The sequence below is a fragment of the Pristiophorus japonicus genome, chromosome 21, assembly GCF_044704955.1.
Source record: "Pristiophorus japonicus isolate sPriJap1 chromosome 21, sPriJap1.hap1, whole genome shotgun sequence".
In the NCBI taxonomy this organism is placed as follows: domain Eukaryota; kingdom Metazoa; phylum Chordata; class Chondrichthyes; family Pristiophoridae; genus Pristiophorus; species Pristiophorus japonicus.
In genome coordinates, this window is record NC_091997.1 from 30,089,505 (window position 1) to 30,161,593 (window position 72,089).

Sequence of the window (72,089 nt, forward strand, 5' to 3'; positions counted from 1 at the left end):
CTACATTGGCTCTGCCTCGATTTAAAACTTCTCATCCTTGTTTTCAAATCCCTCCAGGGCCTCGTCCCTCCCTATCTCTGTAACCGCCTCCAGCTGTACAACCCCCTGAGATCTCTGCGCTCCTCCAATTCTGGCATCTCGCGCATCACCGAATTTCATTGCTCCACCAGCAGTGGCCATGCCTTCAGTTGCCACGGCTCCTTAGCTCTGGAATTCCCACCCTAAGCCATTCCAACTCTCTACCACTCCCTCTCCTTAAGGTGCTGCTTAAAACATATTTTTTTTAGCAAGATTTTGGTCACCTGTCCTAATATTTCCTTATCTGGCTTGGTGTCAAATTTTGCTTAATAATACACCTTTGAAGCACCTTGGAGTATTTCACTATATTAAAGACGTTATATAGTTGCAAGGGAGTCAAGCGTTATGGGGAGCGGGCAGGGAAGTGGAGTTGAGGCCAAGATCAGATCAGCCATGATCTTATTGAATGGAGCAGGCTCGAGGGGCCAAATGGCCGACTCCTGCTCCTATTTCTTCTGTTCTTATGTTCTAAGTTGTTGTTGTTACTGGACAGTGACCAAGATTGACAGCTCCAGCTTATTTTTTCCTCTCCTGAGTTCAGGCATTCAAAGGCCAACTGCACATTTCAGCTGAGATCACCTGACACGGCACCAACCAAGAATCCAACAGGAGACCCTTTCTTGTCCACGTGTCTCGGTAGCACACCAAGGTGGGAAGCTATGGCTGGGACATCCCGTGCAGTTGCTCACACTCTTCACCTGCATTTCTTCACCGGAACTGTGGCCCAGGTAAAGGGGGTTTACACTGCACTTACAGCAAAGTAATGCTCTTACGGAGAGTCTCCGAGGAATATCCCGACCTATTACAGCGTCAGCTGTGTGTCACTGGGCAGCACTCTCGCCTCTGAGTCAGAAAGTTGTTGTTATATATGCAGAATATAGATATACTCTCTTTATAGTCACTGTATAGTTGCATAAGATGGAGACTTGTTACCTGATGTACTTTCAATAAGGTTTACACTGTGTATATACTATGCTGGCACCACTAGAAGGTGCAACTGGTGGAGATCGGGGTTTCCTGTGGCAGAGGCTGTCCACCAGAGGGCACTGTGGTGGGAGACCTGAGTGTCACCTGGATAGGTGTGCAGGGCCCAGTATAAAAAGCTGCCCACCATGCTTGTGCCTCACTCTGGAGTCATGAATAAAGGACCAAGGTCACTACAGTTTGAGTAAAACACATTGCCTCGTGGAGTCATTCATAAGTGCATTACACACATAACAGTTGTGGATTCAAGTCCCACTTCAGGGACTTGAGCACAAAAATCTAGGCTGACACTTCCAGTGCTGTGCTGAGGGAGCGCTGCACTGTCGGACGTGCCGTCTTTCGGATGAGATGTTAAACCGAGGCCCCTTCTGCTCTCTCAGGTGGACGTAAAAGATCCCATGGCACTATTTCGAAGGAGAGCAGGGTGTCTTGGCCATTATTTATCCCTCAATCAACATAATTAAAAACAGATTATCTGGTTATTATCACATTGCTGTTTGTGGGAGCTTGCTGTGTGCAAATTGGCTGCCATGTTTCCCACATTACAACAGTGACTACACTCCAAATGTTCTTGAGACATCCGATGGTTGTGAAAGGCGCTATATGAATGTAAGTCTTTCTCTATTTTAGCACAAATTTAATGACAACAACTTTTTAACTACTTAGAATAGTCTTCTGAATGGCTGCTATATGAGAGCAATTCAGGAGTTGATAGGGTAGTTATCAAGAAACTATTTCCTCTGGTGGGGAAATAAAAAAATCAGGGAACGTAATGATAAAATTAGAATTAAGCTATACAGGAACAAAATCAGGAAGCACTTTTTCATATAAAGGTTAGTAAACGGGGTCTGGTTGCATGGTGGTTATGTTAGCGGACTTCTTCTTCTGTATGGTGGTAGCAAAGCAAATCAAATGTCAATTATCTAAGTCAGATATCCAGGCCAAAGATTCTGGTGTAACAGCGTGGATATCTTGAAGGCTGCCTGTGAATTCCCTCTGAGGGCAGTACTCAATGATGTGCTCCAGGGTCTGATTAGGAGCTCCACAGTCGCATGGTGGGGAGGCTTTAATCGTCCACCTATGGAGAAGGTGGCAGCATCGACCATGACCGGTTCTGAGGCGGTTGATGGTTGTCGGACTACTAATCCAGAGACCTGGTGTCTTGATCCAGAGACATGACTTCAAATCCCACCACAGCAGCTGGGGAATTTTAATTGAGTTAATTAAATAAACCTGGGATTAAAAAGCTACTATCAGTAATGGTGTCCATGAAACTACCAGATTGTTGTAAAAACCCATCTGGTTCACTCATGTCCTTTTAGGGAAGGAAATCTGCCGTCCCTTACCCGGTCTGGGCCTATGTGTGACTCCAGACCCACAGTAATATGGCTGACTCTTAACTACCCTCTACAGTTCAAGTTTGCAGCTCATCGCCACCTTCTCAAGGGCAATTAGGGATTGGCAATAAATGCCGGCCTTGCCAGTGACGCCCACGTCACATGAACAAATTTTTTCAAATCTGGAACTCTCTCCCTATAAAAAGGCCATGGGTGCTGGGGGACAGTTGGAGCTGTCGAGACTGTAGGTACAGGGCCCAGAAGAGCCAAGGGCCCAAAGGGCAGCACGGGCCAGCCCACACTGCGATATGTGTGCGCACTAGGTCCGTGCAGCAGAGCTGGCCTCCAGTCGTCCTGATTACAGGGTATTGGTGAAGCCACACCTGGAATACTGCGTGCAGTTTTGGTTTTCATATTTACGAAAGGATATACTTGCTTTGGAGGCAGTTCAGAGAAGGTTCACTAGGTTGATTCCGGGGATGAGGGGATTGACTTATGAGGAAAAGTTGAGGAGTTTGGGCCTCTACTCATTGGAATTCAGAAGAATGAGAGATGATCTTATCGAAACGTATAAGATTATGAGGGGGCTTGACAAGGTGGATGCAGAGAGGATGTTTCCACTGATGGGGGAGACTAGAACTAGAGGGCATGATCTTAGAATAAGGGGCCTGCCCATTTAAAACTGAGATGAGGAGGAATTTCTTCTCTCAGAGGGTTGTGGATCTGTGGAATTCGTTGCCTCAGAGAGCTGTGGAAGCTGGGACATTGAATAAATTTAAGAGAGAGATAGACAGTTTCTTAACCGATAAGGAATTAAGGGGTTATGGGGAGCGGGCAGGGAAGTGGACCTAAGACCATGATCGGATCAGCCGTGATCGTACTAAATGGCGGAGCAGGCTCGAGGGGCCGAATGGCCTATTTCTGCTCCTATTTCTTATGTTCTTATGTTCTTAACCCTTGCCACTGGACCAAGACCTAACTCTGTCAAGCCCGTGTGGTGGCTGATGTGCAACGGTCACCACACATTAAAAAAATCCACACACAGGCATCTTCCACTCCCTCAATTGGAGTTCAGGACTGAAACATCGGGTCCTTCATTGAAACATCTGTGAACTCTTGTGGAAGCAAGTTATCCTTGTTCGAGGGACCGCTTATGATGATGGATAAAGTTCTGTTGGGTAAGTGTAACGAGGGATATGGAGCAAAGGCGGGTAAATGGAGCAGAGGTACAGGGCAGCTATGATCTAATTGAATAGCGGAGCAGGCTCGAGGGGCTGAATTTCCTACTCCTGTTCCTAATGTTACTGGGCCATGTTCTCCTACCCAGCTAACTCACCAAGGTCCCAACAACAGCAATGTAATAATGGGCAGTTAATCTGCTTTTAGGTGTTGGTTGAGCGATAAATATTGGACAGGTCACTGGGGAGAACTACCCTGCTCTTCTCTATAGAAAGACTTGCATTTATAGAGCAACTTTCACGATCACTGGATGTCTCAAACGCTTTACAGCCAGTGAAGTAGTTTTCTAGTCCAGTCACTGTTGCAATGTAGGAAACGCGGCAGCCAATTTGCACACAGCGAGCTCCCACAAACAGCGATGTGATAATGACCGAATAATCTGTTTTTTTTAGTGATGTTGATTGAGGGATAAATATTGACCAGGACACCGGGGAGAATGCCCCTACTCTTCATTGAAAGCCAAGGTGGTCTCCTGGACTAGTTTCGATCGCCTGGATGGGTCAGAGAAGAATTTTCCCAGATTTTTTTTTCCCCAATTGACCTGGGTTTTTATCTGTTTTTTTGCCTCTCCCAGGAGATCGCATGGCTCCGGTTGGGGTGGAGTGTAGAATGTTTCTGTGCAAGGGGTGTTGCAGTTGTGTGGGGCAGACTGGTTGGTCTGGGTGCTCTTTACCTTTCCGCCATTGTTCATTGTTCATAGGTTTACATGTAACCTTCAGGGCTGCTGACTGAGGGCCGTGTGGCTCTTTGTCGGCTAGCGCGGACACGATGGGCTGAAATGGCCTCCTTCTGCACTGTAGATTTCTATGTTTCTATGTTTCTAAATAGTGCCATGGGATATTTTACGTCCACCTGAGAGAGCAGACGGGGCCTTGGTTTAACGTCTCATCCGAAAGACGGCACCTCCGACAGTGCAGCACTCCCTCAGCACTGCACTGGGAGTGTCAGCCTAGATTTATGTGCTCAAGAACCTGAAGTGGGACTCGAAACCACAACCCACTGGTGAGAATGCTACTAACTGAGCCACAGTTTCCCAATTACCATTTTTATCCCCAGTCTTACTCACAGCTGAAATAAAAACAGAAAATGCTGGAAACACTCAGCAGGTCAGGCAGCATCTGTGGAGGGAGAGAAACAGAGTTAACGTTTCAAGTCGATGACCCTTCATCAGAACGATCTGTGATAGGGTGGAAGGCAGGAGAGATTAACTGTCGAAAGGGATGATGGTGCGAGGTGAAGGAGATGGTAATGGGACAAGTAAAGAAAGAAAAGATGGGTCTGGAAGAGGTTTAAATGGGAATCAAAAAGCTGTTTAGATTAAGGTTCACCAGACTGATTCCCGGGATGACAGGACTGAGATATGAAGAAAGACTGGATCAACTAGGCTTATATTCACTGGAATTTAGAAGAATGAGAAGGGATCTTATAGAAACATATAAAATTCTGACGGGATTGCACAGATTAGATGCAGGAAGAATGTTCCTGATGTTGGGGAAGCCCAGAACCAGGGGTCACAGTCTAAGGATAAGGGGTAAGCCATTTAGGACCAAGATGAGGAGAAACTTCTTCACTCAGACAGTTGTGAACCTGTGGAATTCACAGAAAGTTGTTGAGGCCAGTTCGTTAGATATATTCAAGAGGGAGTTCGATATGGCCCTTACGGCTAAAGGGATCAAGGGGTATGGAGAGAAAGCAGGAATGGGATACTGAAGTGCATGATCAGCCATGATCATATTGAATGGTGGTGCAGGCTTGAAGGGCCGAATGGCCTACTCCTGCACCTATTTTCTATGTTTCTATGTCTATGTTTCTATGCAAGAAGAGTTAGTTGGTAAATGCACTGAACCAGTGTGGTACTGGGCTATGCAGGCTGGCAGGCTCCCACGTTGAATCACCAGTCTCTTCTGCGTTAGCAGATCTCAGCCATCCTAGTGGTAGGGTTGGGGCAATTAGCCTCAACACTTGTCTGCTCGAGAATCAGCCAGTGATCCCACTTCTGACCGCTGCTAGAACATGCAGATGTGCAGAGGTTGATGGCGAGTGGGATCGGGGCTTGTCTGTGATGTCAGTCACGGCCAAATAGTGTCTGATATTTAATGAGCCCTTGGGCAAGGGACTGGGGAGCAGAAGGGGCACTCCTGCAGCTATAACTCACCATGAGTCAGTGCCTTTGGCGAAAAGAAAAAAAGGACTTGCATTTACATAGCGCCTTTCACAACTTCAGGACGTCCCAAAGCGCTTTACAGCCAATGAAGTGTACTTTTGAAGTGCAGTCGCTGTTGTAAGGTAGGAAACGCAGCTGCCAATATTCGCACAGTAAGCTCCCACCCACAGCAAGCTGATAATGACCAGATAGTCTGTTTTAGTGATGTTTTAGTGTCCGAGGGATTAATATTGACCTGGACACCCGGGGAGGGTGGTGGGAAGAGACTGGGGAAGGATTTAGAAATGGTGTCCCAATTAATTTCAAAACATCCTCACTGTCAATGACAGGGGTGGGAAACAATGTCACAGACAAATGCACTTAAAATAGATTGCAACCCCTCCTCCTTTTATTCTGACATGCCTGGCTGCAAAAGACTGATTAGTAATACACACACACACATTTAAAAAAACTGTATAGCAACATAGGCAAAGGACCACACTGAGTGATCTGACTAAAATGCTAGGGAAGATCTTTGAAACTAAAAATTTTTTTTATAAATAAATTCTTTTGAAGAGGATTGTGGGTACACAAGTGGGTGAGCCGGAAGCTGTCAATCCGGGGCTTGAAATGTTGCCATTTTCTTGTCACTTTTGACTTGCAAAGAAACGAAGGCTTTAAACCCACGCTAATCTGCGGGACTAGATTTGCTCCGCCGCGTGTGCGTCAATGAGAACGGGGGAAATCCCCCTCCCCCTCCAATACCTTGAAATGAACCGTTTGACAAGAATTATTTGTCCATTTTATGATGTGCAGTCCCGTCTATTTAATTTTGATCACGTCCTCCTTCATTTTAGCAGCCAGAAGGCAAAAGCCCCGAAGTTTTAGCCCTAAAGTTTTACCCCCTCTTTTTTAAATAAAAAAAACCCAGGGGTTAAATTCCTCCCCCCCCCTCCCTCTCTGTTTCATTTTAAATGCACCATTTGATAAGAAATAGATGCCGATTTTATTTTACTCTTTTCTCTTGCTCGAAAGAAAAAAGCCCCAAACTTTTAAACCCTGCCATTTAAAAAAAATTGTCTTTTTAAAGTTCCGCCGTATCTTTTTCCTGTTCTGCGTCCATTTGTTAATTTCAACCTCGGGGTGGGGAAGGCTTTGTGTATTTTTTTTTAAAACGACTTAGTTCATGCAGCAGCGATTCACAGCCACGGCTGTCACATTACATAAACGGAATGAAATTCGGGGTAAAATGAAGCATTGAGACAGAACGAAGGATAAAGCTCCCTCCCCAGCAACTAGTTTTGAAACCAGATACTATTCAACAGCCTCTTGTCATTTATATTTGGGAAAAAAAGGTTTTGTTCCAGCATGTATTTTTCTATTGAAAGCTTTTTTTTATTTAAATGGACTCTGGGCATTTGTGATGCTGCAAAGAGTGCTGGGTTTTGGTCGGCTAACTATTGCCTTGTTTACACAGTCTTGGCGGTGCCCCCTGGGCTAGGATTGGCGCTGGCAGAGGGACAGGCAGGGAGGGGGTGTGACTGACCCTTCAGAATTATTTACATGTCATGATCGTGCACCAACGTATTTCAAAAATAGCCTTTGTTTCAAATCATACACCAGGTTGGATTTTTTTCCTTCGATGTTGTCTGCAAATTCCCAGTGCTCCCTGTCCACATTGGGCTCAGTTCTATAAAAACCTGCGTTTTTATAGCGCCGTCAATGTTGTAAAACATCCCAAGGCACTTCACAAGAGCGATATCAAATGAAACTTTTCTCGAACGAAGAAAAACTTGCATTTATATAGTGCCTTTCGCGACCACTGGACATCTCAAAGCGCTTTACAGCCAATTAAGTATTTTAGAATCATAAGAAATAGCAGCAGGAGTGAGCCATTTAATAAGATCATGGCTGATGTGATCATGGATTCAGCTCCACTTCCCTGCCTGCTCCCCATCTCCCTTATCGCTCAAAAATCTGACTATCTTCGCCTTAAATATATTCAATGACCCAGCCTCCACAGCTCTCTGGGGCAGAGAATTCCATAGATTTAAAACTGAAAGAAGAAATTTCTCCTCATCTCAGTTTTAAATGGACAGCCCCTTATGCCCCCTAGTTTTAGTTTCCCCTAGGAGTGGAAATATCCTCTCTGCATCCACCTTGTCGAGCCCCCTCATTATCTTTTGTTTGAAGTGTAATCACTGTTGTAATGTGGGAAACACGGCAGCCAATTTGCGCACAGCAAGCTCCCACAGACAGCAATGTGATAATGACCAGATAATCTGTTTTTTGTTATGTTGATTGAGGGATAACTATTGGCCCCAGGACACCGGGGATAACTCCCCCTGCTCTTCTTCAAAATAGTGCTATGGGATCTTTTACATTCACTTGAGAGGGCCTTGGTTTATCATCTCATCTGAAAGACAGCACCTCCAACAGTGCAGCACTCCCTCAGCACTGCACTGGGAGTCAGCCTGGATTGTTTGTGCTCAAGTTTCTGGGGTGGGATTTGAACCCACAACTTTTCTAGACTCAGAGGTGAGAGTGCTGCCACAGCTCTAGAAAAGGGATGTTTGATAGAAATCTTTAAGATTATGAAAGGGTTCGATAGGGTAGACGTAGAGACAATGTTTCCACTTGTGGGGGAAGTCCACATCCAGGGGCCATAAATATAAGATAGTCACTAATAAATCTAACAGGGAATTCAAGAAAAACCTCTTTACCCAGAGAGTGGTGAGAATGTGGAACTTGCTCTTACAAGAGGAAGTTGAGGCAAATAGTATAGATGTATTTAAGGAAGAGCTAGATAAGTACATGAGGGGGAAAGGAATAGAAGGATATGCTGATAGGGTGGGATGATGATGAGTGGGAAGAGGCTCATGTGGAGCATAAACACTGACATCGACCTGTTGGGCTCAACGACCAATTGCTGTGCTGGAAATTCTAAGTAGAATTTGACACCCAGCCACATAAGGTGATATTAGGACAGCTGACTAAAAGCATGGTCAAAGAGGTAAGTTTTAAGGAGTGTCTTAAAGGGATATTGGAAAAAATGAGAGTCAGTCCTTTCAGGAGTGCAATTAGGAAACACCTCGACACACGAAGGGTGGTGGAAGGTTGGAACTGTCCTCCACAAATGGCAATTGATGCTGGGTCGATTATTAATTTTAAATCAAAGATTGAATCCCGTTCACCCATCATCATCATCGGCAGTCCCTCGAAATTGAGGAAGACTTGCTTCCACTCTAAAAGTGAGTTCTTAGGTGACTGTACAGTCCAATACGGGAATTACAGTCTCTGTCACAGGTGGAACAGACAGTGGTTGGAGGAAAGTGTGGGTGGGTAGTCTAGTTTTCCGCACGCTCCTTCCGCTGTCTGTGGTTGGTTTCTGCATGCTCTCGGTGATCCTGTGCTCGCTGACCTACATTGGCTCCCGGTTAAGCAAAACCTCGATTTCAAAATTCTCGTCCTTATTTTCAAGTCCCTCCATGGCCTCGCCCCTCCTTATCTCTGTAATCTCCTCCAGCCCCACAACACCAATGCCCCCCCCGCCCCGAGATGTCTGCATTCCTCTAATTCTGCCCTCTTGAGCATCCCTGATTATAATCACTCAACCATTGGTGACCGTGCCTTCTGTTGCCAAAGCCCTAAACTCTGAAATCCCCTCCCTAAACCTGTCCGCCTCTCCACCTCTCTTTCCTCATTTAAGATGTTCCTTAAAATCTACCTCTTTGATCAAGCTTTTGGTCACCTGCCCTAATTTCTCCTTACGTGGCTCGGTGTCACATTTTTTGTCTTATAATACTCCTGTGAAGCACCTTGGGATGTTTTGCTGTGTTAAAGGCGCTATATAAATACAAGTTGTTGTTGTTGGTTGTCTTCTGTTAACCAAAGGTATTAAGGGATATGGGCCAAAGGCGGGTTTATGGAGTTAGGTCACAGATCAGCCATGGTCTCATGAATGGCGGAACAGGCTCAAGGGGCTGAAATGGCCTCCTGATGTTCCTATGTTTCTAGGAGAGGGGCCATTCTGGTGCAGCCAATGGTAACACCAAAGTAAATTTGCCAGAGTTGCTGTGCCACGTGGTCAGCAGGACCTTGCACGTAGAGTTGCCAACCTACCTTTCTGGAGTATCCAGGATTAAAAGATTAATCTGCTGGACACTGCCCTGAACAACCCGGGAGCATTAAAAAATATTGTGCGTCTTACTTTTTTCATTTTCTCTGAACTCTTTCATTCATTTGTTATCAAAATATTGAAGATGAGGGCGAAAAAAATAGCTCTTTGACTGAGAGTCAAGAATCATCCAATCGGGTAATGTGAAGTCTGTTCGCTTTCCGATTGGCTGTGGGAAGGCGTGCACCGCAAAGATGGACGTGTCAAGTGACCAATGGCGGAAGTGTGGGGGCGAGGCAGATGGAGATGGGACATCTTGTGATAAAAAACCTCCAGGAATATGTCCAGCCAGAGTTGGCAACCCAAGCAGCACAAGACCCACATGTTGGGAGCTGCCAGCATTAACATGGCACTTGACCTATTACAAAAGCAGTTGTAGGTTAATGCCATGGGTAAGATACTTTATGAGAAGTCAGGGCAACTCCAGAATTATTTTTTACTAAGCTGCTGTGCATTTCCAGTAATGTCTGTTTAGGTTTCATAGAAACATAGAAACATAGAAAATAGGTGCAGGAGCAGGCCATTCAGCCCTTCTAGCCTGCACCGCCATTCAATGAGATCATGGCTGAACATGAAACTTCAGTACCCCCTTCCTGCTTTCTCGCCATAACCCTTGATCCCCCGAGTAGTAAGGACTTCATCTAACTCCCTTTTGAATATATTTAGTGAATTGGCCTCAACTACTTTCTGTGGTAGAGAATTCCACAGGTTCACCACTCTCTGGGTGAAGAAGTTTCTCCTCATCTCGGTCCTAAATGGCTTACCCCTTATCCTTAGACTGTGACCCCTGGTTCTGGACTTCCCCAACATTGGGAACATTCTTCCTGCATCCAACCTGTCCAAACCTGTCAGAATTTTAAACGTTTCTATGAGGTCCCCTCTCACTCTTCTGAACTCCAGTGAATACAAGCCCAGTTGATCCAGTCTTTCTTGATAGGTCAGTCCCACCATCCCGGGAATCAGTCTGGTGAATCTTCGCTGCACTCCCTCAATAGCAAGAATGTCCTTCCTCAAGTTAGGAGATCAAAACTGTACACAATACTCCAGGTGTGGCCTCACCAAGGCCCTGTACAACTGTAGCAACACCTCCCTGCCCCTGTACTCAAATCCCCTCGCTATGAAGGCCAACATGCCATTTGCTTTCTTAACCGTCTGCTGTACCTGCATGCCAACCTTCAGTGACTGATGTACCATGACACCCAGGTCTCTTTGCACCTCCCCTTTTCCTAATCTGTCACCATTCAGATAATAGTCTGTCTCTCTGTTTTTACCACCAAAGTGGATAACCTCACATTTATCCACATTATACTTCATCTGCCACGCATTTGCCCACTCACCTAACCTATCCAAGTCACTCTGCAATCTCATAGCATCCTCCTCGCAGCTCACACTGCCATCCAACTTAGTGTCATCCACAAATTTGGAGATACTACATTTGATCCCCTCGTCTAAATCATTAATGTACAATGTAAACAGCTGGGGCCCCAGCACAGAACCCTGCAGTACCCCACTAGTCACTGCCTGCCATTCTGAAAAGTACCCATTTACTCCTACTCTTTGCTTCCTGTCTGACAACCAGTTCTCAATCCACGTCAGCACACTACTCCCAATCCCATGTGCTCTAACTTTGCACATTAATCTCCTGTGTGGGACCTTGTCGAAAGCCTTCTGAAAGTCCAAATATACCACATCAACTGGTTCTCCTTTGTCCACTTTACTGGAAACATCCTCAAAAAATTCCAGAAGATTTGTCAAGCATGATTTCCCTTTCACAAATCCATGCTGACTTGGACCTATCATGTCACCATTTTCCAAATGCGCTGCTATGACATCCTTAATAATTGATTCCATCATTTTACCCACTACTGAGGTCAGGCTGACCGGTCTATAATTCCCTGCTTTCTCTCTCCCTCCTTTTTTAAAAAGTGGGGTTACATTGGCTACCCTCCACTCGATAGGAACTGATCCAGAGTCAATGGAATGTTGGAAAATGACTGTCAATGCATCCGCTATTTCCAAGGCCACCTCCTTAAGTACTCTGGGATGCAGTCCATCAGGCCCTGGGGATTTATCGGCCTTCAATCCCATCAATTTCCCCAACACAATTTCCCGACTAATAAAGATTTCCCTCAGTTCCTCCTCCTTACTAGACCCTCTGACCCCTTTTATATCCGGAAGGTTGTTTGTGTCCTCCTTAGTGAATACTAAACCAAAGTACTTGTTCAATTGGTCTGCCATTTCTTTGTTCCCCGTTATGACTTCCCCTGATTCTGACTGCAGGGGACCTACGTTTGTCTTTACTAACCTTTTTCTCTTTACATACCTATAGAAACTTTTGCAATCCGCCTTAATGTTCCCTGCAAGCTTCTTCTCGTACTCTATTTTTCCTGCCCTAATCAAACCCTTTGTCCTCCTCTGCTGAGTTTTAAATTTCTCCCAGTCCCCAGGTTCGCTGCTATTTCTGGCCAATTTGTATGCCACTTCCTTGGCTTTAATACTATCCCTGATTTCCCTAGATAACCACGGTTGAGCCACCTTCCCTTTTTTATTTTTATTTTCAGATTCCCTGTCATCTCAAGTTTTTCTATGTAACTAATTCATGCTGTAGATTGAATGCAATATTTTACTATTGTAAACATTATGTCTGTAGTACCGATGATGTGGTGTTACAGACAGTGTTTGTTGTATGAGGGATCGTGGCTGAGATTTGATGGGTGATCGTGACGGAGGTTCGGCGAATGTTTGGTGTGGCGGGAGATCGTGGTGGAGGTGTGGCGAGTGTTTTTGTGGCGGAGGAACGACGAGAGATTGTGGCGGAGGTGCGGCGAATGAGGATATGGGGCCCAGAAGAGCCAAGGGCCCAGGGGCAGCACGGGCCGGCCCACACTGCGTTATGTGTGCGCTCTAGGTTTCGTGCAGCAGAGCAGGTCTCCAGTTGTCCTGATTAACCCTTGCTACTGGATAAAGGCCTAGCTCTGTCAAGCCCGTGTGGTGGCTGGTGTGCAACGGTCACCACACATTAAAAAAATCCACACACAGGCATCTTCCACCCCCTCAATTGGAGTTCAGGACTGGAACACCAGGCCCTTCATTGAAACATCTGTGAATGCATGTGGAAGCAAGTCATCCTCGTTTAAGGGACTGCCTATGATGTATGATGACATTACAGACATTCAGGTACGAGGTCACTCATACTTGTATTGTCATCACTTGGTTGCGAGGAGTCCTAAAGCATTCATGTCCCTGAATTTACTGTCACTGTTATCTCGCAGAAAAGAGTGTGCAAGAATGAACAACATTGCCCCCTCTCATGGCACAGTTTGTCAATGCACCCCTTAACGTGCCATCACAACCATACAGATCAAGAAGTTCTCAGCTTCAATCCATGAACTGAGGAGAGATAACCTGATCTCTCTGGCTGGGCAGTGGTATTACAATTGGCTCCAGCGCCTCTGAGATGCAGAAGAGAAAACCAGCCCAGGTTTCCATTCAATGCATTAGAAAATTGTCAATGTTGCACCATTGTTTAAGGGTCGGAGTAAGAAACCAGGAGCCTGGCCCACACCGTGGCTGCAGTGTGTACCATCCACAAGATGCACTGCTGCAACTCGCCAAGGCTTCTTCGGCAGCACCTCCCAAACCCGCCACCTCCAGCACCTAGAAGGACAAGGGCAGCAGGCGCATGAGAACACCACCACCTCCACGTTCCCCTCCAAGTCACACACCATCCTGACTTGGAAATATATCGGCCGTTCCTTCATCGTCGCTGGGTCAAAATCCTGGAACTTCCTCCCTTACAGCACTGTGGGAGCACCTTTACCACACGGACTGCAGCGGTTCAAGAAGGCGGCTCACCACCACCTTCTCAATGGCGATTAGAGATGGGCAATAAATGCTGGCCTTGCCAGTGATGCCCACAACCCAGGAACGAATAAAAAAAAATTAAATTAGATTATTAGATTGGACCTCAAGCCCATTTACCCATCTTTGATCCATATCCTTTGATACTCTTACCTAATAAAAACTCACCTGAGGTCAGTCCTGAAAACTACAATTGACCCAATAATCACAGTCATTGGCGGAGAGAGTTTCAAATTTCCACTAGCCTTTATGCGAAAAAGTACTTCCTGATTTTGCTCTTAAATGTCCTAGCTCTAGTTTTAAGATTGTGTCCCCTTGTTCTGGATTCCCTCACCAGAGGAAACAGGTTCTCTGTATTGAATCCTTTTATCATTTTAACCACCTCGATCAGATCACCCCTCAATCTTCTAAACTCGCGGAAATACAAGCCAAGTTTATGAAACCTGTCCTCATAATTTAACGCGTTAATGCCTGGAATCACTCTGGTGAATCTGCACTGCCCCCTCTCTGAGGCCAACATAATCTTTCTGAGTTGCGTTGCCCAAAACAGTATGCAAAGCTCCAGCTGGGATCTGACCAAGGCTCTCTAAAACTGGAGCACAACTCACTCACTTTTAAATTCCAACCCCCTCAAGGTAAAGGCTGTAATGTATTTGCTTCAAGGGCTCTTTGCTTAAGAATTCATAGCAACACATTGCTGTTAAGAACTAGTTGGTTTATTAGCAAAAGGTTTAACAATCACACTACACATTACCAGTTCAGCCACCAGGCTCACAACCACCTGCCTCATCATGGATCCCCGAACCCAACTGGCCGGGGTTTTATTGAGTCTTGTGAACATCACATGACTGGCTAACCTGTGAGCATACTCACAGGTGCATACATTACAAAGGCCAACAGGCTAGTAGCCTTTTTGATTACATTTTGTACCTGTGTACTAACTCTCAGTAATTTGTGTACATGGGCACCCAAATCCCTTTGCCCCTCCACAGTTTATCGTCTCTCACCATGAAGAAAATATTCCGCTAAGAAGTCTAGTTGCTCCTTGCTAAGCCACAGCTACTGTCCATCCCTAGTTGTGCTGCTCTCCCACCACCAGACACACTACACTACCTTACCCTTGATGGCCTCGCCCCTCCCAAACTCTGTAACTATCTCCAGCCCTGAGCCTTCGAGAACTCTGTATTCCTCCAGCTCTGGCCTTTTGTACATCCTCCATTGGCTTCACCATTGGTGACCGTGCCTTCAACTGTCTGGGCATTAAACTTGGGAATTCCCTCCAGAAAACTCTCCGCTTCACCATCTCGCTTTCCTCCTTTAAGGTGCTGCTTAAAACCTACCTCTTTGACCAAGCTTTTGGTCACCTTTGGTTCCGTGTCAATTTTTATCGGATTACGCTCCTGCGAAGTCCCTCGGGGACTTTGACTACATTAAAGACGCTATATAAATACAAGTTGTTGTTGACGTAGATAATTCAGTCCCTCCATTTACACGTATTTTAAAAATGTCTACAAATGAAGGCCGATGAGAAAGTTAATGAATATTTTTTTTAACTCTAGTAACTCTTTTTTAGTGTAGTTGCTGGTTTTGTGTGGGGTGTGCAAGACGGAATTAACCAGTGAACCCTGTGCACTTAGGCTGGATGGATTATAAAGGGATTATGGCAATGGAATGTATATTATACCTGCCAGCCCTTCAGAACTGAAGATGGGGCCTCCAACAATCTCCACTCGGGTTCCACCACGCTGAAGACAAAACTTCTGGGATTTATTTGCTTATTATTGTTATCGAATGTCAAAAGATCAAAATCAAGAACTACTTAGAGCTGACTGAATTCCTCTCTACTGTGCTATAAATTGTGAATTGATGAGTACAGCACAGCTCTCACTAATGTAACGCAGTGCTCACTAAGTGCAGTCAGTTTTAACCTTTTGCAGATTCTGTATCATTAAGCCCTCTGTGGAGCTTGGCATTCGCCTTGATTGGACGACCCCGTTCCAGATAATGCTGCAAACGCCAGTCCTCCTGCAGGGCTCTGCAATCAGTTTGTGACTGCAATCATTTTTCACAGGAATGCGAGATGGAACCCCTATTGGCATATAAAAAAATTATTTTTCTATTAAAGTAAATCTTCGCGCTGAAGAATGAAAGAAAGAGGACCAAATTATTGTCACAATCTCAGGACGTCCCAAAGCACTTTACAGCCAATGAAGCACTTTGAAGTGTAGCCACCCCGTTGTAATGTGGGAAACGCAGCAGGCAATTTGCGCAATGTGATAATGACCAGATAATCTGTTTTTTTAGTGATCTTGGTTTAGGGTTAAGCAACGCCTCAATTTCAATCGCTTCTCGGCCTTTTGGCTAAGATCATGCGTAACTGACCTGACAGGGGAGTAACCATGACCCCAACGTGGTTCTCCCTGGATCAGGAAGGTGGTTCTCCTATGCTTTTTGGAAATAGGAGGTGGGTGGGGTGGCTTGACCCATCCACCTCCACGGAGGTGTGTGGGGGGCCTGACCCATCCACCTCCATGGCACGAACCTGGTATTGCAGTACTTCCAGGAACAGTGCTTGGGCTCTAGGCCTTTTGGCTAAGAGCATTAGCGCAGGGTGATCCTTGATGTGTGCAAGGTGACCTCTGGCGTTTGTGATCTGACAAAGAATTAGAAAGATTTGCTACGAATAAAAAAAAACGCCTCAATTTCAATAGGAGGTGGGTAGGGTGGCTTGACCCATCCACCTCCACGGAGGTGAGTGGGGGGCACACACCCACCTCTATGGCACGAACCTGGTATTGCAGTACTTCCAGGAACGGTGCAGTGGCTCTAGGTCTTTTGGCTAAGAGCATTGGCGCAGAGTGATCCTTGACAGGTGCAGGGTGATCTCTGGCGTTTGTGATTTGACAAAGAATTGGAAAGATTGGCAACGAATTAAAAAAAAACAAACGCCTCAATTTCAAAATTCTCATCCTTGTTTACAAATCCTGCCATGGCCTTGCCCTCCCTATCTCTGTAATCTCCGAGATATCTGCGCTCCTCTAATTTTGCCCTCTTGAGCATCCCTGATCATAACTGCTCAACTATTGGTGGCCGTGCCTTCCGTTGCCTGGACCCCAATTTCTGAAACTCCCTGCCTAAAGCTCTTTGCCTCTCTACCTCTCTTTTCTCCTTTAAGACGCTCCTTAAAACCTATCTCTTTAACCAAGCTTTTGGTCATACGCTGTAATTTCTTCTTATGTGGCTCGGTGTCAAATTTATTTTTTTTGTCTTATATCACTACTGTGAAGCGTCATGGAATGTTTTACTACTTTAAAGGCACTATTTAACTACACGTTGTTGTTGTTGTTGTTGTTGTAGGGATGACTATTGGTCCAGGACACAGGGGAGAATTCCCCTGTTCTTTTTCAAATAGTGTAAACCTTTTACACCCTGAGAGGGCAGACGGGGCCTCGGTTTAACATCTCATCTGAAAGACGGCACCTCCGACAGTGCAGTGCTGCCTCGGCACTGCACTGTGAGTGTCAGCTGAGATTTTGTGCTCAGGATGTAACCAACAACCTTCTGACTCAGAGGGTAGAATGCTACCGCTGAACCAAAGCTAATACTTGGATGCGTGCTCGCATGTGACGCTCCCATAATTTTGCCCATCATTTTTCATTATAAACTAAATGGCGCAATTGTAAAGGGGGTGCAGGAACGGAGGGACCTGGGGGCGGGAAGGGGGGGGGTGGGTACGGGTGCATACACAAGTTTTTGAAGGTGGTAGGACAAGTTGAGAAGGCTGTTATAAAGGAATACGGGATCCTTGGCTTTATAAATAGAGTCAAAGGCCCCAATCTTGACTGGGGCGGATTTTGTGAGTGGGTGGAGGGGTGGGGGGGGTGCGATCCGGTGGTGGTGGGGGGGGATTCTGATTGTGGGGGGGGGAGGGGGGTTGCTGATTCTGGGTGGGGGGTGATTCTGATTGTGAGGAGGGGGTTGCTGATTCTGGGTGGGTGGGGGTGTAATTCTGATTGCAAGGGGTGAGGCGCCGATCCGGGGGGAGGTAGATTTTGATTGCAGGGTTGGTCGCCAACCCCGGCCGGGGTGTGGGGATCTGATCGTGGTGGGGTGGGGTTGCCCATCCTGAGGGATACTATACTTGAAGTGGAAAGATTTGTAAGGCTATGGGGAAAATGCAGGGGAACAGAACTAATTGAATAGCTCTTTCAAAGAGCTGACACAGGTATGAGGGTCAATATGGCCATCATCTGTGCTGCATCATTCTATGATTCTTTGATTTATGATCATTGATTTTGGTGTCCTGATTATGATTAAATTCCATAGTATGCACCTACATGGGCAACAAAGACAAAAGATTTAATGCTTCATCTTCAACTATATTTGATGCAATAAAGAAAAAAAGAAAGACTTGCATTTATATAACGCCTTTCACGACCTCTCAAAGCGCTTTACAGCCAATGAAGTACTTTTGAAGTGTAGTCACTGTTGTAATGTGGGAAACGCAGCAGCCAACTTGCGCACAGCAAGCTGCCACAAGCAGCAATGTGATAATGACCAGATAATCTGTTTTTGTTATGTTGATTGAGGGATAAGTATTAGCCAGGCTAGGGCACTGGGGATAACTCCATTGCTCTTCTTCAAAATAATGCCTGAGAGGGCAGATGGGCATTTGGTTTGACGTCTCATCCGAAAGACAGCACCTCCGACAGTGCAGCGTTCCTTCAGCACTGCACTGGAGTGTCAGCCTTGATTTTTGTGTCTGGCGTGGGATAAATGACTCAAAATTTGATATTATTTGTTCCAGAGTCTATGTGAGAATGGGTGGTGTAGTCAGTTAGAACACTGGGGTAAATTCAACTCTATCTACTACTGTTAGCAAAAACGTTGGAATCCCACTTTGTACTCAAGACTCATCTTTCATTAACATTAGCAACAACAACAACAACAACAACTTGTATTTATATAGTGCCTTTAACGTAGTAAAACGTCCCAAGGCGCTTCACATGAATGTTATAAGACAAAAATTTGACACCGAGTCACATAAGAATAAATTAGGGCAGATGACCAAAAGCTTGGTCAGAGAGGTAGGTTTTAAGGAGTTTCTTAAAGGAGGAAAGAGAGGTAGAGAGGTGGAGAGTTTTAGGGAGGGAGTTCCAGAGCTTAAGGCCTTGGCAACAGAAGACATGGCCACCAATGGTTGAGTAATTATAATCAGGATTGCTCAAGAGGGCAGAATTCGAGGAGCGCAGACATCTCTGGAGGGGTTGTGGAGCTGGAGGAGATTACAGAGACAGGGAAGGGCGAGGGCCATGGAGGGATTTGTAAACAAGGATGAGAATTTTGAAATTGAGGCGTTGCTTAACTGGGAGCCAATGTAGGTTAGTGAGCACAGGGGTGATGGGTGAGCGGGACTTGGTGCGAGTTAGCACATGGGCTAGTTGAAGAAAATATACCAGGCAATCCTTTCACTTTCAGAATCTGGAGTTGATCAGCATAACTGCACTCTTGGGCTTATACTCTTTGGAGTTTAGAAGACTGAGTGGTGATCTTATTGAAACGTGTAAGATTCTGAGGGGGCTTGACAGTGTAGATGCAGAGAGGATGTTTCCCCTTGTAGGGGGAATCTAAAACTAGGGGGCATAGTTTCAGAATAAGGGTTGCCCATTTAAAAAGGAAATGAGGAGGAATTTCTTCTCTCAGAGGATTGTGAATCTTTGCAATTCTGTACCCCAGAGAGCTGTGGAGGCTGGGTCATTGAATGTATTTAAGGTGGAAATAGACAGATTTTTGAATGATAAGGGAGTCAAGGGTTATGGGGAGTGGACGGGGAAGTGGAGTTGAGGCCAGGATCAGATCAGCCATGATCCTATTTCTTATGTTCTTATTATGTTCTCTGTCAGTTGTACAAGTCCAACATGAAATGAACTTGGGTAGGCTGAGCCTCAACCATGTTCCTCGTGGGCACAAGTCAACAGCGCTAAACTGCCCACTGCTTGGCTAAAGTTCTCTTCAGGGCTGGACGGGTAAAGAGAGAGTTAACGCCTTGGGATATTTTTCAGTGTTAACGGTGCAATTATAAATACAGAATTAAAAAACAGAGTTAATGTTTAAGGTCGATGACCTTTAATCAGAACTGAAAAAAGTTCAGAGATATAACAGGTTTTAAGCAAGTGCAGAGGCAGGGAAAGGAGGAGGGGAGGGAAAACAAAAGGGAAGGTCTGTGATAGTGTAGAAGGCAGGAGAGATTAGAGAGACAAATGGAATGATGGTGCGAGCCGAAAGGAGATGATAATGGGACAAGTAAAGGAACAAAAGATGGATCTAGAAGAGGTGTAAATGGGAATGGCAGAATCATCAGCAGCGGCCATCTGACAAAATGGGGGTTAAAGGCTATGATCTGAAATTGTTGAACTTAGTGTTTAGTCTGGATGGTTGTTCTTATTGTGGAATTGGAAATTAGTTATTGTAGAGGGAATATTACTCTATAGGTAGCTAGCTACACCTGACTCAAGATGGTTCAGTATGAAAATTGAACGATTGAAGTGCAAACATTCATATCACTGAATACCGACTTTTGGTAAACACAAAAGAACCAAAGGTGACATGAGGAAAAACACTTTCTTACGCTGCGAGTGATTAGGATCTGGAATGCACAGCCTGAAAGGGGTGGTGAAGGCTGACTCAATTGTGGCTTTCAAAAGGGAGTTGGATAAGTACCTGAAGGAAAAAAAAATGTGCAGGGCCACGGGGGAAGGGCGGGGGAGTGGGACTAGCTCAAGTCGGCACGGGCTCAATGGGCCGAATGGCCTTCTTCAGTGCTGTAACCATTCCATGATTCTATGATGCACATAAAGCCCTCTGACCAGGACCAGTGGGAGCTCAACTGTTGACAAATCTGTCTTTCCAGCATCATTATTAAACATCTGTTGTTGACCAAAATCAGCTGTTAGTCAAGACACCATGAGGACTATTTCCGCTCATTCTCTGTTTATCTTTTTCCAAGAGAGTAAAAGGCCTGATTTTGCCTTGGCCACCCATAGAGATTAGAAAAAAGTCAGTTAGAATGTAGAACCTATTCTCAGTTTAAAAAAACAGGTTTTAATTACAACCACAAACAATCCAGTGGTGCCTTGATTAATGAGCTTGGGTGTGAGCAAAACCGAAGGAGCAACCTTACTCAGGAATTTTTACCGTGGGTGCCAGGAGCACTGACAAAGGCATCTCGTGACTCTGTGAATATGGTCGCCATCCCTCCAGGATTGTCCTGAAGTCTCCAGGAGTTGAGGATCAGTGTCAGTTGTGGCTCAGTGGGTAGCACACTTGTCTCTGAATCAGAAGGTAGTGGGTTTAAGTCCCACTCCCGGAACTTAAGCACATAAAAAATCCAGGCTGACACTCCCGTGCAGTGCTGAGGGAGTGTTGCACTGTTGGAGGTGCCGTTTTTTGGATGAGACGTTACACCGAGGCCCCGTCTACTCTCTCAGGTGGACATAAAAGATCCCATGGCACTATTTCGAAAAAGAACAGGGGAGTTATTCCTGGTGTCCTGGCCAATATTTATCCCTCAATCAACATAACAAAAACAGATTATCTGGTCAATATCACATTGCTGTTTGTGGGAGTTTGCTGTGCACAAGTTGGCTGCTACGTTTCCCACATTACAATATACTTTGAGATGGTCATGAAAGATGCTATATAAATCCAAGTCTTTCTTTCTTTCTAATCTCCAGGACACTACTGTAAGCAACACCCGGGAAAAAAATTATAGGGGCATTAAATGAAATTGTGGTTTTTATTACATTTTCTTTGAACATTTTCATTTATTAGTTGTAATAATATTGGAGATCAGGGAAACAAGGCAATTTCACTAACAACCAAAAAAGAGTTGGTTCCCTTTCCAATTGGCTGTGGAAAGGCGGTGCACCTGGAGGATGAACCAATGGCGGGAGTGTGGGGGCGGGGTGGTTCGAGGCGGGAGGTCATGTGATGAAACCTCCAGGAATACATCCAACTAGAGTTAGCAACCCTACTCCTGTAGTTACCTCTAGATTTGACTACTCCAACGCACTCCTGGATGGCCTCCCACATTCTACCCTACGTAAACTTGAGTTCATCCAAAACTCGGCTGCCCATGACCTAACTCGCACCAAGACCCACTCACCCATCACCCTTGTGCTCGCTGACTTACATTGACTATTGGTTACAGAATGCCTCGATTTCAAAATTCTCATCCTTGTTTACAAATCCCTCCATGGCTTCGCACTTCCCTATCTCTGTAATCTCCTCCAGCCCCATAACCCCCTGAGATATCTGCGCTCCTCAAATTCTGCCCTCGTGAGCATCCCTGATTATAATCGCTCAACCATTGCTGGCCGTGCCTTCTGTTGCCTGAGCCCTAAACTCTGGAATGCGCTCGCTAAAACTCTCTGCCTCTCTACCTCTCTTTCCTCCTTTAAGAAGCTCCTTAAAACTTACCTCTCTGACCAAGCTTTTGGTCACCTACGCTAATATTTCCTTATGTAGCTCGGTGTCAACATTTTTATCTCATAATACTCCTGTGAAGCACCTTGGGACGTTTCACTACGTTAAAGGCGCTATATAAATACAAGTTGTTGTTGTTGTAGTTGTTGTTGTTGTTGTTGTTGTTGCTTGCTCGCCTCAAGCTCAAAAGATAATTATGAATGTGGAAGACCATTCAGCCACCTTAGTTCATCCATCTCGAGAGATCCTAACACCTCCATTAAATGGTTTATTTGCGTCATTGGGCCGGATTTTTGAGAAGTTTGCGACCAGGTTTTCGCCGTACTTTGTACTCAATGCTCGTCTTTCATTAACATTAACAACAACAACAACTTGTATTTATATAGTGCCTGTAACATAGTAAAACATCCCAAGGCGCTTCACATGAGTGTTATAAGGCAAAGATTTGATACTGAGCCACATAACAAGAAATTAAGGCAGATGACCAAAAGCTTAATCATAGAGGTAGGTTTTAAGGAGCATCTTAAAGAAGGAAAGAGAGGTAGAGAGGAGGAGAGGTTTAGGGAGGGAGTTCCAGAGCTTAAGGCCTTGGCAACAGAAGGCATGGCCACCAATGGTTGAGCGATTATAATCAGGAATGCTCAAGAGGGCAGAACCTTGAGGAGTGCAGACATCTCGGGAGGTTGTGGGGCTGGAGGAGATTACAGAGATAGGGAGGGGCGAGGCCATGGAGGGATTTGTAAACAAGGATGAGAATGTTGAAATTGAGGCGTTGCTTAACCGGGAGCCAATGTAGGCCACTGAGCACAGGAGTGATGGGTGAGCGGGACTTAGTGTGAGCTAGGACACGGGCAGCTGAGTTTTAGATCACCTCAATTTTATGTAGGGTAGAATGTGGGAGGCCAGCCAGAAGTGCGTTGGAGTAGTCAAGTCTAGAGGTAACAAAGGCATGGATGAGGGCTTCAGCAGCGGATGAGCTGAGGCAAGGGCGGAGACAGGCGATGTTATGGAGGTGGAAATAGGCGGTTTCAGTTATGCTGTGGATATGTGGCCGGAAGCTCATTTCAGGTTCAAATATGACACCTAGGTTGCGAATAGTCTGGTTCAGCCTCAGATGGATGCTAGGTAGAGAGATGGTGTTGGTGGCTAGGGAACGCAGTTTGTGATGGGGACCAAAGATAATTGCTTCGGTTTTCCTAATATTTAATTGTAGAAAATTTCTGCTCATCCAGTACTGGATGTCGGGCAAGCAGCCTAACAATTTAGAGACCATTTAGAGGGGCCGTGAGAAGTGGTGGTGAGATAGAGCTGGGTGTCGTCAGCGTATATGTGGAAACTGATGCCGTGTTTCTGGTTGATGTAGATGAGAAATAGGAGGGGACGAAGGATCGATCCTTGAGGGACACCAGAGATAATGATGCGGGAGTGGGAAGAGAATCCTTTGCAGGTGATTTTCTGGCTCATTGTTGGGTAATACATTTAATCATTGAGCTTTGGGATGAAATATAATCTTGATGAGTTATCACATTTCAATTTGTTTTTCATTCTCGTGTGTGGGTGCTCTGGGTGCTTTCCCCTCCGAGCGTCAGCCATGGCTCAGTGAATGGCTGAATGGCATCCTCCTGTTACTCTACGGGAGTGGGGGGAGTGGGGGGGGTTACTTGTCAGAAAATAATGACTACTTTTTGGCAAATGATACTTATCGATTCAAACAAAATTGAGCAAACTGCGTTGTATTTTGAAATGTTACTGCTCTAGTTCCGAACCCCACTGGGTAGCACTCTCATGCCTCTGAATCAGAAGGTTGTGGGTTCGAGTCCCACTCCAGCGACTTGAGCATATAAATCTAGGCTGACACTTCCAGTGCAGTGACGAGGGAATGCCGCACTGTCGGAGGTGCCGTCTTTCAGATGAGACGTTAAACCGAAGCCCCATCTTCCATCTCTCAGCTGGACGTGTACGACCTCACGGCACTATTTCAAAGAAGAGCACGGGAGTTTTCCCTGGTGTCCTGGCCAATAATTATCCCTTAATCAACATCACTAAAACAGATTATCTGGTCATTATCACATTGCTGTTTGTGGGAGCTTGCTGTGTGCAAATTGGCTGCCGCGTTTCCTGCATTACAACAGCGACTACACTTCAAAAAGTACTTCATTGGCTGTAAAGTGCTTTGAGACGCTATATAAATGTAAATCTTTCTTTCTTTCTTGTTCTTTCTCAGAGTGATCAAAGCACTTGGTGACGAGGTTGCCCAGAAGGCCGGGTGTGCTGCGGAGGCAGGCAGGAAGAGGGGGAATGCCTTTAATTTTGCTCAAGCTGTTTAATCACATTTCATAACTGTGTAATTGCTGTGTTCGCCTGAATGGAATTAAAAATAAACGTTATGCTTTTAGTATAAATTTCAGATGTGACCGGACGGAGTAAGGATGTCAGTTTAGCCTTGATGAGCTGCTACAAATGGGATAGGAAAAATCTTTGCACTTCCTGACCCTTTTACATAAAGGTACCTCCATAAAAAGATGCAATTTATGACCAGCAACTGCACAGTGCTCTCTGGTTGCATATTTTAAAACTGTTGAACAATAAACATTGTCAATGTGGTGGAGAGGGGAGCAGACCTTGAAACCTAGGAACGCTTTATGAGACTGAAGGCTCAGTATTGAAGGCATGAGGAGGACACCAAGCTGTTGGGGATTGGGCCCCCGGAGGTCTCGGGATGTCACCAACACTTCTTTTATGGTATCCCAGTAATCGAGGTCTTTAAAATGATAAAGGGATTTGATAGAGTGGATACAGAGAAGCTATATGCCCTGACGGGGGAATAGAGCAGAAAGGAAGGAACTTAGAGCTGGGCCATGTAGGAATGAAATCTGGAGGCTTATTTTCACTCAGAGGGGAGTAGCAATCCAGGATAAAAGCAGAAAGTACTGGAAATACTCAGCAGGCTGGACAACAACAACAACAACGTCAACTTGCATTTATATAGCACCTTCAACATAGCAAACCATCCCAAAGTGCTTCACAGGAGTGTTATCAAACAAAATTTGACACCGAGTCACTTAAGGAGATATTAGGGCCAGTGAAAAAGCTTGTTCAAAGAGGTAGGTTTTAAGGAGCATCTTAAAGGAGGAGAGAGAGGTAGAGAGGCGGAGAGGTTTAGGGAGGGAGTTCCAGAGCTTAGGGCCCAGGCAGCTGGAGGCACGGCCACCAATGATGGAGCAATTAAATAGGGGATGCACCAGAGGCCAGAATTGGAGGAGCGCAGAGATCACGGGAGGGTTGTGGGGCTGGAGAAGGCTACAGAGATAGGATGGGGCGAGGCCATGGGGGCAGGGGGAAAGAATGAGAATTTTAAAATGGAGACGTTGCTTCACCAAGAGTCTAGGTCAGTGAGCAATGTTTGCTCTAATGGGCCAAAAATTGCAGTCGGAGGCTTCCCACTGGAATTTTTTTACACGGAGAAGGGGTGCGAGCTTTACTGCACTGCTATGGAGGGTCCTTGTCGGAATGAATCAACTTTGAGACTCAAAAATTGAATAGCCAGCAATTGATGGTTTGAGACACGAACTATAGGTCAGAGGGTCTGTGGTGGATCCGTTGGTCAGGATCATGGCTTGCATGTCATCGTGGAGCAGGCAGAGGATGGTGACAAACTTTTGGGGGCAGCCGAAACAGAGGAGGATGCTCCATAGTCCCTCGTGGTTGACAGTGTCAAAGGCCTTTGTGAGGTCAAAGAAGGCCATGTACAAGGGTTAGTGCTGTTCCCTACGATCTCGGTGAAGATCATGTCTGTTGTGCACCTTAGTGGACGGAATCCGCATTGCGACTCTGGGAGGAGCTCTTCAGCCACGGGGAGAAGATGATTGAGGAGGATTCGTCCGCATGCCCGACACGAGACTCGCAAAGCAAGCGCTCTACTCGGAACTCCTACACGGTAAGCGAGCCCCAGGTGGGCAGAGGAAACGTTTCAAGGACACCCTCAAAGCCTCCTTGATAAAGTGCAACATCCCCACTGACACCTGGGAGTCCCTGGCCAAAGACCGCTCTAAGTGGAGGAAGAGCATACGGGAGGGCCGCCGCCGAGAGCATGCAGAAAACAAGTGCAGGCAGCGGAAGGAGCATGCGGCAAACCAGACTCCCCACCCATCCTTTCCTTCAACCACTATCTGTTCCACCTGTGACAGAGACTGTAATTTCCGTATTGGACTGTACAGCTGCCTGTAGAGTGGAAACAAGTCTTCCTATATTTCGAGGGACTGCCTATGAAGATGATGATGATGATGATGAGGTCAAAGGGTGAACACGGTCTTTCCTGGTTCGGGTCCCAGAGGGCAAAGTTGAACAGGGCTGGGGAGGGAAAATTTTTAACCAGACCTACAATAGTTTCTCAGTTAAGTTGTCCCTCCTGGGGATGATATTTACAATGTTTTATTTGCCTCTAAAATTAACCTAACTATTTAGTTAGATTTATAAAGTCTCACCCGTGTTTTCAAATCACTCCATAGCATCGCCTTGTTCCTATCTCTACAATTTCCACCAGCCCGACAACCCTGCGAGATATCTGTGCTCCTCCAATTCTGGCCTCTTACGTATCCCCGATTTTCATCACTCCACCATTGGCGGCCAGGCCCTAAGCTGCCTAGGCCCTAAGCTCTGGAATTCCCTCCTTAAATCACTCTGCCTCTCTCCCCTCCTTTAATACGCTCTTTAAACTCTACCTCTTTGACCAAGCTTGTGGTCACCTGTCCCAATATCTCGTTATGTGGTCCTGTATCAAATGTTGTCTGATAACGCTCCTATGAAATGCCTTGGGACATTTTACTATGTTATAGTGTCTGCCATGGCTCAGTTGGTAGCACTTTTGCCTCTGAGTCAGAGGTTTCTGGGTTCAAGTCCCATTCTGGTGACTTAAGTACAAAAATCTAGGCTGACACTCCAGTACTGAGGGAGTGTTGCGTTGTCAGAGGTGCCGTCTTTCGGATGAGATATTAAACCGAGGCCCCGTCTGCCCTCTCAGGCGGATGTAAAAACCCATGGCACTATTTCAAAGAAGAGCAGGGGAGTTGTTCCTGGTGTCCTGGCCAATATTTATCCCTCAATCAACATCACAAAAAAACAGATTGGCCCAGAAATTGCAGTTGGAGGCTTCCCGAACGCAAATGCCTCTGATCTCAGAAATTTCTGCGAAAGTACCCGGTGGCCCAGGAGGTTCAGAGAATTCTGGCCCTGGGCCTCTATGCGTAGAGGCCCACTGGAGGCCCACGTATCCCAGGGGCGTATGGGTTTCGTACGCATCACTGGGATCATGTGGGCTGGCCCAACCTATCAGCATAGTGGTATTCCCATTCATACTTAATGGTGTGTTCCGATATATGGAATCACCATAAGTATGAATGAGAATTCCCCCCAAAACACACAAACACTGAAAATAACTTTTAAAAACCCAACACATATTTCAAATTCATAAAAATTGAATTTACTTAATTATTTAAAACAAAAATTTAATTTTTTGAAAAATAAATGTACATATTTTAAAGGGGTCTAAAAATAAACGTACCTTATAGGATTTTAAATGTTTAAATTATTTTAAAAATAAATTTTTCTGTCATTTAAAAGCCTTATGCTGGTCAAGCAGGTCAAATGCCGGCATTTATCAGTCGTACGAATTTCGAGGGCATTCGCTGGGCAGGAAATAACCCAATTCTCCGTCCACAGGGGCCCTTACTTTTGGATGCAGTGCATCTGTCACCAGGATTCTTGACAGATCGCAAGTTCTGGCTTTAGGCGCATGCGCTTGCCTAAACCCGAAACTTGTGGGGCCCCTTCGGTCATGTGCGCACCTCGTACGCACCCGTGGGCAGCTCGAATTCAGGCCCGTGTTCCGGTCATTATCATGTTGCTGTTTGTGGGAGCTTGCTGTGTGCAAATTGGCTGCCACATTTCCCTACATTAATAGTATCAGGCAGTCCCTCGCATCGAGGATGACCCACTTCCACATATTGAAGGGTGGAAGATGCCTGGGCGTGGATTCTTTTAACGTGGGGTGGCCGTTGCATACCAGCGACCACACGGGCTTGACAGAGATAGGTCGTGGTCCAGTGGCAATGATTAACCAAGACGACTGGAGACCAAGCGCTGCTGCATGGACCTAGTGTGCACATATATATTCCTACTCTCCATATGCCGCTGGCCTTTCTCTCCCCGTTCCCCTCTAGTTACATATTAGATGCAATAAATTAGCAGTTTTACATTACAACAGTGACTACACTCCAAAAGTAATTCTTTGGCTGTAAAGCAGTTTGGGGATGTCCTGAGGCGGTGAAAGGCGCTATATAAATGCAAGTCTTTCTTCTATAAATGCAAGTTGTTGTTGTAGTTTGCATGTGTTGTGATGTCATGAAGTCACCATGGAAACAAATCTCAATTTAGCTGGGATTATGGATTTGTCGGCAGGAATTAGCCCTCCAACCCTGAGGATGGACCTGGGGGCGATTCGGTTTGATTTTGATTGCTTGTGTACGAGTCGACTAGCGGGCGAAGCGTTGTTATGTTAAGACCCTAGGGCCTGGTTTTAGTAGCCAACAAGGCGAAAGAGTTGCAAAATTGTTGTTTTGGGGAGGGGGACAAGGCAGAGCGAGAGGAGAGAAAAAAGAACTGCAAAATGCTATAAATCTGAAATGGAAACAGGAATTGTTTGGAATTATACAGCAGGTCTGTTAGTCTCTGAAAAAGGACAAGTAGGATTGGTGGAAACTCTTAACTTTTTTGAACTAAGTTTTTCTGGTTACACGGTGTCTTTTTACGGTGCAGAAAACACACACACACCTTTCTGTTAATGCATTTTTATCAAGTCTTTATTTAAGTACGGACCCGCTCTATTTTTTTTCTCTCTAATAGAGTTCCCACACTATTGTGATTTACTGTTTGGCGAATACTTGTCAACGGGATTAACTGTGAAACAAATGGCAGGGAGACCCTCTTATCTACTGAAAGTGGGTCTTAATGAGAAAAATGCATGTTCCAGGATGGGAGTGAGAGGTGCCGTTTGTAATGCAAATCAGTAAATGGAGGGCCAGAAACGTCCCATAATGCTCAATGTTAAACAGCCCCTTCAAAGGGATACCTGACTTGGATCAGAGCTGCAGGATATCCTTAATGTGCAATGTTTAGCTCCCGTTGCGTTTTTAGAGATACACAGAGCTGCAGTACAGATCCCAAACTCAGTGCCAGTTAATCGAGACTTGATTAATGGCTATATTCCTGGATAACAAAAACAACTTATATTTATATAGAGCCTTTAACGTAGTGAAACGTCCCAAGGCATTCCACAGGAGTATTATAAGACAAAAAGAATTGACACCGAGCCACATAAGGAGAAATGATGGCAGGTGACCATAAGCTTGGTCAAAGAGGTAGTTTTTAAACCACGTCTTGAAGGAGGAAAGAGAGGTAGAGAGGCGGAGAGGTTTAGGCAGGGAGTTCCAGAGGTTAGGGCCTAGGCAACAGAAGGCAGGCCACCGATGGTGGAGCGATTATAATCAGGGATGCTCAAGAGGGCAGAATTAGAGGAGTGCAGACATAGAAATATAGAAACATAGAAAGTAGGTGCAGGAGTAGGCCATTCGGCCCTTCGAACCTGCACCACCATTCAATATGATCATGGCTGATCATGCAACTTCAGTACCCTATTTCTGCTTTCTCTCCCTGCCCCTTGATTCCTTTAGCCGTAAGGGCCATATCTAACTCCCTTTTGAATATATCTAAGGAACTGGCCTCATCTCGGGGGTTGTGGGGCTGGAGGAGATTACAGAGATAGGGATAACAGCCCTCAAATCAATTTATTCCCCCATTGTGTTTGTAAAATCGATCTTGGCAGGGTGGGGGGGGGGGGGGGGCGCTGAATAGGGGATGAAAGGATACACGGGATGATTCCAGTTTCAGTGAAAAATAAATCCTTGCATTTATATAGCGACTTTCACAACCACTGGACATTCCAAAATGATTTCATTTACAGCCAATGAAATCATTTTGCAGTGTAGTCATTGTTGTAATGTAGGAAGCACGGCAGCCAGTTTGCGCACAACAAGCTCCCACAAACAGCTACGTGTCCCAATAACCCGATCTCAGGGTTTCAATCCATGGGGACTATCTGCCACGTTTCCAACATAAGTCACAGCAGAGAACAACCCGTCACTTCCCTCATCTTATCACAGAAGAAAGGTTTAAAAAATATAAGATAAAGTGCCACAATCCTCGGGGGAATAGTTCCCTTGGGTAGAGATACCAGATCAGTAGAGCAAAAACAAAACATTGCTGATACTGGAAATCTGAATTAAAAACAGAAAATGCTGCAAAATACTCAGCTGGTCAGGCAGCATCTGTGAAGAGAGAAACAGAGTTAAGGCTAGAAGTTTGTGGTTCAAGACCCACTCCAAAAATCCAGGCTGACACTCCCAGTGCAGTGATAGTACATTGCATCAACCAAAGAATAGCTGAGGGAGACATCCCCATGAACCGAAGCATGGCGCAGTATTTAACATTTATCACAGCCAGACTGTGGAATTGGCAGGACTTGCGCTCCTCCTCGAGTGTGGACCCAGCTAATGCAGTGGTGGTTGCTTTTCTCCAGGCAGGACCCATCAAAGCAGCAACCCTCTCTTCCAAGGGTGTCAGTGGGTGCAGATTTGCTGGGCCTCCTCCTGTTTGAATTCTTTCTCGTTGTGTTCCACTTTCCTCTGCAAAGATGAAAATATAACTTTTTAAGAGAGGGTGTCTTTCTGCTGAGTGGGGACATATGTAGATGGCCACATTTACAATTGCAATTCCATTAAAAAATAAAAATATTACTTACACACACTACTTGACCAAGGTCCTGCCACTTTTTGCACTGGCCTCCAGACCGCAGGGTGGTCACCATTGCAAGTTGGTTCCAGCATTTCTTCATTTCTTTGGGTGCAACTTAAAAAAAAATCCACGCAAAGGCATCTTCCACCCTTCAGGATGTAGTTCAGGACCTGGAATATTAGGTCCTTCATTGGAACACCTGTGAACTCATCCCTTTTTGGCGTGGAAGCAAGTCATCCTCGTTTTGAGGGTCTGCCTATGATGATGAGAGCTGAGGGAGTGCTGCACTGTCGGAGGTGCCATCTTTTGGATGAAACGTTAAGAGGCCCATCCACTCTTTCAGGTGGACATAAAAGATCCCATGGCAATATTTCGAAGAAGAGCAGGGGAGTTATCCCCGGTGTCCTGGGGCCAATATTTATCCCTCAATCAACATCATTAAGAACAAATTATCTGGTCATTATCACATTGCTGTTTGTGGGAGCTTGCTGTGCGCAAATTGGCTGCCGCGTTTCCCACATTACAACAGTGACTACATTTCAAAAAAGTACTTCATTGACTGTAAAATGCTTTGGGACGTCCGGTGGTCGTGAAAGGCACTAGAGAAATGCAAGTCTATCTTTCCATATACCAGCACCGAGGATATCTGCACCTCAGGTGAGTTACACTCCAATGGGTGGCGGCCCCCAATAATGCTACAGTGCAGCCAAACCCGCTAGATAAAACATATCCAATGGGCTGAAAGATTTCCAGCACTCCCTCCCCACCCCCACCGCCTCCCCTCCTCGGGTGTGCTGAAACAGTTAATCCCAGGAGCCAAATATTGATTTCAGATCCAAGGGAGCAGTACACCTTTAAATACCGTGATCGTACCGAAGCAGTTAATTTAAAGAGACACGCCATTTCCTTCTCCATGCATTCTGAGAACACAATCCCCCATCTCCAGTCCCAGTTGAACTGAATTGCATGTAGCGTGTAATGAAGCAATCCAGCTACATGCCACTCGATATATTTAAATCTTTTTCCTTTTTTAACATAGTCTGTTGAGTTTGGATCCCTTTATAATGCAGTGCCAAATAAATATATCTCTTAGTTAGCATATCAGCCCGACGCTTAGAAGTCACTCATTCAATGATAACTTCACGAGTAACAATTTTATTTTGCTGTTTTTTTTCCACTGAAAATAAATTAAACATGGTTTGTTGATGAAAGAATCGGGATTTGCCCAGGGGAATGTAGTCAGTAATGCATTTAAGATGACACGGAAGTGCCCGTCTGTCCTACCACTCTCGGTTTCCACATCTCGAATCATTTCCGCGGCTCATTGCAGAGATCTGATTCTAGAGTCCTTTCGCCCCGAAAGGGCAGCGATTGGAATGATTGATCCGTATTCTGGAATGTTCTAATTCATTAAAGACGTTCAGGAATGCTTCAGTTATTCCAATAGTCCAAAGCTTCAAAACCACTATTTTGGAAAAGGTTTGCAGTGGGAATAAAGAGAGATAACCGGTTTAGTTAGATGGGAATCCAGCCGTTCAAATTGAGTTTTTTTTCACTCGAAAAAAATGCTCGGTGCAACTTGTGGAAAATTCATTAATGGCTGGAAAGCTGCGAATGTCTGGTTTAACATTCATTAGAATGACATGGGGAATTCACAGCACAGAAACAGGCCATTCGGCCCAACTACTCTATGCTGGTGTTTCTGCTCCCCAGGAACCAGTGAATTTTGTGACCATGAGCTCCATGCATTCTCTCCAAGGGCTAGGATACCTTTTTTTGTAAATGCAATATCTCCGTTTACGGACCATTTCCTCATATTATTTTTTTGTGGGGTTGTATGCACACATGCGATAAGCAAAAGAAATGTAAATACAGCATCGACTGCCACTCGGACGAGGGGATTATTCTAAACAATGCTCCTTTACTTCACGCCAAAGGCAGCCAGGCCAATTAGATGCAGAAAGGACACATACTTATTCCTGTAAGCATGTCCGTCCATCTCTGAAATGAAATGAAGTTGGATACAGAGCTTCCATCTGTACAGAGCTGTGACAACGGGGATTCCACAGAAAACCTTTCTTCGGTGTTGGAGATATTAAAATGTAACATTAGAAAGTAATTTATATTTAAGACTGTATTTCACCAGTCGCTTGGGGAGTTGGGTGTAATCTATTTCAGCCTCACAATCCCCATGAGATTTCTGCGTTCCTCTAATTCTGCCCTTTTGGGCATCCCTGATTATAATCGCTCAACTATTAGTGGCTGTGCCTTCAGCTGCCTGGACCCTAAGCTCTGGAACTCCATCGCTAAACCTCTCTGTCTCTCTACCGCTGTCTCCTCCTTTAAGACGCTCCTTAAAACCTATCTCTTTGACCAAGCTTTTGGTCTCCTGCCCTAATTTCTTCTTATGTGGCTCGGTGTCAAATGTATCTGTTTTGTCTTTTAACACTCCTGTGAAGCACCTTGGGACGTTTTACTACGTTAAAGGCGCTGTATAAATACAAGTTATTGTTGTAGCACCAGTGGGAAATGGATTGTGTCAATAAATCTATTTAAAAAAAATCTTGTTTGTTTTTACAGGAACATTTACAGGAACTTAGTCACAAAGATTGGGCTATACCTGGATAAGACATTGGCTGACTTGCACTCTTGTCAATCTCAGTATCGAGAAGGGTGCGAATTAAAGAGGCCACCGACACCTTTCAGAAGCAAGCGTCCCATGTGTTTGCACATTTCATGTGATCTACTTAATTTAAAGTGGTGGTTTTATCTGAATGTTACGACTGTCCACTAATGGGAAACCGCGATTACAATCGAATGCGGTGAGATTGTTGGCTCTGTCGCCGCGACTGCTTTTAAAACAGATTGTGTATTGGACTTTAACCGAATCGCTAAGGCAGAGCTGTAGAAGAACTAACATTGAGATTTCTGGATAGACTCAATTAGGAATTTAAGAGTGACTGGAAACCTCGTTACTTAACGTAGTAGGTTTTGCCACTGTAAAGCTCGTATTGTTTATTTCACTGCAATAAACAAGCTTAAGTTGAGAAAAAACATAAATTCTGCTATGTTTATTTTGCTCCAGTGCTTTCTAAATAGTTAGAACCAATTGGGAGTCACTACTTGAAGCAGGAATCAAAAGGCTATAATGTGTCACTATTCTGATTTCAGTAAGGCACTATGTCAATTCGTCTAGGTTCTAAAGTGCAGCCGGCTAACAATCTTTGTTTACCGATCATAAGGCAGTTAACTATCCGACCAATGGATTAAATGTTCATTTAAACTCTGCCCGGAAACAAGTATCTTTTGTTGAAGTGATGGGTAAAGTTTTGTCACAGAATATCACTGATCAGACAACGCTAAGAATGCGTGTTTGGATCAAATGTTTCTTTAAGCCAAGACGAAACAGTGGTGTACAGCAAAAACGGCTTCAAATTCGTAATCGATTCATGTGAGGGAGGTAAACCTTTAAGCGCTTTGCATCAGTCACACCGTTATCACAAAAACTCTTAACATTAAGCAGCACCGAGAAGGTAGAGTCGCTGGTGAAAGCAATTAAGTACTGGCGAGTTCAGGATCTGTCACACACAACAGGCTCCAGATAAATGAACAATATGTAGCAAATGGTACCATTTGAATAGGAATTTCAGATAAATGGGAGCGAGCAAGGAATAATACTCACTCCCATTTATATGAAACTCCTGGTCAAGGGATAATATTTAGGAATAATCCTGATGCCAGCACGTGTTCTCCCATTATTTTACTTCCATTGCCACAATGATTATTGTCAATCATCTTACCCACCATGACATTTTCTCGTTAAAGAATCATGTTATATACCGAATATTTTACTCGATTCGGTTACAGAGGGTGTACGCTTAAAACTCGAATTTTAGTTTTCAACAAAAAAAAGTATGAATTCTGATCCAACATAACGTGTATTTGACCAAAGTCTGCGTGTCCACATTCGGCTTCCCACATCTACAGACTTGGAAATAGGCACAATGAAATACTTACCCTACAAGGGTGTAATATGGAGCACCCGTTACAGATGAAAAACTCCAATGTTGCCCCGGTCACATCTGGTCTTTAAAAAAAATTTGGATCCTCGTGTCACGAATAGACAAGAGTTTTTTGGGGTTCGAGAATAATTTTCTAAAACTGGACTTCCAGAAAACTGAAGGTTTTTTTTTTAGTGATCGTCGGGTTAAACTGCTCCACCAACCTTGTCATACAGACAGATACATGTGAAAATGCTGCACTGTCTTTGGCTTGCAGTAACTGCGAGTGTTTTTCAGTGTTTCTGCACAAGGCATTGTGGTTTCGACGCAAATGTTTTCCTTTACACTTGGGCAGCATCGGTTTTATTTTATTCAGCTGCAGTGTGCGGCGTTTCTATCATATTGACATGAATTTGCAGCCACCTTGTGTGATCATCACATCGGGATAAAACAACCCACAGTAAATCATTTAAACATTTCCTCCTGACATTTGCAGATGTAAGAGTGGCGATGATTTACGAATACTTTGTGAAAACTATGCGGCTCTGGGCTAAATTCACAGAGCTGCTTATTGCTTCGCCTCGATGGAGTTTGAAATGATTCGACCAAAGCAAAACAAATTCACTCTGAACTTTGGATTCTTTCCCAAACGCTGCCGATGTGATATTTAATCAAACCGCAATTGGTTTGGCGGCAGAGATGCTCAGTGCGGATACCGGGAATGACGAAAGGCAGAAGGTTCTGTGTACAAAGCGCACAGGCAGGAGCGTGGGTTTCAGATATTTACAGCCACTCCACGGCCCAGCCACCAACTTTCTGGGCAGCCGCCTCCTGTTAAAAAAAAGTCTTAATTTTATTTCAATGCGGAAAGCCAACTTCGAAAACGCAGCGCCTGCAATTTTGCTGTGCGTTTCTGTTTGTGTTAAGAAATGCGCTGAGAGTTGATTGTAGAGAGAAGGGGGAAACCTTTTAACAAAAGACCATTCGACAGCGCGGCGATCGGCCGCTGGAAACATGGCGACCGCGGTGAGACACACAAAGACAGTGGGGCAGGGAGCGGGGAGCCGGCAGTCTGAAGCTGCAGCCTTAGAGAGTCTTTGTTCAGTTACACACCGATTGCAATGAATCCCCTCCCAACTCTCCCCAAATAAATCCAGTATCACCAAAATTGTCTCCCTCTCCCGTTGCAAAATTAAGGACACCCTGTGAATTTAGACAATAAAAATCAGCTAACGGGAGGGTGTGAGAAACCTTTTAGGCAGTTCGCCCGGAGTCGAGGATGACTTGCTACTGGTGAGAAACCAGTAATACTTTTGGGGGAATTGTCAGCCTCCACCGCTCGCTCACAAGCGCCGCTGAATCCCCAACTTCTCGACTAAAAGTTTTAGATTCCTGTTTCAATTTTGCATATTGGTTTATTTCACACCCGCCTCATCAGAGCTCCAAAGATCAACCTCTACAAGAGGCAGGAATATAAATATATCGCACACACAAACTGTGGGCAGTCACCGTGGGCAGGGAGTCGCAATCATTATTCCGCAAGGTTCGGATTTGAACACCCCGGTGAGCCAGATGGGTTTACACTTTACATTTAAAACGGGGGGGGGGGGGGGCGGTCAGATATCAGACCGCCTCCACTTAACTTCGGCCTGCTTATAATTTGCACCTTCGGTTCCTAATCGATAAGGAGCCACCGAACGCCCGAGTATCAGGTCCCAAGGAACCAGGTTGCAGCGGTGCAATTTACGCAGGCCAGCCACCACACAAAACAATCCGGATTAAATCATTGCGCAAAGCAAAGCCTCTCAACCTGTAAATCATCCGCACTGTACAAATACTCGGGCTATGAAAGCGCCAAGAGTTTGACGATCGTCTCTAGTTGTTGGTCATGTTGTTGGAGAATTTCCTGGAATAATTTGCAAGTTGTACAAAAACTCACAGGGATAATAGGGGGTGTTGAGGAAAACTATAAACCATGGCATTGTGTGCCTCTCTGAATTGGTCTCGACTGGGCAAGTAACTTCACAAATAATAGCAGCAGCACTTCAATCTCAGCCTCCTTAAATCGGGAGGTATGTTTTATATCTGCACACCTACTGCGCACATTCAAATAAAACTGTATTAGGAGAATGTAAGAAATATCCGCCAATGTGCTGATTACTGCAGGCCTTAATGCCTGTTAAAGGATCACACTGTCTGTACATCTCACTCTCTCTACAGAGACTCGCTCGTGTATAGAGTTACAAGTACAGAGAGGGTCTCGGCACCAGCGCCCTGGGTGCAGGGAATAGCCCAGGCTGTTCCGGGACAGGTTGACCAGGAGAATTTGTAATAAATGATGCTGTCACGGCGACGGGTCTGATCAAAAAAAAGAAAGGAACCGTTTCGAGCCCAGCTTTTTTCTTTTTCCTCCCAATGTGTTATCTATTTATTTTACTCCAAACACACAATAAACACAGCCACACGCACACAGTATACACACACGAATCCTCACTGCACACAAATCATCACAAAACACACCACACAATAACAGTATAGGCACAACCCATAGAGATAAGCATCGACACCCAAACATTTCAGACGTGTACATACACACACAGCGGCCTACAAACTCAGTGGATGCTTTGCTACTATATATATATAACCATAGAAATGTATGATTATATATACTAACAGAGCATATATGTAAAATATATATGTATTGCAATAAAGTGCAATCAAATTAACATTCATTTAAATTTAGAATCATAGAATGGTTACAGAACGGAAGCAGGCCATTTGGCCCGTCGAGCCCATGCCGACTCTCAGTTAGCCCCACTTCCCCACCTTTTCCTCGTAGACCTGTAATTCATTTCCTTTAATTACTTATCCAACTCCCTTTTGAAAGCCACGATTGAGTCTGCCTCCACCACCCTTTCAGGCAGCGCATTCCAGGTCCTAACCTCTTGCTGCGTAAAAAATATTTTCCTTACTTCACCTTTGGTTCTTTTGCCAATCACCTTAAATCTGTGTCCTCTGGTTCTCGACCCTCCCGCCAATGGGAACAGTTTCGCTCTATCTACTCTGTCCAGACCACTCATGATTTTGAACCTCGATCAAATCTCCTCTCACCCTTCTCTGCTCCAAGGAGAACAACCCCAGCTTCTCCAGTCGATCAACATAACTGAAGTCCCTCATCCCTGGAATCATGCTTGCAAATCTTTTCTGCACTTTCTCTAAGGCCTTCACATCCTTCCTAAATTGCGGTGCCTAGAATTGGACACAATACTCCAGTTGAGGCCGAACCAATGCTTTATACAAGTTCATCATAGTTTCCACATTTTTGTACTCTATACTTCTATTTATGAAGCCCAAGATCATGTGTGCCTTGTTAATCTGCCCTGTCACCTTCAACGATTCGTGCACATATACCCTCAGGTCTCTCCGTGGGTGCACCCCCTTTAGGATTGTACCATTTAGTTTATATGTCCTCTCCTCATACTTTCTACCAAAATGTATCACTTCACATTTTTGTGCATTAAATTTCATCTGCCCATTCCACCAGTCTGTCTACATCTTTCTGAAGTCTATCACTCTCCTCACTGTTCACTATACTTCCAAGTTTTGTGTCATCTGCCAATTTTGAAATTGTGCTCTGTACACCCACATCCAAGTCATTAATATATATCAAGAAAAGCAGTGGTTCTAGTACTGATCTCTGGGGAACACAACTGTATCAGTTCTAGGATGGAAGTTTATTTTGATAAGGTTGGACACATAAAGAAAAATAGCAAGACTTGCATTTATATAGCGCCTTTCATGACCACCGAATGTCCAAATGCAATTTGCAGCCAATGAATTACTTTTTGAAGTGTAGTACTTTTTGAAGTGTAGTCCACAGGATCAAGCTTGTTTCTCATGATTGAATAGCCTGTGCCAGTCAGTATCTGAACTCAGGTGATGAGTAAAAACTTACCAAGGTACGAGAGGGCTACAACAACTTGCATTTATATAGAAAGAAACGCTCGCGTTTTAGAGCGCCTTTCACGACCACCCCACGTCCCAAAGCACTTTACAGCTGATGAAGTACATTTGCAGTGACATCACTATTGTAATGTAAGAATCGCTGCAGCCAATTTGCGCGCAGCAAGCTCCCCCAAAAATCAATGTGACTAGATAATCTGTTTTTTTAATGTTGTGTGAGGGATAAATATTGGCCAGGAGACCAGGGATAACTCACCTGCTCTTCTTCAAAATAGTGCCGTGGGATCGTTTACGTCCACTTGAGAGAGCGGACCGAAAGACGGCACCTCCGACAGTGCGGCACTCCTCAGCATTGAAATGGAGTGCCAGCCTAGATTTTTGTGCTCAGGTTTCTGGAGTGGGGACTTGAACCCACAATCTTCTGACTCAGAGATGAGTGAGTGCTATCCACCTGGTCACTGACTGACACATCCATTGCTTGCAGGAAGCACCGTTAACGCTGCAACAACAAGTTTAAACAGAAATTGAGTTTTAAAAAACCCTCAGTATTTTGGCCCACGAGCCAAATTAGATGACAACTTTAAAAAAATAATGGTTGAGGTATGAATGAGCAGCAAGGTTGCGAACAAAGACTGACGAATTTCAACAAGTTGTGGAAGGAATACTCACTTAATGTGGGATGTGTGAGTCAGCCCTTTCCTTTCAGCTTTCCAGTGCAGCTGAAATTACAATTTGATTGGTGTCTAACATGAAAAGTTCTTGAAAGATAGCTGCGACATAGCCGGAGTGAAATTATGTCTGTGCTCAGGGGCAGGGGTTACAAGTCTAAATGGTGATTATATTGCAATTTACAAACTGCCCTAATTATTACGTAGATTGTCAGTTAAACAATCTGGAGGTGTGAAATCGCAATTAATTTCTCACCTGTAATGCGAAATCCGCGCTTTATAAACCAACATTTGTGCTATTACTGCATGAATTGAATTATCAGTGAGATCTGCGCCTTAGTTTCAGTCAGCCCCTCTTCGCCTCCGAACTCTCAAATATCTTTCCAACACTACCGCTGGAATTGTAGTGGCATTGCAATTCAAGAACTGCCTAGATTATAAACCCAGCTCTTCGGCAGCGGCGCTACATCGCACAGTGCTCTCTTGTGATATTCCCAACGGGACATAAAATAACGGGAGGGAATTACCGGGACCGTACAAATGTCAGGCCGACTTCTCAATTCCTATGCACCCGAAAGCAAATTAGTCAGGTGCTTGGGTGGCGTTGCAATCGCCTTGGCCTCCATTGCCTCACACAAAATGTTAAAAAAAATCACGCACTTGCACCTTTTCATAAAATGTTTTATGCAGTGCAGATTAATTTTAAATAATGCCCCTGTTTGTACTTTCGCTGATTCTAACTATTTATTTAATTTTGTTACGATATTTAATTATAATACTCACAAAGTTAATATATTGACGAACAGTTATTGGATTGCACAACATTTGAAAGTATGAGACATTCAGTTCTCGCGTTGCATTTTATTCAGATGCTGTTTTCGTTAGAAAGAAAGACTTGCATTTATATGGCGCCTTTCACGACCACCGGACGTCCCAAAGCGCTGTACAGTCAATGAAGTAATATTTTGAGTGTAGTCACTGTTGTAATGTGGGAAACGCTGCATGCAGCCAATATGCGCCCAGCAAGCTCCCACAAACAGCGATGTGATCATGACCAGATAATCTGTTTTTGTGATGTTGATTGAGGAATAACTATTGGCCAGGACACCGGGGATAACTCCCCTGCTCTTCTTCAAAACAGTGCAATGGGATCTTTTACGTCCACCTGAGAGGGCAGAGTGGGCCTTGGTTTAACGTCTCATCCGAAAGACGGCACCTCCGACATGTACAGCACTCCCTCAGCACTGCACTGGGAGTGTCAGCCTAGATTTATGTGCTGAAGTATCTAGAGTGGGATTTGAACCCACAACCTTCTGAATCAGAGGCGAGGGTGCTACCACTGGATATAGACTTGAAGGGGAGAAATATGCAGGGTTGTGGGGAAAGAGCAGGGGGAGTGGGACTAATTGGAGAGCTCTTTCACAGGCAGGCTGGGCCGAAAGGCCTCTGTAAAATTCTATGATTCTCTATTATCGATATCCATGACGTTTAAGAGCAGCTCCGTGTCTGAATTTCTCGCTGCTGTCGGCTGGAAATCGACAATTTATTTCTTAAGGGAAAGAAAAGGCAAACGCAGTTCCTTGAAAGTTACTATGTCTGGAATTAGAAATGGCGACACGGGTCAGACTCGATAAACAAACCAGTTTCTTTCAAAGTGCAGGTGGAACAAGTCACTCGATTTGGGCAAATGAAAATAGATAAAGACAAGATTTGTAATTTCTGACACCCCGTTGGGTAACACCTTTCCTTTATTGGACTAGAATGTTGATAATTACCCAATAAAGATTTTATATTTTTAGAAATGCAACATATTTGCTGAATTCTATAAAGTGTATGTCGTGAGTTACATACTCGGAATTAGACAGTGTCACCGATACAGATAAGTGCAAGCGCTTATTAAGTAGTCATTGGGTCTGATTTGCCATCGAAGTGCCACACAGAACTCTCATTATGTTATGTCTTATTCGTCTTTGCCTTGTGCTTCAGATATCTCGGTTTCAAGTGCCGTGTCCTTAATAATATTCCATCCTTAATTAGAGCAGTGCGTTTCTCAAGCCATATGACTCGCTCTCTCTCCCTCTTTCTCCTTTGTAACGAACAGCTTAAAGGTATTTAAACGAGGCAGTTGCAACTGGAGGAGGCTCTTTGGAGCCCAGCTGGGGGCTCCGAGTCGGGAGCTGCATTGGCAAATACAGCTGTGAACGCTGAGAGAAAGAGAGAGGCGCGGATAGACGCAGGCACAGAGGAGAGCGCGTGAAATAGAGCGGGGCACAGAGAGGCTGGGTGGCAAAAGAGGGCAGAGAGGGGAGGAGGGAAGTGTGGCGGCCAGAGAAAGAGGGGTGGGGGTGGGAACAGAGACAGGCAAAGAGAGAGAGAGGGAGGAGGGGTGAGATTCAGAATCAACACCCCCTGGGGGATAGTGGCTCCAAAATAAACAAGTAACCCAAAGATACGATCAGCTCATAAAAATGGAAATGAGACAGCGCGGCTCGCAAGCTGTGCTAGTCCTTCCAGTTAAAACACAGCCAGTCTGAAACAGTCTTTCCACCGAGGGGGGAAATTATCCGCCTTTACGGGCTATGATTTAGCTGTGATGAAGGGTAACCAAGGCACATGGGTGTTAACGCCAGATGATTATTCCCGCTTGCATGTTATCCAATTTCAATATATGCATGCATGTTTCACGTACAGTTATATAAAACACCCCAGATTGTTTGCTGTATTTCTCATTTCACGTCAGATTTGACTCAGTTCATATATATATAATTCATATTATATATATATATATAGTGATCCTGATCTAGCTCTCCCAAAGTTAGACAGCTGTTAGTGATAACCTGTAGTAAGTCACATGGGAGAGAAAGAGTAAGGTCGCAGCAATTAACAGTAATGGCTGATAACTTTTTTTTGCGCTGTCTAGCAGATTTGCTGCTATCCATCTGATGTGGTTTATAATTAAAGGTCCCGTCCGCCAATAGGATACTGAATAACGATTGAGAAATGTGAACTGCCATTTAAAAAAAACCATAATAATAATATCAAATATATCAACTAACATTAAAACATATATGTGTAGATCGAGCTGCAAAATTAGAGAGAAAAGCTTATACTTATGCGGCGCCTTAAGCGTTACATCTGTCAGAAGTGTCTCAAAATAATGAATTATTCTGCAGTTCAATGATGGTTGTCTATGGCAAGTGAGACATGGAGCAGTCCAGGTGTGAGGCTGCTGGGTTTCTACAATTGAACCATCAAGGAGTTGTATGGTCTGACGGTATTGATTTCACTCTGCTCCGCCTGAGGTAACCCAGCCAGTTCCAGTTATCAGCAGTTTTTTTGTGGTAACATTCAATAAAAGTTGTCAAAAAGAAATAACCATAAGACTCAGGAAGCTGCGCTTTCAGCCAGGGAGCAGTAACACAGAGGCCTGAAATGGAAAATAAACAGAGAAATGATCGAGAATGAAACTTAAGCAATAATAATAATACATGTATACATTTAGGTGTCAGCTGTGGCTCAGGGGGCAGCACACTCGTCGCTGTGTCAGAAGGCTGTGGTTTCAAATCCCACTCCAGGAACTTGAGCACAGAAATCCAGGCTGACACTCCCAGTGCAGTGCTGAGGGAGCGCCGCACTGTCGGCGTGCCGTCTTTCGGATGAGGCGTTAAACTGAGGCCCCGTCTGCTCTCTCAGGTGGCCGTAAAAGATCCCATGGCACTATTTCGAAGAAGAGCAGGGGAGTTATCCCTAGTGTCCTGGTCAATATTTATCCCTCAATCAACATAACAAAAAAAAACATGATCTGGTCATTATCACATTGCTGTTTGTGGGAGCTTGCTGTGCGCGAATTGGCTGCTGTGTTTCCCACATTACAGCAGTGACTACACTTCAAAAAGTGCTTCATCGGCTATAAAGCGCTTTCCGATAGTCATGAAAGGCGCTATATAAATGCAAGTCTTTCTTTCTATACACTTCTTTATCACTTCTAGGAAACATCCGAAAGCCTAGTGCAAGGTGACTTTTTTAATTGAGTAGTGGATACACAAAGTGTGCATATTAAATAACACTAGTGTTTCTCCCACAGTAACCGCCCAATAATCATAGTTTCATTAATATATTTGTGTTTCTTTAAAGTGCAATACAGATTTTTCCTTGTTGGAAAGCTCTGGAAATACAAACCATACCTTCCGCGTCCTGCAGTGGAGACGCCTTCGTGTGTTTAGCATGGTACTTCCGAAACATTTACTGTAACTGGCTTATTACTCCTATTCTCCACTCGTAAACCACTGCTAGCGGCTCAGAGGCACGAGCTAGACTTGTGGAAATTATCGTGCATTCAATGTTAATACACAGGTCGAAGAGGTGTAATTTGCTCCGCTTTTAAATTACTTCTAAGCGAACTACTGACTATAACTTGCCATTATTCGAATAAGAGAAACTATTGCCGTTTAAATGCAAGGCTATTTAATTCTAATGTAGAAGGAAAGAGAACGAAACCTAGGGAGATAGGAACAGAGACAATGAGAGCTCCACAGACACGAACTGTAAGAGACAGATGCAGAAAGGCGGTAACGTGGATAGGTAGCAGTCAGAGATAGAGAGACAAGAAAACAGAGAGATAGCAACAGAGAGACAGATCTACAGCAACATTCCTAGGAAATAACTTGTATTTATGGAGCGCTTTTAACGTCCTAAAGCGCTTCCCGAGATCGATTAGCAAACAAAATTTGGCACTGAACCACATAAGGAGACATTAGGACGGGGTAGACTTAGGTTTTGAGGAGCATTTAAAAGAAGCGAAGTAGAGAGGCGGTGAGAGTTAGGGGGAAATTCCAGAACTTAATGGTGGAATGGTAAGAACCAGGATGCACCGGAGGTAATAGTTGGATGAGTGCAGAGATCTCGGAGGGTTGGCGGGCTGGAGAAGGTTACAGGCAGCAGGAGATGGCAAAGGGTGACATACAAAGATAAACAGAAATAAAGACAGACATAAGATAGAAAGAGACAGGAACAGAGATAAGGGAACAAAAAGAGGCAGATACAGAGACAATGATAGACAAGGCAGAACACACACACGGTCAGAAACCTAGAGGTGAAGGTACAGAGTGGAGATGGACAGAGAGAGGCTTCCGATGAGCGAGAGTTCCTTTACAATATCTATATGAAGGGAAAAGTCCTTCTAGATATAATTGTTATTACATTTCTTGAACGTTTTATTCCAGTTCAGAGAGACTTTTACACGTGTTCACTGTGATTGTTTGACGCCTGTCCGATCAGCATGTGTTGCCTGGTTAGCGGGGGGTGGGGGGAGTTACTAAAACAGGGTCCCAACATTGCTTCAAGTTGCAAAACACGATTATCGATTTTCTTTATAAACACCTGACGCCACCGGCCTGTCTCTGCCTCTTTCGTTGAATGGAGCATCATGAAGGTGTCGGCAGTTGGACACAAACCTTTTGCCTCTGTGCGGCCTAAGTTGTCACCCGCCCACCACCTCATCTTAAACACAATTGAATTCCTAAGTCACATCTGGTTTTCTTCGACCCCCCCCCCCAAAAAAAAATATATAACGCAGCGTCACTGGCAGAGAGACAGCTGTAAAACACCCAAACAATCTCCTAAGCTAAGGGCTTCAACTATGGTTCCTTCTGGGAAACAATCACTCTGTTCGACTCCCATTGACTCCATTTGTTCCCTGCTATCTATCCCGTTTTTCCGCATACCGAACACTCCATATTACACATCTTACTGACGAGCACATCTCCATCTGTCATGTCTAATGTTTTCTAAATTAGATAAAGATATTTCCCCAATAAAACACACGAAACAAAATTGCTGCCAGAGATGGTTTTTATTTCACCCATGGGTTCTGCCTGCTGACTGCTAACACGGACTGCTACTCAATAATCCTTCACTGATTCTACCCAAAACATTACAAGAAATCGACCATTCACCTTGTAAAAAATCGGCATAATGTTTAGCTAAATCTGTTAATTGTTTAACTACATAACCATTCTTACATAACAGTATAACCCATGTAGAAAGGACAGATCGGTAAGTGAGAGATTATAGCTAAATAGAGATATATAGATAAATAAAGATAGATAAGTGGTAGATAGATTGAGATAGATAATAGATAGATATGTAGAGATAGATGGATAGATAAGCAGATAAACAGATATGCAGATAGATATATAGTCAGATAGCTAGCTAGGTCGATAGATAGATAGATAGATAGATAGATAGATAGATAGATAGATAGATAGATAGATAGATAGATAGATAGATAGATAGATAGATAGACAGAGAGAGAGGTAGAGAGATAGATAGATAAACAGGTAGATAAACAGATAGCTAGATTAACATGGATAGACGGATAGAGACAGATAGGTATGTAGATAGATAGATAGATAAATAGATAGATAGATAGATAGATAGATAGATAGATAGATAGATAGATAGATAGATAGATAGATAGATAGATAGATAGATAGATAGATAGATAGATAGATAGATAGATAGATAGATAGTGATGGATAGATAGATAGAGATAGATGATAGATAGATAAATAGATAAATACAGTGATAGTTAGATACATAGTGATGGATAGATATAGTGATGGATAGATAGATATAAATAGAAAGATAGTGATAGATAGACTTATAGATAGATCAATCGATAGATAGATAAATTGAAAGGTAGGTAGATGGGTAAATAAGTAAATAGATAGATAGGTAGATGGCTAGATAGATGATAGATGGATAGATAGATATATAGACAGCGATGGATAGATAGATAGGTAAATAGATAAATAGAGAGATAGATAGATATAGTGATAGATAGATAGATAGAGATAGATGATAGATAGATACAATGATAGATAGATAGATAGATAGATAGATAGATAGATAGATAGATAGATAGATAGATAGATAAATAGAAAGATAGTGATAGATAGACCTATAGATAGATCAATCGATAGATAGGTAGATAAATTGAAAGGTAGATAGATGGATAGATAGATATAGATAAAATGATAGGTAAATAGATGATAGATAGAGAGATGCAGACGAACGTTGATAGTAAAATAAAGAAACATATAATTCTGATTTTCTTTATGTGTTTAGAATATTATTAAATCCTAGCTTTGATACGCTGATCGGTTGAGAGAATATTAGCTAGTTAATGATTCACGTGTAGGAGCTAAATTTTCGCAATGTGGATGAAACTGTCAACCAGAATTTCAGCAAAAACTGGTGAATTTTCATTAAAATCCTAGTCAGCCTTCAGTCCCCAGTCTAACACTGGCTTTCACAGTCGACGAATGCATTGAGAGAGAAAAAAACTTTGCGGCAGAAAATAAAAGCAGTAATTTCAGTTGCTTTCAACTATGTTTAAAAACAAAAATCCTTGTGAACAAGGAGAGCTTATAGGACTTGTTGGTGATGTAATGGTTGATGTCCCAGATCCAGCGGCAGAAATTCCACCCACCCTTCTGTCTAGAACTGTAAAAATTGGTCAACCGCGTTTGCTCAGGAGGCACAGACTTTTTCTTCTTGCTAGATAACTGCACAAATGGAAAGATGTGATGGGGGAGCCCTTTGCATAAGCATTGTTTTTATGTGACATTTTTTGTTAAAGCAAGGAACAATTTTGAAACCTTTATATCAGCAACCTTCAGAAGGGCAAGTAACAGAAGACAATGGGAAATGTTGGTCCGATCATTCAGGTCATCCGAAATGCGGGTATTATTAGTTCAATTCAGCACTGCCTTTATTGCGTTACACTTGAATCTCTGGCAAACACAAAAGGTAATTAGTCAGTAGAATTTATGCTGGTGTTCGGGATAGAAGGAAACTTACTCTGGAATTAGTGTGCTTTTATCACCTGTACGTTTGTCAATGTTCCTTTTGGCCCACAATCTTTACCATCTGGTTAATAGATCATCGTTTTAAAACCATCCGGGTGAAGAACTTCTATTTTCAGCTGAAGCGAGTTGCACCAAACATACTGGTAGGCTCGAATTGTTTTGTTTTGTTTAAGACTTGCATTTATATAGCGTTTTTCACGACCATCCGACGTTTCAAAGCATTTTACAGCCAATGACATTTTTTTGGAGTGTAGTCAATGTGGGAAACGCGGCAGCCAAGTTGCGCACAGCAAGCTCCCACAAACAGCAACGTGATAATGACCAGATAATCTGTTTTAGTGATGTTGATTCAGAGACAAATATTGGCCCATAGCAACAACTTCCCTGCTGTTCTTCGAAATAGTGCCATGGGATATTTTACCTCCACCTGAGGGAACAGATTTAACGGTTCAACGTCTGATCCGAAAGACGGCACCTCCGACAGTGCAGCACTCCCTCAGTACAGTGCCAGCCTAGATTTTTGTGCTCCAACCCTTGGAGTGAGACTTGAACCCACGATCTTCTGACTCAGAGGCGAGTGTGCTACCCACTGAGCCACAGCTGACACTTATAAATTGTCAATGCATGACGGTTTCTGTGCAGCGTAACTTCACACCCTGAAATGTGAGACGAGGGAATTTTCCATTGGTTGCACTTCAGTGTTTTCGAATTCACTGGCGCACCTGGTCTCTGGTGAACAGATATAATAATAACAAACGGTATTAAATATCACAATTTCTAATGCCTATGAAAACCTGCCATTGAAAGACACTTGCCAAAATGATCTGGTCAGAAACACGCACACATACGTATCATCGCAAGTTCAGCTATTATTGACTGATTCCTAGTCTGATTCCTGGGCTGGGGGGTGGGGGGGATTATCCTATGAGGAGAGATTGAGTAGACTAGGCCTATATTCTCTAGAGTTTAGACGAATGAGAGGTGATCTCATTGAAGCACACAACATTCTTACAGGGCTTGACAGAGTAGATGCAGGGAGGATGTTTCCTCTGGCTGGGGAGTCTAGAACCGGGGTCACAGTCTCAGAATAAGGGGTCAGCCATTTAGGACTGAGATGAGGAGAAATTTGTTCACTCCGAGGGTGGTAAATCTTTGGAATTTCCTACCCAGAGGGCTGTGGAAGCTCAGTTGTGAGTATATTCAAGACAGCGATGGATATAATTTTGGATATTAAGGGAATCAAGGGATATGGAGACAGTTCAGGAAGGTGGAGCTGAGGTAGAAGATCAACCATGATCTCATTGAATGGCGGAGCAGCCTCGAGGGGCCGAATGGCCTACGCCTGCTCATGTTCGTTATGTTCTTATATTGTACATGGAATTTGAGGTTTCTCTCCCCCTTCCACCTAAGTAAGGTATTAGATGCTCTAAAAACCGTGGTGGATTTTTATTATGCTCCAGAGAATCCGAACTTCAACTCACACTGCACAATATCCTATATTGTTCCATTCAGGTTTGAGATATTGTACATTGTTCCAAGGTGCGGCTCTTTGATGTAACAATGCACACATTCTAACATGTAAGAAAGAGAATGTGACACATGACCTCGAATACAGAACAGGCGATGCTTACTCCAAGGGAAACTGCACAACAAACTTAACACATTTAATAAAAAAATAATGCATGAGGTTATCCGACGGTGTGAATCAACAACGAGCTCATTCCTACGTGTCTTTGTATTGCGGTGGTAAGTAAGGTGTTAAAAACAACAGTTACATTTATTGATTATTCCTATATAATATAAAATATAGGCTACAAGGATTGTAATAAAAAGCAGCATACCATGGCAACAAGACATTGTGAAGTTGTGGCTGGTTTCAATGAGATAGTCTGAACATGCGCATTACTGAAATAAACTTTTCTTTCTCATTACTGAGACTCAGTAGAACTCCCTGACACTGGTCCTGTCAAGGTTTGTGTCTATTTGACCCTTTAGAAAGTTGACTTCGATTACAATGCTTAGTGGTGAGCTACAGTAGTGGCAGGAGCTGGAAAGTAATTATAATAAAGGTGATCATATAAACACAGAATCCGAATTCCCTGCATTACAACAGTGACTACACTTGAAAAACAGTCCATTGGTTGCAAAAGCGCTTTGGAACGCCCTGAGGTCGTGAAATGCGCTATATAATTGCAAGTCTTTTTTAAAATCACACAACAACCAATATATGGCCAGTCGACAAGCTCTTCCTTACCCGCTCCCCCTCTGCCACCCCACATCACGTTGAAATGAGGTTTCATTCCACCTTCGAGTACTGTGACTCATTCTATTCCCCCCCCCCCCTCACTCAATCGCCCTTCTTTCTACAATCCACAGGCTTAAAAAAAACAGGGTCCCTGGTACGTCTGATCTTTTTTAATCTTCTCAACCTGGGTGCCGTGCAAGCCCTGTCCCTTCCTCGAGGCTTCTCAATAAGGACCAAGTCAATACCTAACTTATCTACTGACCCACTAGGCCGAGCTAACACAAGCGGCTGCTGAACACAAGCCTCGCCGAGAAAGGCCTTTGAAATCACGATTCTGGCTTGAATTGATGTTGCTGTCAGGGGAGTGGGGGTGGGAGAGGGGGGAGTTGGTAACCTTTTGTGCTTCAAATTTAATAGAAAGCACTGTTTCTGGTTTAAACATTAGTTGGTGAATACAGAGTCCAATCTACCAATAGTCCAAGGGCTATGCGGTTCATATTGCTTCAAATCACAAATAATACCTGTTTGAAATTATTAACAATAACAAGGAGGCTCAGCGAGGGTTCGCCGAGGAGTCTTTGAGTCGATATCTAATATCTGTCATAATATTAAACCCCAAATATTCCTATTTAATCTGCTTACATAATAAAATAAGTGCAGAAACTGATCCGAAATCGGCGCACTGGCCCCGACAACCCATGTGGCAGGAGAAATCGATCGGCCGGCCAGATCCCAGTGATCCTGTTACTATTGATCAAAGCTGGGGTGTAAATCGAGGGCTCTCCGTAACAACCTCACAGCGGTACAACACTTTCTCCCTTTTAAGAATGGCTATGCAAGGATTAATCGGCATGCTCCTGTAGATTTAGAACCACATTAAAAATGTGGCAGGCCAAATGCAAAATCCCGTGCGTCGCCTTGCATCTTTGCAATGGCCAGTGGCGCCATGCGATTTCAGTTTGGGACTCAAGAATTGTGTCCAAACAAGTGGACCAAGGCTGCAAATACACAATGGAAAGTGCTAAGCTGGGCAAATTGAGAAATCGATAGGAATGAAGTGGTTTCAGACATTGAACCCCTCGGGGGCGGGTCAGAAATAAACCATCAGGAAGAGGTCGTGAGAGTGTTTTGGTACAGCATTGTTCTATCTCTATCTCTACCTATCTATCTATCTATCTATCTATCTATCTATCTATCTATCTATCTATCTACATATCTATCTGTCTCTATCCGTCTATCTATCTATCTATCTATCTATCTATCTAACAAGCACATATTTTTATATATAATGCATATACATACAATACACACAGCACAGGGTGAAATTAGTGCGCCTATGTTTTATATCAGTGTGTTTACGCTCTCTGACTAATTCATGCCTCTTTTTATTTCATTTTGCATTTACCAGTTCCCGACTCAGGGCCCAGGCCTTTCTGTGTGCACCCGATACTATCGGCAGACACCTTAAAACGGTTGCAACGACGTGAACAGAAATAGAATTACAATTAAAGCTAGCCTGGAACTTCGGCGCGACTCAGCGGCTGTGTGCAAAACTGGGAATGCGGTTTGAAGGAGCACTACCAATTCTGGAGTCGTCTGCTTTCTAACGGCGGATGGCCGAATTATTTCAAGACTTTTAATTGTAGGACCCGAAAACTGACGGGGGGTGGAGGTTGCCTCTCTCACAGAAACTATATACACTCCATGCAATTAGAAGCATTTTCTTTTTGCAAGTGGGATATTAACTTCTGGTCGAAGATGAGAGAGTCTGGCAGAAAACACTCTTGATTGGAACCAGTTCCTTTCTGGACAGCTGGCGGTGGTGGTGAGCGAGGAGAGTTGGAGCCTGTGTCAGTCCCTCGAGTTCCGATTACAACTTCCCCTGAAAGTGACCCGTTTCACCCACTCGGATTCCCTTTGATTGTGCAAAAACGCTCAGTCCTATGTCCGAGTGGATTTAATTTTTTACACACGGCGTTTTAAAAGCACGGGCTGGCGATACGTTGCTGTCTGTGTTAGGTTGGTCTTTGTTGTAACAATGACTGTTTTTTTTTGTTTCAAGTTTTAAAGTGTAGACTAGCCGGATCCCTCCAGGCGTTCATATAGTACAACCACCACCCATCCTCCTCCTCTCCGACCACAACAGCACTCTCTCTCTCTCTCTCTCTTTCTCGCTTTCTCTCTCTCTCTCTAGATTTCACTCTCTGCCATCTATCATTAGGGTTCCGTGACACTAAACGCGAATCTATGGGACATTTTAACCTTTTTGTCCGCTGCCCGCATCGCTCCCATGACATGTAGTAGTTCCCCTGACCCGAAGCCTGAGCGTAACTGCAACTGTGTTATATCTCAACTCCTCCACTCCGGAGCCTGTATATGTAAATATACGACCACCATCTTGGCAGAAAATGCAATTGGCCGGGTTTTTTTGTGTTTTGCGTGCGGGGGGTGGTCGCTAGAAGGAGCGGGGCGGGGGGAGGGTGCGGTTGGTGTTGTTGGCAGAACAGATTTTAAAACCTTATGAGAGATGTTCAGGCCCTCTCACATCTACTTCAATTCAATGTGTTTTGCATCATGCTAATTCGAAACTGGTGCTGGAGCGGATCTACCTCGTGCCATTACTGTGAGCTGAAACACAAGTGTAAATAATCATTTTAAACATGCAACGCCACGCTTTTCCCCCGCCGATTCTCCAGTGAAAAATAAGCACCATTTAAACTCTTAACGCCGGGAACACACGGGAACAAGGCCGTCCCCTTTGAAGCCAAACTCCTTCGCCGCAAACTGTCAGTTCAACAAAGGAGTAAAAGAGAAACTTACATGCCAAATTTTCCCTTTGTTGCCCTTAGAAGAAACCTTTATCAAATACTAAATAAATAAAACTTACAACAAATGAGGAATAAATTTTAATTTAAAAAAAAAGGAATTACAATCTCGTTTCAGCTCAAAAATCAGTCTTTTTTTCTGCTGAAAGAAACTATTGATTGGAACATTACGTGGGTTTTTGATCAGCAAGGCATGCCCTGGTGCATTAACCTCTCTTCCTCCAGAGTTCAACTGATTTGCATCTAAACGGAAGGTTACTGTGTTTCCCCTGCAAATTATACATCCGATTATTAAGCAGGAAGACAGAAGCAAGACACAGGGTCTAGGATATTTACTCATTGGTCCGTATACAGAGTCAAATAAAGGTACCCCACCCTTTAACTCTTTCCCCCTTCGCCTTCACTGAGACTTCAGCTCAACTGTGTTTTAAATTAAATCTGACAATAGCCTATCAATACAACTGAACTTTGAGAGAAAAAAACCCTTTAAAAAAAAGAACTGCATTATAATTTTGAGAGAACTCCCCACCCATTATAAAAGATGACAGCGGATTTCCCGTGTCCTGTCACCACTATTTCTGACTACTTTTAGTTAAAGCTTTTTGAACACAATGAAGGATCTGAGACAAGTTAAAAGAGATTGTTCTGATAGGATTGTCTGATGTTTTTTTTTTAAAAAATCCCTACTATCTAGACACAACAACAACAAAACGCACATCTCATTCATTCCCATCCGGACACCACATTGCGTTCTGATTATTGCGAGGGTTTACTTGAAGTTTGTTCCATCGTCTGGATGCATTGTCTGAAAATGCGCTCGATTGATAGGCTGTTAAATCACAAAGTGACACTCCCATGTATATCGGTCGATTGCACATCGAAAATAAATAGTGCAAAGCTACATATAGGTCTGTACAGCTCTGAGATTTGGATTCTGTTACCCCGTCATTATTATACACACCAGTCTTCATATAGAATCTTACATTTAAGTCTTGTAGCTAGCTAACTGTGAGAACTTTTTGGTGGAAGTGTGGCAGTGCTTTGTACTGAGGGCTGAAATGATCAAAATAACATTTTTAATCATTGTTGTAAACTATATTTTCTGATTTGGGTGTTAGGAGATGTGATTGGAATACTGTCAGGGATCATTTCCACAGTCGGTCTCCCCTGCAGAAACTTATCCACTGCCCAAATGTGTGTTCAAAACCAACCCATAGCCTGATGCCGGTTAAAGGTTGAAGCTCCTGAATTTGTGGCTTGGTGGGAGCGGGATGGCGGTGCCCCCGATCTGCCATCTCCACATCGGGTGGGCTTTCTGCAGCGAGCAAGAGGGGTCGGAGCCAAATGAATAGGCAGGACACAGATCGCCATCGTCACCCAGCACCAGTGAAGGCGGCGAGGGGAAATTGCCCAGCAGACTGAAAGCTCTCTTCACCGGCGTTGCCAATCCGCAAGTGACACGTTTGCACTTGGCAGGGTCTTTCAGGAAATTCGCCCCTGTGCCGGTCGCGGTTACCCAGGGTGGCGGAATCCTGCCGGCCGAATTTCCGGGGCATCTTTTCGAGGCACGCTGTTTCCCCGGCTGCCCGCGGCGGGGACAGACCGTTTTCTGTTTTGTACCATTCTCCCGGCCATCCATAGCAGAAGCCTTGCTTTGTAAAGTGCTGTGGTTTTGTACTCCTTTCGAGGTAGAATGTTTGGGCTGATGGACGGAGCCGGCAGGCTCCCTCGCCGATTGCACCACCCCTCCGATCTCATCCAAGTGCAGCCCCGAGCCCAGTTTCTCTCTCCGCCGCTTCCTGCGGGGGTTCTGGTTCCGCGGCCCCTCGGCCCCTCGGGCGGTGCCAACGCCTGTTGGGCAGCTGGGACTGAAGACACCCGCGGCGCTCTGCGCTGCTCCGAGATGATGGCCAGTCCTGCCTGTGACTGGAGTGCGCTCGGTCCAAGCAGAGCCCCCGAAAGGCTGCTTATTCCTCCCCTCCAGTTGGCCATTGAGATCCAGTGAAGTGGCTCTGTGCGCCCCATTGGTTTGCACAGAGTCCTTGCTGGGGCACAGCGCAGCAGATGCATTTGAAAGCAGCTCATCCCTTTGTTGTGAACAGGGCGAGTTATCCTTAAGGCGGCTTGAAGGGGCTCCTTGCTTTGCCAAGTTGTCAAGCGGCGCCTGTCCGCGATTTTCCGGCGCTGCTACCGCCTCGGCTGAAGGAGCCGGGGGTTTGAGGCCGTCGGGGGCCGGGGTGCAGGGGTGCTGGGCGCAACGCGAACCAATTGAAGCGCCCGGCTCCGGCGGGCGGAAGAACGGGCGCGACTGGGGCGCCTGGCGGTCCCCCGGGGCGGCGGAGCTCTTGCAGCAGAGGCTGGGCAAAGTGGCTCTCCTGAAGCGGGTGCTGTGCAGCGAGACGCCGCTCACCGCCGAGCTGGAGTCAGAGGCAGTGGAGCTCCCCTCGTCGCTGCTGGAGCCGGAAAACACCGACTCTCCCTCCTCGTCTTCGTCCGTCGACCCGAAATCCGAGTCGTTGTCCGCATCCAGACTGCAATCCGAATCGCTAGAGCATCCCAGAGAGGCACTCTGGCTGGTTTGCGCGCAGCGAGTTTCGCTCAAAGCCTTTATATCTGCAGCTAGGACCATCCTTTTCACCGAGTCGAACGCCGAGGGTGTTAAGGACGAATTATAGTTCCCGATAAATCCACTTCCCAGATTTTTGCTCTGGCTGCAACAGGAATATTTCGCCTTGAAGTGAACGGGACCGCCGCCTCCGTTCAGCCTGACGGCAATGGCGGGTTGGTAGACGCGGGGAAAGCGGCAGACCACTTCCTGGTAAAACGCGTCCTGCTCGCGGTACACCGGACAGAAACCGGATTTTCCCACATTTTCATAGTTTGGGAAGCCTCTGGCGCTGGGATCGGTCACTGGGCGGCAGCTGCGCCCGTCCGGGACGCCAGCGTTTTGGGTTAATTCGCCCGCAGTGGGTCGTGTCTCCTCGCAGCCAGGATCCCGGGTCCGCAGCAACACCGTCCTTTCCCTGCACAGAGCGGAGAGGTAGCCGTGCCCCGTGGGGCTAGGGAGCTGCCCCCTCTCCCTCACCTTCACCTTGATTTTCTTCTTGCCCGGCTCTGGCGCTTTGTAAACCGTGTACAGTGCCTCCAGGTCCTCTTTGGAAATAAGCGAGCATTTGACAGCTCGGGTCGGCACCGAGTTCATGGCTTTGAGAGTCCGCAATTCCCGCAGGTCGCAGCGGCGCCTCTTGATCTTCAGGTGCTCCATTCTCTTATGGATCGTGGTCCTGGGGACGTGTTTGAATAGATCCGCCAGGACCTGAGACAAGGCGAACATTTGCTTGCCATTAATCCGCAGGTAACCCAGTTTAACCCCGTCCATCTCGAGGTGGCCGAATTGAGATCCTTCCAGGGCGACATTCGAGATATAATCCACGCATCTTGGAATAATCCCAACCATTGTGTTCGCCATCCAAAAACAGAAAGGGGATTTCTCTGGGCCATTAATTAATTTTTGTAAAAAATTAAATGGCACAAGTAAGCGATGCAAAGATTAATATGAGCAATTTGTTTGCATGTTTTCAGCATTTCATTGCAGTAGTTTTGGTGAATGCATAATTGTTTTTGTTGTTGAAAAAGCATCGGTTAAACGCGATGCTTAAGATGGTCTTGGCAACTCCAACCCTGCTTCCTTCCTCCCTTCCTTCCTAGAGAAAAGTTCACAGTATAGCACACTTGTCGAGAGACAGTCCACCAAATAATTTCCCTCGACTCAAAGCTGATTGGATACCTTCTACATGTGATGCAATAAAAGCTGATATTCTCTCCCCCCCCGCCCCCCCCCTCCAACCCCACCCCCCGAAACACTCATAACCGCCCCAGCAGCGAGTACACATCACATTAAATATAACCCACATGCACTTCCGCTGCTAAACGCAGATTTCATTATGATTAGAGGTACAGGGAACCTTTGAACAGCCAATGTTTGCTGTGCAACATGTATATTTTGTGACTCCTTAATCTTAAAAAAACACGCGCAAAAATTCTTCTAGAATCGTAAATCCAGCCAATTACGGTTATAAATTTCAACAGCCCCTGATAAATTAATCACGCAATGTAAAGATTTATTAACATCGCTTGGTTTTTTGTGTGTGTGTGTGTGCACATCACTGAAGGTCGCGATTTGTGAATTCGCATTTTGCAGGATGTAAGACTTACAATGTCAGGAATAGGCAAATTGGCGTTGCGGTTCAAGGTGCAATTTTCTTTAAAAATTCCTTTATAAATAGAATTAAAGGCTTAATCAAGACGATCGCAGCACCTTTCTCCCCCGACCCCAATCTCAGAAATGTTGCAACTTATTACACGCCCGAAAGCGAAGGAGACATTTTCCTTTCGTGTTTGAAGATGGATTGCCAGCCGGTGCTCTTTGTGCTCAAACTTTCTTCTATTGCTATGACGTATTTCATTTGGCCAAAAAAATCAAAGTGGAACTCAGATCACGTTGTGTTTTAGTAATGTAATGAATAATTATCAAACGTCCCCTGGAACCACGTGTTGTGTTCGGGGTTGATCCATTGTTTAAATGAGACCACCTGGACAATACGTTCGAGGAAATCAAACCGTATTCCACATTTTCCAGTGCACATGTGCAACTGCTTGCAAATCCGAATGCGGCAAAACATCATTTCACCTACAATAACACATGGGCCCAAATCATCGCTTTACGTGGTAGTTTGAGTAATCCATAGCGTTCCTATCATACAAATAAAAATACCTGGATTTATTAAACCACAGCTTAATTCAAATTGCTCGTTAAAGTGTGAGTTAGCATTGGCGACAAAGCCGTTTACTAACAGCCCTGATATGCATCCTCACGCCTGCTAAAGTGGCTGAAATTTATCTTTCCACGCCATTGCATTTGCAACTTAAATGCCATAGATGTCCTGCCCTGTATAAAATTATATATAAATTATACAGTCAAATGCGCCGCACACAAATCTCAAGTTAGCAAGGCTTACTAAAATTGAGCTGGATATTCTAACCATCAGCGTCACTGTAACAAATACAGGGTGGTGCCAAAATTTCCGATTGAAAGCCCGGTGTGAGCACAGTTATAAACTAGTATTATGTTAGATAATGAGTTCACAAAATATAACCCATCATTGGGATCAGAATTCAGAGTATATTTCCCTTGCTAATGCGGCCGCGAAGCACTATAAAGTTGGACTGATTATTCCCCCCCCCCCGTTTTCTTTATTCGCTTTCTGCTCCAAGCGTGGCCCAAGGCTGAACATCTTCACTTTATTGATCCCGTCTTTGCAATGTTAACATTAATGCAGCCTTTAAAACTGAGGCGGAACCCGAGAGGTTACACGTTAGTTAAAATACAAAACTAAAATAAGTGTGTATTATATTACTTTTGGGGACATTCAATTTCTTAATCCGGCCAACAGTTGCTTTTATCCGACTCATCCGCACACAAGCTCGAGTTGGGAAGGTTACAAACATTCACTTTTAAATATGCCAATAATATATGTTTCTAAAGCCTTTTACGATTACATTTGAGACCAGAAAGTCTTGGAGACGTTTAGTGACCCAGATTTTTATTAGTCACACAAAAAAATTGATGTCAGTCTTAATCAAAGAAACTATTTTTACAAGACACCCAGGGAACAGACCGTGTTTCCTCTCTCTCTGTCTCACACACACAGCATGTTTGTTTTACAGAGCAGGAAGTCGGGTTTACCTCGCTGTATCTTTTCCAACATTTGCTATCACGCGCCAAGGAATCAGCTGAGTGTTAGTCGGGTGAAAATATTTTCTGCATCGGAAGGCTGATTATTTTGAGTTAATGTGTCGGTTTTAAACGGGGGCGATTGCTGCATGCGTCTCTCTGCATGACTCTGCGCTTGCAGTTCAAATACGGGGCTAGGGGGGTGGGGGGGGGGGGGATATTCTATTAAATACGTGCAATTTGGCTTTACATTTCGCTTCGACCTCTCTCTTCCCCTGGCGGGGTTTAATTTTTGATCGCCTCACCCTGAGCCGTCAGGTTCAAACGGTCGCCTTAACTTTTAAAATGTTGATTCTAAAGTGATCGATCCTAGCCTTATCGGGAAGTGAAGGCGGGGGGGAGGGGGGATTATCCAATCTAGTTCAGTGACTTGAGCAAATATGCCGTGTCACAGCCGGAGGTCAGTCAGGCAGACACTGAGCAGGTCTGAGATGTATTTTCGACTTCTGGGTTTTCAACTCTGCTCCACACAGGCAGGGCATTGGGACACGGTAAATCGGAGTCCCTGCTTGCTAACACAACTGATCAACAACGTGTTAGTCGGTGAGTTAGCTCGAAGCCCAGGCAACTAAACGTAGTGCTGTGTGTGTATGTGTCTTTATATGTATGTGCATATGTTTATATATGAGTGTGGCTACGTGTGTGTGTGCATTTATATATATATGCGCGTGTATAGCTATGTGCGTGTATATATATATATATACATATATTCATGTGCGTATGTGTTTGTATACATAAATGTATGTGTGTATATGTGTGTGTGTGATGTTTGTATATACATATATATGTGTGTATATATGTACATATGTGTCTTTTGTATGCATGTTTATGCGTGTATATACGTGTGTATATGTGTTTATGTATATATATGTGTGTGTTTGTATATACGTGTTTGTGTATGTATGTTTGTTTGCATATACGTGTGTATGTGTGTATATATATGTTTTATATGTGTGTATTTGTGTTTATATATGTGTGTGTGTGTTTATATGTGTGTCTGTATACGTGTGTATGTGTGTGTATATGTATGTGTTTGTATATGTGCGTATTTGTGTATATATGTGTGTGTGTGTGTTTTATATAATGTGTGCATGTGTGTTTTTGCATATGTTTACGTGTGTATTTATGTGTGTGTATATATATGTGTGTATGTTTGTATATATGTTTACGTGTGTGTTTATGTGTGTGTATATATGTTTACATGTATATTTATGTGTGTGTATATATATATATGTGTGTGTGTTTATGTGTGTATATATATGTTTACGTGTGTGTTGGGGGGGGAGGCTGGGAAGATGAAAACCTTACAGATTCGGGGCACTCCACCTTTGACAAGTAATCGTGTTGTTTTCCGTATATCGAAAGCCGGCATCAGCCATTTTGTCAGAGAAGCTTGTAAAAACCCATGCAGCAAATGCGACGTCTCAATACACAACAATATGTCCTTCAAATAATTTTCCAACAAAACAGAATCAGTTTCTGCCACAATGATGGCCCAGTAACAGGATGCAGATGTAAGAAGCACTCAGGGTAGATAGACACTGTACCAGCGGACAGTGAGTACTTTCCGAAAAGGCAACGTGTGTGTCCTCGAGTCCAGGCTGCAGTGTGGATTCATTCTCTGGTCGGTAAATTTATTGGCCCGGAGCAGCCCCACTGTAATTAGAATGGAGCTTGACTCGGCTGAGAGCGAACTGGAAATGATGAACCTGCAGATCCAACGCCTACACTGGGCTCGACGCTGTTCCCTATTGTAATAATATTAATTTATTGTCATGCCTAAGTGGTGCGTGCAATCAGCCCCATTTCTATATTACGTGCTAACAGTTATTCGACGGACATTCTAAAGTACTGAGGTTAAAATGCATGTGAACTAGCCGGGGTTCAGGCAATATGTGGCGGTCTCACCCGCTCTTTCTATTTTATGGAGAATTATACACATGCACACACATATATATGTACAAACACATTGTATACGAACACAAGAGGCATTCGGGGACATATTCTCACGCTTACAGGACACACGCTCCTCTCCTGCACAAATGATATAAAGATATGTTGTATTCTGCCTCGTGTTCAGTGTCAATTTCCCCCTCATAAAGAACCGGGCGTCACATATTTCTGAGTTTCCTTGCAAAAAGGGGTCACATCCTGCACAGTGTTTACGCGTTAATGCAATCAAGGAAAATGGCAGGTTGTGCTGGCAAGTTTTATTCTTGTCTCACCACAACATTAAAACAAGCAAAAATAAATTCTGGATTTCGCTGTGGGTTTGTTTCCGGAAATATAAACGCTGAAGCCCGGTGTTCTCTCACTCCGTGGAATCCCAGAGTGTGTTTATCAATCTCGCAGAATGTGGAGTAAGATAGACAGGGGAAAATGTGTTATGTTACATTAGCGTTTATTTAGTATTTTTACAGGTTTCTAACCATCCCGAAATATTTCTCCTTCACTATTTAGAGATCTTTCTCATACACATGCACACATCTACAAACACACATACTCTCCCTCACACACATAATCATACTTACACACACAGACTCTCTCATACATACACAGATCTACAAACACACACACTCTCTCTCACACACATCTACAAACACACATACTCTCACACACATAATCATACCTGCACACACGGACTCTCTCTCTCATACATGCACACATCTACAAACACACATATTCTCTCACACACATCTACAAACACACATACTCTTTCTCACACACATCTACAAACGCACATACTTTCTCTCACACACATAATCATACCTACACACACATACTCTCTCTCATACATACACACATCTACAAACACACATAATCTCTCACATACATCTACAAATACATATGCTCTCTCTCTCACACATAATCATACCTACACACATACTCTCTCATACATACACACATCTACAAACACACATACTCTTTCTCACACACATCTACAAACACATACTCTCTCACACACACTCATGCCTACAGACATACATACTCTCTCGCACACATAATCATGACTACACACATACTCTCATACACTCATGTCTACAGACACACACATCCTCTTTCACACACTCATGCCTATCAACACATATACTCTCTCACACATAATCATACATACAAACACACATACTTTCTCTCACACACATACTCATGCTTACAAACATATACACTCTCTTTCACACACGCTCACACTCATACCTACAAACCAACACATATACTCGCACATGTACGTTATATGCGCGCCGCGCACAAAGAGGCACACACTTTCTGACGCCTGCAGAACACACAGACAGCGTTCTCCCCCTCGCGCCTTCCCACAACACACGCGGGGCTTTGTGAGCATTTTAATGGCAGATCAGGAGGATTTAACCTCCTTTGCAAATTAAAAAAAAAATCAAATGCCCCTTCAGACTTTCTCGCTGGTCCCTGGCCTTGCGGACATCCTGACAGAAACAGGGGCTCGCTTTACACATCCCCAGCAACACGAGAACGTCCCCACCCACCCAGCCCCGCCGAGTAAAGGAAACAAAAACACAAGAATGAATCCTTTGTCAGCTTCTTATTTCAGCTCAAACCGCAAGTATTGCTTTACCTTCAATCATTACGGAGCACCAATCATTCGCATACCTTACATTTTCTTTTCTACCCCTTCCCACATTCAGGCCAAACCAATATTGAAATCTTTTTAGTATGTTTTATTTAACATTTAAGAGCTCAATTGGAAGTCCCATAATTATTCAGTGCAGTCTTCCCCCCTCTTATAATGACATCGATTTTAATGCAACAGTGCGCTGATTCAAGGATATAATAGATTAATTGCTCTCGAATTTAAATACACATCATAGCACGAAGCAGTGCTCTCCAAAACAGGTAGTGCGGTCATTTTTATATTACCCGATCCTGCATTAAATCAATGGGCGCTATGTTTGATTACACTAGCGGGCTTTGAGTCTATATATTTATTATTCTCCCACTCTCATTTTAATATCTATTCAATTAATTGGTATTAGGGATGTGTTTGTCCGGAGTGAATTGTGAGGAATATGTCCTTCTGTTACTTGCATGGCAGATATAGTTTATATTCCTCGAAGCCCATTTGAGTTAATGTTCACATCTTCCCCCTGCTTTACTCTCCTATCCACACACGCAAGCACTGGCATTGAATGTTGCAATTCATGTCCTAATCGATCTGCGACACATTTAAAACTAAAGGTGCACTAAAGCAGTTTTCCCCCAAAACCGCGAAAAAAAACTCGCAGCAAAATATTTACCAACTCGTTTTATCTCTGTTCTCGAAAAACGCAACCGAATTGTTTTGACTTTCAGACAGTGCTGTGTCTAGGAAGAAAGTTTCTGTAACATAGGGGTGTGGGTTTTATTTTTTTGAGAAGGAGAAGGAGGTTTGATTAAAGACAATAACAGGATCTGCGACCTCAAAACAAGATTTAAATGGAGGTGCTCCCAGATGTAAAAACAAATCACAGAAGCGATGCTGCTGTAAAGTCAGTCTAATCTCACTCCCACTGCTTGCCCTGGTACAGCTGGCAACGCGTGTACCTTGCTGTACTCGTGTGTTAGAATGCTTATATTGTATGGACCTCACAAAACAAATCAATTGTAAGTTCCCGCGTTCAATATTTCGCATTATTCAAATAACCAGTAAATCGTGTTTGAAAATCCCGCAACCACTGTAGGTATAGACAATAAAATCTGTAGTAGGCTCTGCTGAATGGGCCGCATTCTGTTTAAATGAGAGCCCTTTTTATCGTATCTCTAATTGAAACAGAGTGCAACATTTGTTTGTTCGAGTGAGATTCTCAGTATGAATTGCCCCCCGCGTTAACTTTGCATCATATTATAGGTGAGTTGGGGGGCCGCCCCTTCGCTGGATGTGAATCTCCAATTATATTAATGAATATCTTTAAAACACCAAATTACTTGGAGAGATAGAACAAAATTATCTGTCAGTATCCTTAATGTAGAATCTACAAAAATCATTGATATTTGCAGCATCTCCAATGTGTCCCCTTCAGCTGCCTGGGCCCCAAGCTCTGGAACTCCCCCCACTCCTAAACCTCTCCGCCTCTCTACCTCTCTCTCCTCCTTTAAGATGCCCCTTAATACCTATCTCTTTGACCAAGCTTTTGGGGTCACATGCCTTGATATCTCTTTATGTAGCCCTGTGCCAAAGGTTATCTAATAACTCTCCTGTGAGGCGCCTTGGGCTGTTTGACTACGTTAAAGGCGCTATATAAATGCAAGTTGCTGTAACTTTATTACTCGACATATTCGGTACTCCAGAAACTGCAAGGTCAGCCTACTCAAGAGGACCATAAAATCGTGAACAAATCCTTCTTAAAAATTGCGATTATTAAAGCCCGGTTGCAGCAATGATAAATAACATGCAACAAATGTTGAAATTCCATGCAGTTTGTTTCCTTGACCCCAGGTGTTCGGATTTTAACTTTGCTTGTACACATCATTACGGTGTGGATAATCGGCGAGCTCTGTCAGTCTCTGCATGGCCAGCACTCACTCACCTTAGCCTTAGGTGAAAAAAGACACCGAATAAAGCACAGCAAGGGTGAGGATCCCTTGTTCCAAAGACCGATTTCTGAATCTTTTTTGGAAGGGTCTCACATTGAGATTTTGGGGCTGTCGAAGATATTAACAGCAAACATCTTTCGCATTAGTTGCAGCAAATCTCACTATTTTCTTGGTCTATCCTTCATAACGCGTTCTTCCATCTATCTACATTTTGAAACCCTTCAACCAGCGACAGAAATCTCACTTACACACTATACGTTATAGCGACACCAAAAATTAGAAAAGGAACTATTTCACGTTCGCATTAGTTGAATGTGATCCGCTGTACTTGGCGTGGTTTCGCCGATAAGATTCTAATGATTAACTGGTTGCGATTAAACAGAAAAATGATCAAACGCGTGCTGTATTGGTCACGTTATCTTGAACTATAGGAGAGAATACGAGCCGATTAGTGTGTTTAACTTCTACACTGTGGTAAGGGACAGCATAGGTAGTTTGTTGTATATTTCCCCAGCCATAAAACAAAGTGAATATTAATCCTCATTCTAAAAAGAGAGGACAAGTAGCAGCCCCTGTTCATGGACTCAAAGGTCACACTTTTGAGGAGAATGCTATCCTTCCCGAAATCTGAGACTATATTTTAAATATTACACCGATTGAGAAAAACGTGCTCTTTTGGCAATTAAATCTTCGTTCAGTTGTCAGAATTTACATCATACATCCATTTGTGGATATTATATATATGTTTTACACCTCTGTTAGTGAATGCTGCGTTCCCATTGTTTGCTAATGTTAATTGTTGGTGTATAGAATGAATGATTTCTTAAAATAAGTAAGTATTTATAGATGGCATATATAGTATATTATAGTAAAACGTCCCAAGGTAGATAATTCTGTGAGTAACTAAGTACACAGTAAGATCATTATCTGCCGTTTGTTTCAGTGTTCAAGGAGAATGACACTATATACAGAGACATTTCTGGTTGGAACCTTTTTTATCTGTTTCTTGCCTCCAACGATAGACAACCACCTCAAATCTATGCAGCCTACTGCTTATAATTCAACATTATCTGATCATTCATTCTTTTTCACTAACTCCTTACGTCGTTGTGCTATTTATCTGTCTTGATTCAAATTGTTGGTTCATTCAGTTCTTTTATATATATATATACAGGCGCAGAAAACGCATAGCCGAGGATCAGCAGCGGCTCCATCGCTTTGAGAGCGTCAGGGGTTTTCAGTCCTGGATCCGGACGAAGGAGAAAGGGTTCAATCCAGCTGTTCAATAGAACCAACACTGCTGTATAAACACTGCTCTTGGAATCTACCTCCCAGTATCATATACGCGATTTAGCACTCTAATGCTCGAGCCTTTAACTCTCCAAATTGGGATGACTTCTAAACTCAAATGAGACACAGGGCTTGTTATTCTGGTAGCATACACACAACCGCATCGCTAAACAGGGAATCCGCTGGGTATTTGGGCAGGAGTGTAAGAGGATTTGGGGACGGAGCAGGCAAATGGTGCTTCTGCGAGATAGTCCCAGCTGAGGAGCCGAATGGCTTCTTTCTGTGCGTTAATTTCCCTGACTCTACTCCGCAATCTACAAACTCGATACTGCAGAAGAGCACTGACTGTTAAAACGTGTGGGGTTATAATGAAATCTTCTGAAGAAAATGCACGCCTGTAAGTTTCACAGTTGCATCCAAGGCTTTATAAAACCCGACCAACGAAGATTAAACACACACACACACAATCGCGCACACACAAACACATACACTCTCTCACACGCGCACACACACACTCACTCTCTCTCACACACACATATAGACTTTCTCTCACACGCACTCTCACACACGCAGTCTCACACTCTCTCACACACAAGCTCACACTCACACACACACTCAAACACACACACTCTCACGCACTCATTCTCTCACACACACTCACACACACACTGACACACACGCTCTCACACTTTTTCTCACACACAAGCTCACACTCACACACTCTCGCACACACACACTCTCACACACATATACTCACCCCCACACTTACTCACATTCTCACACACACACATACACACATTCTCACTCACACACACATTAACTCACGTACGCTTTCTCTCACACACGCACTCTCTCTCAACCGCACATTCTCGCTCACACACGTTTACACACACTCTCACACATGCATATGCTCACACTCTCTCGCGCACATACACTCTCTCACCCTCACACACAGTCTCTCTCACACACACAGATACACATGAAACGACCCCAGATTTATTGAAAGTAAGCATTCTCTCTCACTCTCACACACTCACTCACACACGCACTCACTCTCAGAAACAATCACACACACACACTCTCACGAACAATCGCACGCATACACACTCACTCTTACACATTCTTGCACACACACACTCACACACACTCACAGACACACACACATACAAATGAAACGAGCCCAGGTTTATGCAAAGTATTGATTAGCTTTCTTAAGAATTCGGCCACTCTGTCTGCGCTGAATGGTCCCAGGCATTCCTGTGCTATTTAGGTAATGATGTGGATTTAGTCGCTGCGCGGTTGCCCATTGACCCATGCACACAATACAATGACCCATCTGACCCCTGGCTGACCCCTGACCCTGGGCGAACTCAATCCACCATTAAAGGGGAAGGGACGTGCAAACAAAGGCCGGGCTTTTGTTCTTCATTAACAGAATGGGGGGTTTACAAATACAAACATGCTGGCTCGCTAAAGGCAAACATAAAAAAAACTTGTCTTGCTATAAAACTACAGTAAATCACGGCGCAATCACTCGCATTTCTTGGTATTGGTGTGCGGACATAAGAGGATGTTTAGCCTGTGGTTGTCGGGTTGATTGAGCAGAAACACCAGTAAGGTACTGCATTGAGTATAAATGTATATAAAACACAGTCTGTTTGCAGTTTCTGGGCACCGAATTGCGAAAGGACAACATGGGAATCCCAAAGATTGAACCTCAACTTTATAACCCTCTCATTTTGCGGGTCTAAATGGACAGTAAAACAGAATTGGGATCTGACCTTTGCAAAATCTGAAAAGTAACTGCGGGGTTGCTTAGTCTAGGACGGGTCGCGCTTGGTAAACCGGTGCTAAATTTCCTAAAAGGCTTCATGGGTTTCTGGTTTTCCCATTTCGAAAGCAATGCGTCGGGGAGAAGTGATTGACAGCTGCAATTTCCTGGAGTACGGCGAACAATAAAACGACATACAAAGCACGTGGGAATCAATAGGAATGCTTCAAGCGAAAAGCTAACTGCGGGAATATCTCCCCCCCACCACCCTTTTTTGCACATCAGATTAAAGAGTTGAGAAACCCACTTGCAGCCTAGTTTGCAAATCGATTCAAGCAAAGCTTCCCCAAACAATAAAAATCTTCGCCTTCTGAAAAGAGCAGAAACGGGGCTGCAGTACCTCGTGTGGGAGACCAGTTAAGAACGGAGCGAAAGTTACAGCGATTTGTGTGTGTGTGTGTGATATCCTTTTACTATCAATCTGCATCAGTGTCGGGTCCGTAAACCCAGCCACGACCAACCAGCGATTGCTCCCCGCACCAGCTGACGAGGTAAGCGGGATCGACCGTGACTAGATCACAACAATATGTGCATAAAAAGCTTCAGCGAGGACGAGAGAGTCGACGAGATAAAACTGCTGGGAACTTGACTTGAAGATCCTCACTTTTTTTGAATTCTTTTAAAAAATTCGTTCCTGGGATTTATTGCCCATCCCTAATTGCCCTTGAGAAGATGGTGGTGAGCCGCCTTCTTAAACCGCTGCAGTCCGTGTGGTGAAGGTGCTCCCACAGTGCTGACTGATTGTATTATAGTTCCAAAGGGCGAAAGAGAATGCGAGGTATTAAATTGGAGAGAGAGAGAGAGAGAACAACTTGTTCGGGGAAATGTATTGAACCTACGTAAAGGTATGGACCTCCGGACAGTGTAAGGGGTCGAGGAGAAGCGGCTCTTGTGTCTGTGGCTGTGTGAGATTCTAGGTTTGAGGGTGGCAGTGAGGTTATACGGTGCTGCCTGTGATTATGTACAAGTACCGACATGAGATTGGGAATACACGGACGAGTGGGCACCCGTGAGTTTGTGCAGCGTGTGAGTGCGATGGGCCATGAGTGTGTGGGGATGATTATGATTGTGCAAATGTGTGTGTGTGGGATATTTATCTGTGAAAATCTCAAACGAGCTGATAAGTGTCTAAGAGAGTGTGCGTGTTTCAAAGTGTGTGTGTGTGTGCATCTTTTTCTATGTCTTGCTTCAAGGAAATTTCATAATTACAATTCACCCGGTTATAAAATGTTGTTTTTGCCTCAGGAGAAATCTTTATTCGAAGCATTGGAGGGGCCCAGCTTTGAACGAGTGCCGAAAGACAAAATATATCTCCTCCTCCCTACAGATCTATTTTCTCCACAAGATGCGACCTGACTTGCTGGGTATCGGCAGCACTTGTTGTTTCAGAATTCCAGCATTTGCAGTTTGTGAATGTTGCTCTCTATGATAGAGTTCTGCCTGTTTGTGCTTTAACAAGTTGAGCTATGTCAGAGATACACAATATCAAATGTTGCTGTTATGTCTGCAGATGAGAGAGAGAGAGCTATACAATTATAAATGTGTTACTAATGTAAATCCTCACAGGACAGGGCCTTGGGTTTGATTCTTTTCCCACCCCAAGAATAAATCATTTAAAACATTTTCCAGCCTTCCCCTACTTGCTCCATGACTTTATCATTTTAATGTATTCCAGTTCCTTTTGGCTCTTTTCTAAGTCCAATTTCACTCCATTATCTCGATTTTAAAAACATGTTTATTTTGTTCCCATTGGTATATTTAATGCTTCGACTTCTACTCTGAAAATACTTTAACATTGTTTCAACTTTCTCTCCTTCCCTCTTTCTTTATCACTTCTTTCTCGTTCTATCCTGTTTTAACCTCTCTTCTTTCTATCCATAAACCTACGATGACCCTTTTTAACTAGATGTTTCTAGGTTTTTATTTTTTTTTGCACAAAATAAAGTAACCGCTCTTTTTTTAATGAATCATTATTATTCGTTAGTCGCCTGTTCAGCCCAGCCCACGTGATCCAAAAGTTAGTGGAATTCACACTATAAGTAACATGTTCTAATAAATCGAGCTTGAAATGTACATCGGCGCTTTAAAAAAATGTGGCTACACCTCTTCACTCACTCACTCACTCACTCACTCACACTCTGTCACTCACTCACTTACTCACCTACACACCCTGTCACTCACTGACTCACTTACACTCATCATTCACTCACTCACTTACACGCTCTATCACTCACTCACACACACACTCTGTCACTCACTGACTCACACTCTCTGTCCCTCACTGACTCACTCACTCACTTACACTCTATCAGTCACTCACTCACACTCACTCACTTACACACTGTCGCTCTGACTCACACTCTCTGTCCCTCACTCACAATCTCTGTCACTCATTCACTCACTTACACACTGTCACAAACATTCATTCACACTATCACTTACTCACTCTCACTCAATCACACACACGCTGTCACTCACTGACTCACTGACTCACACTCTCTGTCACTCACTCACTCTCTGTCACTCACTCACATTCTGTCACTCACTGACTCGCTCACACTCATACTCTCTCACACATCATAGAATCATTGGATGATACAGCAGCGAAAGAGGTCATTCGGCCCATCGTGCCTGTGCTGGTACGAAAGAGCGATCCAATTAGTCCCACCCCCCCCCCCCCCTGCCCTTTCCCCATCGCCCTACACATTCCCCCACTTCAAGAATTTCTCTGTATTTATCAGGTGAAATGTACTCCTTGGCAGGCTCGGCTCTGGGTTGCAGTCGGTTCAGCCGCCACTTGATCTAAAAATACACGAACTGAAGCGGGAGATATTGATTGGATAATGTTGCAAAGGGGGGCGAGGAGCTTTGAAGTTTATTGGAAGCAGACAGCAGGAGCACCCCCGCACCTGCGACATGTTTGCACACATTTATAAAAATGTTACAACATCAATAACGACCCAGATATCTCAAGAAGCCCGGCACCTAATAAAACAGAGAGAAAGGTTGGCCTTTGGTACAAACAAAACTGATTAACATTCTGGAGGGATTTTTGTTGTTGAACGGTCCTTTAACTGAAGCATTGGGAACAGCTGCGGCCGAACACGTGTCGCTGCAAACAGGCGGATAGTTTTCCGAACAGATTATTATACTTTTAGATAAACTTTTACACATGCTCCATAAAATGGCAAAGTCTGTAACAAAAGCGGCGAAGATCGCTTGTTTGGAAATGTGCCTCATGTCTGACTGGGAGGAGGTCTGTGTGGTCGTTTTATCCCCATGCAGCTGGTCTTGAGTGTTACACGATACCCAAGTATTACCTGCAATTTTGTTCTTTTTTAATAAAGACCGCATACCCTGCACAGTTAGTGTTTCATTTCCACCCAATGGTCTCCACAACGACCCACCGAAGAGGCAACAGGACGCGGTTTAAAGAGAAATTCTCAGCCGTAACCTTTTACCAAACCTTTTTTTTCTTCTTTTAGGGGCAAAGTAACGCCATCATCCTTTTCCCCTCAGCTTTTTTTTGTTTTGGTCTGAACGGTGAGTGCTGATGTTATCTCGGGGAACTGGAGAAGTTGCTGAGCTCCGAATGAGTGAGTGAGTTGAATCAACACACACACACACACACAGTTAAAATGATGGGATCCTCCAAAGTACCTTGGTACTCTTCAAATTAAACTCTTCCCATTGGTGGTAGGGCCGAGAACCAGAGGACACACAGACTTAAAGTGGTTGGCAAAAGAATCAGAGGCAACGCTAGGAAAAACATTTTTAATCAGCGAGTGGTTAGGATCTGGAATGCACTGCCTGAAAGGGGCAGACTCAATCGTGGCTTTCAAAAGGGAGTTGGATAAGTACCTGAAGTTTTAATATTTGCAGGGCTACGGGTAAAGGGCGGGGGGAGTGGGACTAGCTGAGGTGCTTCTTGCAAGGAACCTGCACAGGCTCGACGGGCTGAATGGCCTCTTTCCATGCCGTAACCATTCTATGATTCTATGAATGATGTCAGCACGGCTCCTGTACTCTTATCAGCCCTCGTGATGATGCTTTCAAGCCTGTTCCTCCCAAAATGTCACCACTACAGCCTATAAACCAAATGTTCTCCAACAGATCAAATCGATTCACGTATTGATGTGCCACCCCCTCCCCCATCCATAGCATGCTCCCCATGCATCTCCAACTCTCCTAAGACAGCAACTTGCATTTATGCAGCGCCTTTAACATAGGAAAATGTCCAGAGGCATGTCAAAGGAGACAACAATTGACACGGAGCCAAAAAAGAAGACAGGGCAGGTGGTCAAAGGCTTGGTCAAGGAAGCAAAATTGAGTCTTAATGAGAATTAGGAGCAGGTGTCGACCATATGGCCCCTCGAGCCTGCTCCGCCATTCAATAAGATCATGGCTGATCTTCGACCTCAACTCCACTTTCCCGCCTGATCCCTATAAAAGAACATAAGAAATAGGAGCAGGAGTAGGTCATTTGGCCCCTCGAACCTGCTCCGCCATTCAATAATGTCCATGATTGGATCAGCCATGATCGTATTAAATGGAGGAGCAGGCTCGAGAGGCCGTATGGCCTACTCCTGCTCATATTTCTTATTTTCTTTTTAATAATATCATGGCTGATCTGATCTTGGGCTCAGCTCCACTTCCCTGCCCACTCCCCATAACCCTTCACTCCCTTATCATTCAAAAATCTGTCTATCTTCCACCTTAAATATATTCAATGACCCAGCCTCCACAGCTCTCTGGGGTAGAGAATTCCACAGAGTTACGACCCTCTGAGAGAAGAAATTCCTCCTCATCTCAGTTTTAAATGGGCGACCCCTTATATATCGCTTGATTCCATTATAAGTAGCAGAGGGGTTTAGGGAGGGTACTCGAGAGCTTGGGGCACAGGTGGC

At 44.2% G+C, this 72,089-nt stretch overlaps 1 protein-coding gene and 1 non-coding gene across 2 annotated transcripts; one reads left to right on the plus strand and one right to left on the minus strand.

Moving 5' to 3' along the window:
• The first annotated feature begins 16,160 nt into the window (after positions 1-16,160).
• Positions 16,161-16,357, plus strand: LOC139234248 (U2 spliceosomal RNA). The gene has a single exon (XR_011588302.1). It is a non-coding gene; the product is annotated as a U2 spliceosomal RNA (small nuclear RNA).
• A 37,594-nt stretch (positions 16,358-53,951) lies between these two features.
• LOC139233508 (SKI/DACH domain-containing protein 1-like) lies at positions 53,952-56,180 on the minus strand. The gene has a single exon (XM_070863909.1). The coding sequence runs from the start codon at positions 56,178-56,180 to the stop codon at positions 53,952-53,954; it is 2,229 nt and encodes a 742-aa protein (XP_070720010.1).
• Between the last annotated feature and the right edge of the window lie 15,909 nt (positions 56,181-72,089).

Excerpts from the sequence above, each read along its gene's own strand:
- LOC139233508 (XM_070863909.1), bottom strand. The coding sequence starts at position 56,180 with ATGGTTGGGATTATTCCAAGATGCGTGGATTATATCTCGAATGTCGCC.